This window comes from Lonchura striata, chromosome 1 (assembly GCF_046129695.1).
Source record: "Lonchura striata isolate bLonStr1 chromosome 1, bLonStr1.mat, whole genome shotgun sequence".
NCBI classification, from domain to species: Eukaryota; Metazoa; Chordata; class Aves; order Passeriformes; family Estrildidae; genus Lonchura; species Lonchura striata.
Genome location: NC_134603.1, coordinates 24,343,362 through 24,415,450, shown reverse-complemented (window position 1 = coordinate 24,415,450; position 72,089 = coordinate 24,343,362). Strand labels below are relative to the sequence as shown.

The 72,089-nt window shown below is 41.3% G+C and overlaps 1 protein-coding gene and 1 long non-coding RNA gene across 2 annotated transcripts; one reads left to right on the top strand and one right to left on the bottom strand.

The window, feature by feature from the left end:
• Window positions 1-46,432: 46,432 nt before the first annotated feature.
• CDH17 (cadherin 17) lies at window positions 46,433-71,704 on the bottom strand. Its single transcript, XM_021543210.3, has 18 exons — window positions 71,608-71,704; window positions 68,973-69,042; window positions 66,047-66,145; window positions 65,232-65,369; window positions 63,419-63,557; window positions 62,066-62,224; window positions 61,194-61,393; window positions 58,955-59,086; window positions 58,249-58,399; window positions 56,985-57,200; window positions 55,666-55,742; window positions 54,227-54,418; window positions 52,775-53,019; window positions 50,889-51,019; window positions 49,723-49,959; window positions 47,716-47,832; window positions 47,493-47,609; window positions 46,433-46,625 (listed from the first exon to the last, which is right to left on the bottom strand). Exons 2-18 carry the CDS (start codon window positions 69,015-69,017, stop codon window positions 46,519-46,521), a joined length of 2,502 nt encoding a protein of 833 aa, XP_021398885.2. The 5' UTR covers window positions 69,018-69,042; window positions 71,608-71,704; the 3' UTR covers window positions 46,433-46,518.
• LOC144246220 (uncharacterized) lies at window positions 52,841-58,068 on the top strand. Its single transcript, XR_013339889.1, has 2 exons — window positions 52,841-52,918; window positions 57,889-58,068. It is a non-coding gene; the product is annotated as an uncharacterized LOC144246220 (long non-coding RNA).
• Window positions 71,705-72,089: the final 385 nt, after the last annotated feature.

The following is a 72,089-nucleotide window of genomic DNA, read 5'->3' as shown; positions in this document are numbered from 1 at the left end:
AAATGTTATTCAGGCATGACAATTTTCCATCTAATTGGTAAGAAAGTGAGCAACTGAAGTGAAATGTTTGATGTCTCTCCCTTTACAAGTTCTTACTCGGATGTGACATGGGTGTTTGGACAAAAAAAAATGGAGGACTCTTCCCCTACTGTGAAAGTGCCTGTTAGAAGACTGGCACTTCCTACCTGCAGTTGCTAAAATGGAAGTAGTGAGCCCAAGCTGGCTCTGGTGCTATCTCCATTGCTCCATTGCTGCCCCATGCCAGTCTGCCCAGAGAATTGTCATCAGCCATTGCCCAACATGGTCTACCTGAGTTGCTGAAGTAGTCGCACACGTAATATACACTGATGCTGTGCAGACAAAACAGAGTCTATGTCAGTGTGAGTTGAAACTCTTTAGAAGGGACAGACTGCCTTCACCATGATCTCTGGTACAGTTGTTGACCTGTGCAGTGAGCTGCCAGATTATCTTTTGCTTTAATCCTTATCTGAATCTTTTATTGCCAGCCTAAGGCATTAATGTATGGCTCTTCTTGATCTTCTTTAAGAGAATTTACACTTTTTTCTAATGATGTATCAGAAGATGTTCCAGAGAAAGCACAGTCCTGTGTCCTTCTACCTTGAGATCTTGATCTTTACTGATCAGTGCAAGAGTCTCCAGAATAATTCTTTGCTACCCTGATTGTTGTATCTTTTCCCAATCCATTTACAAACTGGACTATTACCATGGTAAAAGTTAAACTCTTCATTGTAAACTGCTTCACCAGCACATCAGTTTTATTTTTCTCAATTAATCTTATGTGCAGGACTGTCTGGGTGGCTCTTCTTCCTTGGTTGCTGTTGATACACTGTACTGTTTTGCAAACTAACTCCTGTCATTAATACTGCCTGGGTTTTATTTTGGGGTTTTTTTTCCCCAGTATGACTTGCTGGAGTGCAGACAGTGCCAAAGTCTGCAAAAATTTCCATGTGGCTGAGGGATATCTTTAGGGAGGAGGAAGAGACGTGAGAGAAGTCACCTTTCATTAGTGTGAACATCTTGAGTGCAACATACAGAAAAACGTGCAGTAAGTGGCAGCTTCTATAATTTCTGTTTTTTCTGCAAGGATGAGCCCTTTGTCAAGGAGTCAGAGGGAGTTTCCTGCAAATGTACAAAACCGCTTGATTCTTAGAGTGCTAGAAATATTCTGTTAGATGCACTAAACACTTTATCTTCTGAAGCTTTATATTTCAGTAGGGGACCCCCTGTGTTACATACATATATGCCACACACCCAATACATCAGCCCTTATCTCCAGGCCTTTGAAGGGAGCTTGTGATGAGCGCACCTACTCTGTGGTGGAAATTGATAATCTGTGCAGGGTGGATCCTTTAAACTTGTTGTCAACCATATAAATGCCTTAGTGGGATGGGTGGGAGTCCTCCTCTTAATCCCACTGAAGTCAGAGGAAGGGCTCCTGTTAACTCTAACAAGCCTTGGATCAGTGCCTGTGGGAAGCTATTTTATAAAACCCAGTTTGCCTTGAGCAGTCTTCAGTTCTTATAATTTACTAGGATACAAAGTTTTGATACAAAGCCATTCTTCATTTCTTCCAGGATTTCTTGGAGTAATTAAGTCACCCTGTTGAGCTAAAATCTGGGGTCTTGGAGGTGAGGAGAAAAAAGTGGTGGTAGGGCCAGTATTTTCTTTTATGCAGTCCTGTTTATTTGTGAAGAATGCAAATAGCTCTTTTTTTTCCCCCAGAGCACAGCTGGGATCATGAAGGTTACAACTTTCTTGCTTCTAGCACTGAAACCTTCTTCCAAAGTCATCTCTTCATCTTTCAACAAATGCATTCTCATTCCTTTCCACAATGCAGTTATTGTATGACCATGCAGCAGTCTCTTGTGCAGTCTGTTTGCTTCTTTTTCCATTATAAATTAGATCCTCAGTGTTCCTTGTATGAGAGACTATTTCCCTATTTACCCTGTTTGGACCCCTTTTATGCTGGATATTTAAATTTTTATAGATTTCATATTTTACACATTTATATTTACAATGCAAGCTTCTGGGGGTAGTGACCATTTTTTGTTCCATGTTTATACATTACTCTTGGTCCACCTTGAGAATAACAACAATAATAATAAAAATTAAAACATGGTGTTCTCAGTTTCTTGCTACTCTGCCCAGCACTCTCTCCACCCATTGCTACTCTGGTAACCCTGTCCAAGGTAGGTTTCCAGCTGCAAAAGAGCTTACAGGATGGCTGTTTCCAGCCCTATATATCCCAAAGGAGCAGTTAACTGAAAGGTGCTGAAGGGATAAGGAAAGCAGACAACAGAAAGGGAATGACTTAAAATAATGTATCTGGCCATTTCTTTCCCAACTGAAATTCACAAAAGGCTGAATCACCTGATTTAGGTCTGGAGACAGAAATTCAGAATTCCCAAGAGGCCAGAGGAAAAGGCCACAGCCAGCATCTGCAGAGGGTTCCCTGTGAATGTGGGCAGCTTGTTTTCAATAGATGAGCAGTGTCTGAGAAGGATTGAGTTATTAATGTGAATATATGAAAACAAATAGCCTGTCAAGCCTCCTGCTGACAGGATTTCCTATCTTAAGGCTTTGTAAGTGAGGGGCAAAGATTTTCTGGAAACAAATTCTGTTATTTGAAGAATCAGTTGGTATAAAGGAAAGAATTCACTTTGTGTCCATCCAATTTGGACTCATTGCTGTTGCTTATCCTGCTTTAGCATGGGATTGATTTATGAATGTGCAGAGTTTGCAGAGGGGAACGTGAGCTGGAGACAGTAACAGTTTGTCAGAATAGTTTCTCTAAAAGGGAGATTATATACAAGCATTTGTAATGTAGCTTGGGTGCCAACCCCATTCTGGGGGCTGCTGTGTTCATTATAATGACACATTGCATTCCTAGCTGCCGGGAGATCATTTCATCACAGCATTTGAAGTATAAACTGAAGTCAAAGTAAAAACCAGCTTTTTTATTGCTGTTGGGAAGGTCATAATTTACCCTGCTGAAAGAGTGCTGGGGCACAGCAGAGGGCATCCTTCAACAGAGGTACCAGTCCAGCCCTCTGGCACAGCTGTGCAGGCAGCAGCATTTAACTCCAGCTGGGCAATTGCACCAATGCTTTCCATGCAGTCACTGTGCTCCCAGGGCTCCTGCTGCCCTCGTCTCTCCTCAGAGAGGGATTATGTGGCACAGGGCAGTGCCATGCTGAGACACTAGCCCTGAATGAGCTGCCTTGTCTTGTCTACCAGGAGCATTTATATAGTGCTGATGCAACGCTTGACCTTTCTGAGAAACCACATGTAGCTGTTCAAGATGCTCTGTGTTGACATGCCTGTTTTGTTTATACCCTGGCACGACGATGAATATACTCCGCTGAGCCATAGAAACAAATTCATGTACTAGCTTTAGCCAAGCCATCCTCTATGGCTCTGGGTACTGTGAAAGACTGTCAGTATAAAGTCCTGCAGATATAAATGAAAATCATTCATCTTCTGTATTTCAGACACGCTTGGTCTCCTGATACTTTGTCCCATATTCTTCTAACATATTTGAAACTCTGAATGGTGTAGGAAAAGATAAGGTTGTGCTGAAAATACAGGCCACTGGAGAACAGCTGTGTTGTGCCTATCTATCACTAAATAAAGAATAGAGCTCTAAAAGTGTTTACAGACTATAAAACAAAAGCAGATTGAATATGTTTTAAATTCTAGGAACTAACCTAAAATTTGCTATAAAACAAATATATGGCTTACAGCTGGAAACCTCTCAAAACACCCAAATGATTGCTCTACATTGTCTGGAAAGTTTCTGTGCCCAAAGAGTTTAGAACAGCAACAGATGTACTATTGCATAAGAGAGACTCCCTGCTTTGAATTTCAGTTTATAGGACAGAGAGGCATACAAGAGAAGTAAAGTTCTTTTCATTTTACCCAGGTGCCTCTTCTTACTCCTTAACATCTTTCTCCATGCAGTTTTCCTATATTAAAGCGATTAGCAGAGATATAGAGTGATGGGAACATACATCATTTTAAGAAGAGAAAAAGCCATCTGGCTCAGTGTTTGTGGCTGGCTCTTAATTCAACCATGTTGGGTTTTTTTTCCATGCCCCTCAAGCCCCTCCCTTTCCAGAAACAATCTATGTGATCCCACATCTCTTCTTCAGTAACACGTTCCAGATGGTCAGCTTTGTGCAGAACAGATTTGCCTTAGCTTCCCAGGTTTTTCCTAGGGTTTCTTTTTATTTGTTGTTTTTGTTCAGATTGCTTCCCCTTTATTTGAAACTTCTTTACCCAATCATCTAGCTCTCCCTGGATCTTTTCCCCTAATTTTTATAGTGTAATCAAAATATATTTTTCTCACATGGTTATTTTTATCACTCTCATTCTCTGCCACACAACAACATTGAAGCTTTTCTTCTCTTTAAATGAAGGTATGGAAGAGAGGTTGTGGGAAGCTGTGTAAGTAGGCAGTTTTATAGAGGGCATTCAGTTAATCAGTATGAATTAGGCATTTCTATTGAATATTTTATTCAGTGGATTAAATAACATTCCTAATACCAGTCAGCAATATGGCCTTTTGCACTTTAGGATGGCATCTACACTTCAAAGAGCTCAGCTCTGCAGTTCTTATATATCTCCCTGCTTCCTGCTGCCCACATGGCACCAGTTTGCTCCCAGCCCCTCTTCTGGATGAGCTGGTTCCCTGCGAAACACAGTGTGCATGTGGTTCTGGAGGTCTCTCCTCCCTCCTGAGAGCCTCCTAGAGGATGAATCTGACTGCCTCCACTTCCATAGCCTGCTGGCAGTGTCCTGGCAGTGTTCTGGCACTGTCCTGGCAGTGTGCTAGCCCTGTTTTGTCTGTTCACATTGTAGAACTGAGGAGGTTGTACTTACAAGAAATTTTAGAAACTGGAAATAATTATGAAAACATCCTGAGGCCTCATGGGAGTTCAATAATTCTGAAGATGGAAAAAGATGATCTTTTATAACTCGAGTGTTATACCCTCAGTCCTCCCTGAAAGGAAATAGCCAGTTTTCCTGGACAAGAAGTAAGACGAGTCTCATTAGGTTAGGAAGATTTTCCACATTTTCCATCTGTTGGTGCAAATTTTTGAGGCAATGGATGGGTGATATTTCACAAAGTCAAGAGACTCTCTCAATCTATAGCTGGGGGCTATTCCTGCTAAATGAAAGCTCAGCTTTTAATGTACAGATTTCTGGGAGAAAAGTGGTCTGTGGTGCCAGGACAGAACAACTGGAGAAACCCAGGCACAGTCTGTCTCCAGCCTTGCCGTGGCTTGGAGGTCTGCATGGGAAGTCAGCTGGTCACCTACCCAAAGCCCTTCAGCCCAAATTCTTCTCTGAACTGCTGTTTCTCCCTGCCTGCAGCCACAGGAGTGCATTTGTTAATTTTAGAGGCATGGTAAAAAGCAAAATAGAATTCCTTCTATAAATACACGTTAAAACAAAGAGGTTTGTTTTTTTTTTTAACATGGAAAAATATTAACCAAAACAGTGGATATCTCACAGCTCTTATTGTTTAGAAACAGGGTTTTATTTTTCCAGTCTGCTCTTAATTTTTCCATTCTCTCTCAATTTGGAGAGCAATGCAAATACAGCACAGCTACATTTCTGCTTTCTATCCTACACCTTGCAGATCACACTGACAACGATTTAAGCAAAAGGATTGCTCAGATTCACAAGGATCCTTTGATTTACAAAAAACCCTAGACTAGAAACACACCATGCTCTCCTGCAGGAGCCCAAAAAAGAATGCTGTGTGGATTATGTTGCATATTTTTATTAATATCTTTGTTGTCTCTCTGAGTTCATAGCAGTTAAGGAGAAAAACTTTCTGTGTTAAATCTTGCCTATCAAATTTGATACATAAGCTCAGTTCCACATGTTTAAGAGTGATGACAAGAAAATCAGTCAAATCAACCTATTTTTTTCTTATTCTCTGGTGGGAAAGTCTTCTGAAAACTAGTTGTTTTATTTGTGTCCAGTACAGGCATTAATAAGGCTAAAAGAGCTGCCAGTATGAAGACTATTCATAATAATTTCATATTGCAGAGGGGAACTTTATAAAGATAAATGCATTATACACACACACTTCTTGAAGGCTTATCTCTGCTTTTTTTCTATAATAGTAATTGAGCAAGAGAACACTGCAAGTATGTTAATCTGATTTGAAATAGGACTGAACCACATTTGCAATTGTTTAGTTTCATTTACCATAGCTTTTGAGCATCTGAGCTTACCTAAATGTCCAGGAAGTGTTAATGTAGACCTCACTCAATAAAGAAAAAACCCAACCTGTTGTTAAATTAGTTTTTTCACCATAACAATTCTGATGACGTTGTCTCCAGTCTCTAAAAGAGACTCTGCAATTGCACCCTGTGCTTCTCTCTCTCTTTTTTTCTCTCTCCCCTTATCTCTGAGAGTTCAATTGAATTGTGGAAACCCAAAACTCAGGAACACCTGGATTTACACTTAGTGCATTGTTGGATCAGGGCTGCAGTTTTGCATACTGTGTTGTCTAAGCACTGCTGTTGTGGAGCAGTTGCCTTGCAGGAGGCATAGCTGTGCCCTGCTTGTGGTTATATACCCTGATCCACTGTATGATCACCTCCACATTCATATTGTCACAGACTATGCCTTTTGCAAAATTTTGCTGCCTCTGCAAAGAAGCATAGTGGAGTCTGCAGCCTGCAAGATTCCCAGAGTTAAGCTGTGGTCTGTTTAGTTTTTGCTCTGCAATCAGGATCATGCCTTTGCTCTGAGATAAGTTTGTCTTGTGACATAAATAAGTGATTTTACAATAAAAATACAGTGGTTTTAAAGGGTTTTTTTTATATTTGTTCTTTAATCTGGCAGTTACACCAAAGTTCTGGGGCTAACTCTTATCTGTTGGGAGCACACCTTCTCTGTTCAGGAGGACATGAAGATTGTGGCAGGTAGATAGGGCATCTGCTGTGCTCCAGGGAGGCTCTGGGTCTGTACTTGTCTTGTGCCAGCTTAATGGTTTCTAAAGTTCCTTAGAGAAGGTGTTAGAGACTTGCTATGCGTGGGCTGACTCTGAACAGGTCCCTGCAGGAATTAATACAGCCTAGGTCCAAGGTGTGGGGACAATGACAGCAGTGGCAGGTGGTGACAGCATGGTCTCATAATAAACAGGGAAAGTGGCTTTGCAGCAGGTGTGGGGAGCAGCAGAAAGCCAAGGAAAGGTCATCATGCTGCAGCCCCTGTGCGCTCACAACACCGGTCTCTGGTGGGAGCCACCACAGCAGTCTGGTGGAGGCTCCAGGCCAGCAGAGTTACCAGATCCATGTGACATTACATCTTTTGGCAGGGAAAAATCTGTGGAAAAAGCAAAAGTTACACTGGATCTTGTTTTGATTATTTGTTTCTAACCTCACTACAAATGGAAAACATTTCTCTGGTGAGTGTCTGCTTGTTATTTTCCTATTGTTTTATCATCCTCCCTGCTCTCAGTAGGGAGGAATAATCCTCAAATGCTGCTCCAAAGGCTGACACTTAGACCAGATTATAGAGCTGCAGCACTGGGGACAGATCTTTCCTTCTCTTGTATTTATTTTCCTTAACTTTATTCTGCTGCAGATCCACTCTCTATTTCTCCTTTTATTTTTCTGTCTTTCAGAGGAGTAGATACAACCAGCAGAGCCTTCAGCAAACAACCGTCTCTTTTCCTTCCAGTTCTGTTTGAAGGTGAGAGAGAGTTTGGTTGTGATAGACATGAACATTTTCATAATCAGGACAAGTGAGGTGTAAGCACATTGTACACACACAGACAGCCAGTATAAAGTATGTTTCCAAAGAAGGAAAACAAAAAAAATAACAACAAAAAGTAGTTTTAGGATGAGGAATAATTTGTAGTAAATTTGCAGCTCTTGAATCAAACTGAACCAAATCTTATGTTTGAAAAGGCTTTTCTCAAGCATATATGGCCTTTTGAACTTCAGAGACTGAGCAGAAATCTCAGGTAACTATGGGCTCTGCACAAGAAGAAATTTGTTCCCTAAGAACTGAAATACAGATTCATAGAATCATAGAACAGTTTGGATTGGAAAAGACCTTTAAGATCATCTCATTCAAATCCCCCTGCTGTGGGCAGGGACACCTTTCAGAAGAACAGGCTGCTCACAGCTCCATCCAGTCTGGCCCTGAACACCTCCTTCACTGCTTGAAGACCAAAATCTGACATTGGATAAGATCAGTAATGAAGAGATGGAGAGAAAGAGAGCAGGAACAAGTAAGCTTCTCTGCAACATCAGTGACCTTTGTGAAGTTGGATGTCCCATGTCACTGGGCGGGTACATTGAGTTTTCTACTAGAGAGTGAGTGCAGTTTTTTAAAAGATGAAGATGTTAGCTCACACTGAACCACAGAATTAGCTAGGTTGGAAAAGTTTTTGAGATAATCAAGTACAATCAATGGCCTAACACCACCATGTCAACTAGACCGTGGCACTGAGTGCCATATCCAGTCTTTCCTTAAACACCTCCAGGGACAGTGACTCCACCACCTCCCTGGGCAGCTCATTCCAATATCCAATCACTCTTTCTGTGAAGAACTTTTTCCTAATGTAGAATTTTCCACTGGGTAGTAATTAAGACCAGTCAACATGTATATATGTATAAATAACATTTAAGAAATATACTTGAAAGTATCCTGAGAAGTACATTTATTTTTACTTTAAGTAAAAATAATTTTTTTACTTAAAATAGCTTTAAGTTTGTGGGACCTGTGTTCCAGGTAGGTAAGAGATGTATTACAATGCCTAAGTGAAGTAGAGAAAGATTATGCAATACTTAGCTATATCTAGATCTAAACTTAGGCATTTTGTTCCTCACAGTTTAATGCCTTAATTTTTAAAACAAATGTTTGTTATTGTACGTGAAAATATAAAAACATTCACAACAAACATTTGTTCTTTGCTTTTAGGATTAAAGCAAGATTCCTCTTGTTATATAGTTGAAAAATTAAATCATAACACAAACACAAAGAATATCGTAATGCCACTCCTAATTCCAGCTGTATCCATCTGTTCTCTGCCTGAAATACAAAGACCCCAACAATGTAAGGAAATAGCACCTTTGCCTGATCCTTGCTAGATTTCAATGCATCTTACAGCACATGTAACCACTGTTGAGAACAGCAGCACAAGGCCCTGGTATCACAGGTGTCCCAGCTTTCCTGTCTGCTGGACCTCACTCTCAGCTCTGTCTCAAGACACAGATCACTAGGGAAGGTGAAGGTGAAGGTTACTCATGGTGCTTTTCCAGATGCACTACCTTATCCTGCCCCAAAGTCCCAAAGGATGCAGGGTCTCAGCCACTTCCTGGGCCAGCAAAGCTGTTCTGTTTTGGGGCTGTATCTGCTGACTCTGTTAAACAGAAGATCTTGGGGGTGCATGAAAAAATTAACTAGTCAATCATAATCTCTTCAGCCAGATCATAAATTGTTGATTGCCTCTTCTTAAAGCCCAGTGGCAGAGCAAGATCCTTGCATCCCCATCCCATTCTTCTGGGCAGTCTCCCGCCACATCCCATCTTGCATGATGTGGTACCTCTTCCCTTACTGAGCTCCACAGAGCATTTAATGTGATGTTCTGTGATGAAGTCCAGACCACAGAGGAGCTTGGATGGAAAACAGCTGAATTTCTGCTCCTGAAACTAATGGAATACTTAACAATATTTCAAAATAGAAGATATTTATGGTCAAAATGTGTTTTTGTTCCTTGTCCAATGGCATGAACATTTTCCATGGTGGCCACCTATTTCTTTGTGATGAAATTTGTTTACTCAAAATCCTAATATTCTCAGTAATTTTTTGAAAATGACAGACCAATTCCAAAGCATTGTATTTGTTTACTATGGACTGCATTAGTCCTCTTTGTTAAATTTAATAATAAAAATCTTTGAGATAAGGATAAGATATTTGGCCTTCAAATTCTTGAATTTATTTCCCTGCTTGACTGAAGGCTGTTGTATTCCCATCAGGTTTTTCTAGCCACACCCACTCAGCACCAATACTGTGATGGAGTAGACCATGGGCTGCTGCTAAGACAGTCAGCCATGCAAATATCAGCCAGTCAGCCCCTGTGTGCACTCATGGGCCAAATCCGTATTTCCTCACTCTATAAAAGCATTTTAGATTAACAGTTTGAGTCTGGACCCTTCTGTGGTTTCTAAGCATCACATAAAACTGAAGCATGTTTTTGACAAGTGATCTTAACATCACAGAAGAATGTAAATGTCTGAACGATACTCAATAACTTTTCCATTTTTGGAACCCCCTTTCCCATTATGCCTCTGGACCTTTTGTTTTTCTAGTCTGATTGCAGGGACTTTAATAGAATCACAATTTTATTAAGCAATTCCTTTCTTTAAAAAGCAAACATCTCTCTTTTAACATCTGCTGAGCACTAATCTTGGTGAAATCTTGTGCTCATAAAACTAAGCACTGCAATAGGATTTTTTTGCAAGACTGAGTTATTTCTTACGGCTGAACTTTCAAATTGCAAGAAAAATATATTGCCCTTTTCTAAAAATATATTCTCCAGTTAAATTAAAAAATAAATCTGTCAGCAGGTGTCCTGGTAATTGCAGACTTTAGTGTTACTAGTTAATAGAATATTAGTTTGTCTTTCTAAGTCTTACAGTAACTTATAAATGGCCTGTTTATTTCACCTCTGAGGTTCATTGTTCTGTTGTTAGATAAGAAATTATAACTTCCGTTTATTTTCCATTGTAGCATATTGATTTTTAATACCTTACTGCGTCCACCTCACATTCACCTTCAGAAAAATATTTGGTTGAATCAGTACACATTCCTTTCCCTTCCCTTCCCTTCCCTTCCCTTCCCTTCCCTTCCCTTCCCTTCCCTTCCCTTCCCTTCCCTTCCCTTCCCTTCCCTTCCCTTCCCTTCCCTTCCCCACAGGACTGTCAACATTGCCTGGCTTTATTCCACTTGGAAATTGGCAGCAGAGAAATCTGCTGTCCATTTGAAATGATTTGCCTCCTTTTTACAATGACTACTTTACACTTTTTCTTATGAAAACAGGTTAAGAGACACATCCTGTGTGAGGTGGGCACCTCACACAGAGTTGGAGTAGTTGAGTTTAGAGAAGGGAGAGCTTACAGCACCTTCCACCACTTAAAGGGGGCTTATGAAAAGGAGGGAGATGCACTTTTTATATGGACCAATAGTGACAGGATAAGGGGTGATGGTTTTAAACTGAATGAGTGCAGGTTTAGATCAGATGTGAGGAATGAATTCTTAACTCAGGGGGCAGTGACACACTGGAATGAGTTTGCCAGAGCATTTGTGGATGTCCTATTCCTGGAAGTATTCAAGGCCAGACTGGATGGGATTCTGAGCAACGTGGTCTAGTGGAAGGGGTCCCTGTATGCAGCAGGGAGGTTGGAATTGGATAATCTTTAAGGTCCCTTCCAACACAAACCATTCTATAATTCTATGATTCTATGATAAAATATAATTTTCATTTCCATATATCACCTAGAAGGATATTTGCTTCTTTTTAATTTATGTAATGTTAATTAACCCTAACAACTATGAATTTGCTTTACCTAATTTCTCTTGTGACGGTTTTTCCAGAATTCATAAACTGCAATACTTCACAATGGCACAGGAGGCAGCTTGAAAAATTAGCTGGCAGTAAAACTGGGCAAATATAAACACAAAGGGAAAGGATTTTCAGTGGGGACAAAACACCTCCTTAGATCCACTGAAACCCCAAAAATGCGAAGAATCATAAGGCAGCCTCCTGAGATCCAACCCACCCTTATTCCAATTCATTTAGTGATCTTCCTTTTGCCTAGATAGGAAAAGTGATAAATACTCTCAATTACATTTTAAGATCTTTCTTTCAATAATTCATACCTTTGATTAAGAAAACTGAATATGCCTAACTGACAAAGTACCTTTCTGTTTAAATAGCTAAGGTTTTTTTTGTTTGTTTGTTTATGCAATTGTTTTTAGGAGATCTTTTTGGACAAGATTTCATTAAAAGTGATTTTCTTCCGGAGCTTATGGTAGCAAAAATAAATACACTTGTGATGCAGTTGTCGTTTCAATCTGTCAATACGACTCAAAACAATTTCTCATGCAATTAGATATTACAAGGAAGAGTATGAGAAATATCCGTAGAGAAAAAAATTTTGTACAGACCAAATTGAGAGCAGTTCTGGTTTTTGATAGTGAAAACTGCTACTGAAATCCCTATCCTTTCTCAGTTTTTGCTTTATTCTCTTGAAGAACCACTGTCAAGATCAAGATTCATGGTTTCCCCCATGGCTGCAGAGGAAAACATTATGTTTTTCATCATCTGATAAAGCTTATTAAAATGTTTATCTACAGCACTCTTCTTAGGTTATTTGTTCTGAGTGGCATGTTGCACTTTTTAAAATTATTGCCAAGGGGAATAAGGGTCATATTATTCAGCTCTTGCAATTAGTTAGAGACTTTCCAAATGAAGGGAGATATATTAACAACAATGTGAGAGTGTTCTGATTCTCACTAATCTAATGCTCCTTTCCATTGTTCTTTTTTGGGAATAATATTTGATTAAAAACTAAAAGACTTGATCTAATAAACTTCTGTTTAATGAATGTTCTATCAGAAGGTGAAATCTACTCAAATCTCTGTTTCTGACTGTACCAAATCATGGATGAAACCAGTTAATAGGAGGAATAGCCCAGAACTGTGTGGCTGCTCTGAGAGGAATCTACAAATCTCAGATGTGTTTTCCCCAGACAGTCACTAAGTCACGAGGTACAGCAGGAAATGCTGCTGTACCAAGTCATACACAGCCATCAAAGTATTAGTAATGAGGGAAAAATCACAAAAGAATTTTTGAGATATCAGTCACAAAAGCACTTCATAACAGAGCAATAACCAGGTCCCATTAGCTCCTAAACAAGAATATGTGTTTCTGGATGCAAGAGAAAGAACTATGGGAAATAAATGCTCTTTCATCCAGAATAATTTGGGTCTGTGATTGTCTGTATTATTGGTGTTAATTTGTCAGCAAAAGAAACCAAACAAAAGGAAACAAAAAAACGCACCAAAGTAATAAAAAACCCCAACCAACCAACCCCTAAAATCTACAGAAGTATGAGAAATGTTTAATTATTGGTCTTTCAGCCATTTTTACTGCTTGATGCCAAGAGGGTCACTACCTGCAGATTCAAGGGACCTTGACAGCTTGGAGAGAAGAGGACTCCAAATGGGATGGAAGAGAGTGTGGCAGGGAGGGTTACTCATGCAATCGTATTTTTGTAAGTTGGGGTTTTTTTCCCATAGGTAATTAAGTCATAACCTCTTAAAGTGGTGTTTGTCTAAAGTGGTGTCTTCATTAATGTAAGCTCTTGCAGAAATAAATGATCAGCCAGAAGGTTTTCAGATCAGGTGGCTTCTGAAAGAATATGCAAGCTCTATGGGTGACATAAAGGTCACGGCAGCCATGAACTTTAAATCGTAGGGCCTCGTCACTAAAAGGGCTGGAAAATGTAAAGCTGCCCCTGCCAGGATGGGCTGAGCTGACACTCAGCTCCAGCAAGCCAAGGGCACATGAAATTTCACATGTGGGTCTCGTTGCCATGATCCTTGAGAGCCTGAGGAGAAGAAAGGGGCAACTCAACCAGACCTCTGACAGGAGGTTTGTTCATTCCAGTGAGATTTAGTACTGATGTCTACCAATGTTGTGGTTTCCATCTGTAAGTGTGTCCCAACCCTGGAATACGTTTGGTATTGTCAAGTTTTAATGTCAAATTAACTGGCCTGAAGTTGAAGCCAGGCTCTTGTGGTATCTAAGCAACTGTTCCAAAACAGTGGTTAACAGTGCTGGGATGTGCAGGGCTGGAGGCAGGGAGCGCCGGCAGCTGCACATCACAGGCTCTCCCTGCTCAGAGAAGGACGTTTGTACACGTGCACCTGAGGGACTCTGTGACCATCTTTGGGCTGGAGTCTGCATCCTGCTCACTGCAAGGCTTTTTTCTCCCAGCTTCCTGTAAAAGCCTTTTCCTGACAAAGCATATTTGGAAAACGGTACTTTCACATACAACAAGCCACTGAATCCAGGATCAGAAGCAATAAACCAGAGGCAAGTTTTTCTACCCACACACAATTCCTTTGCCCTTTTGCCTGGATCCTTTCCTGATCCTGTTTTCCCTTCAGTTGAACCAGAAGAGCCAGAAAATACCAATGAACTGTCCCTGACCTTGAAAAATCCCCTTTTACCCTGTTGATCTGGCAGCAGGCACAGTTGGATGTTTCTGCTGTTCTGTTGATCCTGCTGTTCTTTTCAGGGGCAATCAAACTGCCTGTGTTTCAGTTTCCAACTAAGTCTCTGAGAGTAGAGGTGTTTTAAAGGGGAATAAAAGCCCTTGATGACCAGTCAAAAGAGAAGGATGAAATTTGCAGGAGGTAATGTTTGATGCCAAGGGCAAGCTCTGGTGCTCAATTCCTTTCCAAAGGTGACCATCTCTATACATATCACCTGTTTGGGAGACCCAGTGTGCAACATCCCTGTCAGTCACTTGGGTTTTCCCAGGTTACAAATCCTCCAACTTTACCTGGCAGGTTCTTGCTCATGAACTTGCCTTGCTGATTCATCTTGAAGGGCTTCTTGATCCCTAAAATGGATGCATGGATGTATTGTTTAATTTAATCTACACTACATTAAATTAGAAATGGGGCTTTGATATGCAGGTAAGGACAGAGGAAGAACCAGCTAGACCTCAGCTTGCAGCTGCAGGGGCTCACATTGATTAGTTCAAGTAGTTTGTCTTCACAAATCATACACAGTTGCAAAATGTCATGATATTGTTGAATGCATACCATGACACCTCATCTGGGTTCATAAGCAATTCAGACCTCACACTAAATGGAGGGAATGGCTTACATCAATAAAGTCATTCAGGATCATTTAGGAAGAGAACAGCACTGAAAGCTGCAGGCTATTTTGCTCTCTGCCTAGCCCACAGTAACTCTCAAATAAGAATATTGAACTGAACTAGATTGACTTGTGTCCTATACTCTGCTCAGTACACTGCTCTCCTGACTGGCATTTAAATGGAAATATCACTATCCTGCAGCGTGGCACAAAGGCTGACCATGTGCCTGCTGACTGCTCAGTTCAGGTGACTCACCTGGATGATGTGTCAGTGAGCACCAAAATGCAGATGCCCCCAACAGTAATTGCCAAAGATGTGGTTCACTCATGATTTTCAAGGCCACAGAAAATGGTCCCTAAGGGATTCATAAGGGCCTCGTGTTCAGGGAGGACAGCGCCTGCAGAACCACATGGCTGCCTCTCCATTGCAGGGTCAATCCTGCAGAACTGCCCTTGAAAAACAAATAATTGAGGATAATGTGTTTCTCTAGTACACGCAGACCCAGCATGGGGCTGATCACAAAGAGAGGAGGTAGTTGAGGCACACTACCACCCCAGTCTGAAGCATTACTGTACTAACTACGTGACTAAGTACCACTTTTTCTTCCAGACACAAGAGATCACATTTGGTTTTGGATCAGATTCATCTAAAATAGCTGACAAGGGCAGTAAATCCTGGATTTGTTTTTTTCTGATTTATTTCCAATGCTGCTGACTAATTCCCTTTTATAGAGCTGTGTTGTTGAGATATATGTCTCACTCTTAATTTCCATTTCCTTTTACTTCTATGTCTAGCAATTTTCTTGTAGGAGATATAAGTAGAGTGGAAAAGTGAAGTAGATGGGGACATGGCACACAGGCAGAGGTTCACTACAAAACCCTCCCCTACTTGTTGTAACTGAAGATACATGAAAGAAAAGACAGATACAAAGCTGGGTTTTACACAGTATTTTCAAACGTTGTTGAACTTCCACTTGTTAGAGTTTTGACTGTGTTCTTTCTCCTGCTCTGAGTTTAAACATTTTTCATTGGGAGTCCTTTACAGTGGATACTTCCGAGCAGTTGGCACTGATTTTGAATCTCTTATATTCCAGTCTCCTATTTATGGGAAACAACATGTCCTCAAAAAAAATGTCTGGGCTGATCTAGAACTCTCTAATTTTAACATAAATTAGGATTATATTTACATATCCTCTTCTGTATTCTTTCCAGGATTTTGTGTCTGAGGTGTGAGTCTTGTCAGCCCCCAACCTATGCAGGCCTGAAGTGAGACATATGGCTAGCTCCAGGGAAATGCTAATGCTTGCAGTCCTCAGCCCTTGCTTTTAAAACTGAAACTTGGATCATCAGCTTTAAGTGATCTTTCTGCATGTCAGTCTTGAAAGACATTTGCTTTGGTGATCTTGGTTATTACTTTCAGGGGTGTAACATTATTGTAACTTGGTTTATCTGTAATTGGCATGACACAAGGCAGCCTGACAGGCTGACATTGCCAGTGGGACAGGGATTGCAGCTCAACCACCAGAAAGCAAAGTTCAGTTGCCTGAGGCTGTCTGTAATATGATAATTGCATTACCACATGTTGGTGACTAAAAACCAATAAGAGAACGATGGAGCAATTCAAACCCCTGCATCTGGGAGGGTGTCTGTGTCCAGCCTCTTCCCAAAACCTCTGTCCACTGGCAATGATTTTCTCCACAGTGTAAATGCCCTGAGGTCATTTTACAAATTATTCTATAGTTCCAAATAGAATAGCAATATTTTGGGAGCTGAACCCCATGAAAACAGCTCAGGAAAGTATCTTTAATCCACTAGTTACTACTTTTTTGTTAGTGCCAGCATTATCCTTAATTATTCTGAACTATTACTTTTGGTGCCTCTTTAGTTTTGCCCTGTGTTTTGAATACCAATAATCAGATATAGATGTTCTATAGCCCTGAGCACTGAAATAATTAATAACTGATAATTTTCATCCTTTTCTTAGAGAAAAAAGTGTTGTGCTAAGCACAATAAATTATACCACTAGCCAAAATTTCATAGAAAATGTGGGACATGAGAGAAAAAAAGCACAAAACCTACCAAACACTGAGACTGAGCCCATGCTTGCTGAGGATGAGTGCCTCCCAGAAATATAAATCCCCATGCCTCCCCACCCAATCTTTTCAGATAATGTTAGAAAAGGTCTAATAAAACATTCCTGTTGCAGTTAATCATTCCTTCAAGCTCTCCCAGCCAAGCTGAGTTGCACTTCATGAGGTCAGCACACTCTTTGTACTCACAGCCAATGTTCCCTTTTTTTATTAGTATATCAACAGCACAGTTTAGTCCAGTAACACAGCAGCGTCAGGGCCTCATTTTCCATGGCATGAAACTGTTCCCACTTCACCTGCTAGCAAACACAGCCCTGGCTTTTTTTGAAGTAGACAGACTGTTCCTATCTTGTATGCCTTGTCTTGAAAGTTTCTCCTGACAATGTACAGGCCAATTGGTGAGTTATTACCCAGTCCCCCAAAGTAGCTTAATGTCTTTCCCACGGTGAAGAAGGCAATTTAGAAAAAATGTTCTCAAAGCCATCTCGGTTGCAACTGAGTTATTATCTACAGTCCTTATTACTGGCCTGTCATATGTGGGCACTGTAAAGCTAACAGCAAATTGGGAGGCATGAGTTTAAAATATGTCAGTATTTTCAGTGTCTAATGAGTTCTAAAATATCAGGATGATTTTGAAGGTTTTGGGACTTTCTCAGGCTGCCAGAAACATGCTAATTAAGAAATCCGAAGGAATTGCAGAATCAGAGAAGCCCCCAAGGTGAGGGGGGCAATTCTCCTCTTCCCAGCTGTCAGTGGTGGGAAGAAACTAAAAGCAAGAAAATATCTGAAGGCTGAAAAAAAGAAATAGGCAGAACAGTTCCACCTTTAACAGGGGAAGACAGGCATAAAATATTCTCTGGGCTCTAAGTGGCCCCGGAAATCTTAGGAGATATGAGAGATTGATCTTGGTCTCTGCAAGGTAAGTAAAGCCCCAGATCAGCTAAGGAGGAGCCCTGCTGATAATGAGGGTCTGTAAATGCATTTCCTTGCTTGATGTTTTTCTTTTGCAACATTGCCTGCAAGTACAATGACTAAAACATTGTTCTTAGCTTGTTGATGTGCAATAAAATGTGCTAATTTCTTCTGATTTTCGTCCATCATTTAAAGCAGTTCCAAAGAAATCTGACACAGTAATATTCCTGGAGATAATGTACCCCAAATGCCATTTTTAGTATTAGTCAGAAAGACAGACACATTTGGGGCTTCCCAGCCTGCATGATGTTCCCCCCCAAAGCTGTGTTTGTAAACTGAATAATCAGATGCTTAGTGAAGGAGGGAAATCTTCCTCCCTGGTCGTCACCATTCCTTCTTCTGCTACTAGGGAAAGGCAGCAGCACAGCAGCCAAAAACTTTGCAAAGATGATAAATGCAATGGCCTATAAAGGTGACCAAATTATTGAAATGAAAAAGTAGGATCTGTGGGGAAATCTAAAATCAAAGAGGTTCCTAATCAGGCAGAAGGCTGTCTGAGAGAGACTCAGAGTTCACTTATCTCCCCCAAAGGACAAAGATTTTCGGTTTCTATAGGGCAAATCAGCATGGATTTAAGAGCATGGAAAATATGCAGGTCCTGCAAAAAGGCAAGGAGAGCTACCTTGGAGCAGCCTTGCTTTCATGTCTTCCTTCAAACTTAGTAATGGAACTCCAGAAGCAAATAAATATTTGAAGGTCAAAGCAAGTACTCTTACATTTCCAGAAAACATAGAATTAACAAGAACATGACAGAAACTTTTCTTCCTAAACTAAGCAAGTAGTGTTGAGTGTTTTTCACGTGTTAGATAATGAATCTTGAAATAAAGGAAAATTCACAGACTACTTTCCTGAGAAACCAGTGGGAGGATGGGTGGTTGTTTATTTTAAAATTCTTTGTATGGGTTACATATATTTCCCTCAGTTTCTGCCTGGAGGGAAGCTGAGAGCAGAATATTCTATTTCAAATTCTTCTGGAACTGTATTTTCAGCATTAGCTTTTTAAGGAAAGAAATTGCAAAAGAAAGACAAAATTTAGCAATATGTTAAATCAGTGGTTACATAATTTTTTAGCTGTCTTTTTATCCCAACATGCATGGCAATATGTCAGGAATTCTTCTAGCTTGAAAGGGCTTAGGCTGAATCTTATAATTTTAGGCTGAGAGAGTCTCACTAATAAACATAGAAGTCCCCTGGGTCTTCCCAAGGTGTGTGAAGTGCAGTTAAATTTACATTTCCCAGGGTGCTTGAAGTGGAGAAAAAAAAAAAAAGAGGTGATCAGTTTTGAGGGGGGAGAGCAGCCAGACACAGGGGTGGCTCTGGGAGGAGCTGCTCCTGTTTGGCATGGCTGATAAGGAGCTGGGGCTGAAGGGCACTGGGAGCTGGGCCCTGCCTTGCTGGCTGGCTGCAGGTATTGAGTGCATCCTCTCCAGGAATATTACTGTGTGGCAGCTTTCTTTGGAACTGCTTCTAATGCTGGATGAAAATCAGAGGAAATTAGCACTTCTTACTGTACATCAACACACTAAGAACAATGTTTCGGTCATTGCAATTGCAAGCACTGTTGCAAAAGAAAAATGCCAAGTAAGAAAATGCAAAGGACACATTTCTCAGACTGCTTTCCTGTCCTCACTCAGAGTGTTTGGCCTCTGTGCTACCAACTCCTTTTCTCCCTAGCATCCAGTTTGCCTGACCCTGGGAGCAGACCCTAACCACACCATCTCCCAGTGTGCCTGGGGTCTCGGGGTGGGGATTCCAAGGGCGCAGGGCCTCCACCCAGCTGGACGACAGTTCAGCACAACCTGGTCCTGTCCAATCTACGTGTCCAGCCAGAGCCCACATCTCTGCCAACAATACATGGAAAATAGCATGAGCTGGACAGAGCGCTGTGCTTGAAAGTGGTGTTAAATAAATGTCCAAAGTAGTGCTTGCATGACTGCCCCCTTCAAGCTCCGTTCAAATTGGTTGTGTGTTGACAGTGGCAGGTCACTAGTTTCCATTGAGATTTCATTGTTGATCAGTGAATTGTACAGACTAGCCACAGGGTAATTTCTTCTCCTTATTTAATCAAATGGAAACTTTCAATCCATTTTTGTGTTCACAGGACAGCCATTGCAGTTTATTTAAGTAGGTTAAATATAAACCAACACCAAAACACATCCCAACAGCATAGCAATGCACTCCCTTTGATTTCTTGATAATTATTTTATATATTTGGTAATAATTTATATTATCTTTATTTTCCTTGGTCTTGTGACTTCTCAGAAGCATTTCCTGTAGTGCCCATTGGCATGTGTTTGCTAGTGAGCAAAGCTCTCTGATTTATAGGCTTTGACTTGGTGCTGGGGCTTCAAGGGCAGCAGCTCAGCAATTGCATCTCCAGCCCAGGAAGAAAAAAGTGTTACTATCCTCTTCATGTTAAAATCAGGAACAAAGCTCTCCATGGATTTAAATGGAGCACAATGTGGACAGTTTTATTTTTTCACTAAATATAGACAGCACATTCTGTCCTCCAGATGTACAGAAATATGAAAGAAAAAGATGTAGATTTTATACAGTGGGATTCACTAGAACATTGTGTGATGGAAGGAGGATGGGGGTGGCTTTTCCAAAGGCACTGGGGAGCTCCCCATGTGGGTCACAGCCATTTGTACATCTCATAGGAGCCAAGGTCAGGGACACTGCAATGGCATAAGGCATTTACAAAAATTGACTGGCTGGTGCTGTGGATGATATCGGGATGCAGGTCCAGCAGGGCTGGGCAGATCTGCGCTAGATATGACTGGGAGGTTGGAAAAATTCCTCTTCACAGAAGTTTGGGTCGGGGATTTTGTATTGTGTTCTCATTTTTACATTCCCTGTAACAGCTATACACATGGAAAATCAAAAGTAGGAAGTGAGGGATCAGGAGGGATGACATTTACTTGAGAGGTCTGGAAAAGATTCCTATCAGCACCTGACATGGCTTGGCTCCTTGAGTTCTGTAAAACAGAAGAGATGGGAGTAAATTCTTCCCAGCTAGTGAACACTGAGCCATTGCAGAATTAAAAGAAAGTCAAACAGCTCTCAGGAAGATGTGATTGTTTGATAAACAAGAATATTTTATGGTAATCTCTGTATTTACAAACACAAGGATGGATCAAATGTCTGCTCTTGGAAACTTTTTTTTCTAACAGAAATTTCCTTTAAAGCCTAGCAGTTAGAAAATGCTTGTGCTAAAAATAACTTGTAAAAGGGCTATATCCATCTATGATCTTTCTCTCACAAAATTTAGTATTTTGCAAATATTGCCAGTTTTTAGATCACTCTATTTTTGCAAGGTAATCTAAACTCCTTTATATCAGATCATAGCACCTGTAAATCTTAAAAAACACTTAACTTCAGGCATATCTGGGAAAGATTTCAAATGTAATGTCTGATGCTGAAAACTCAAAGGTACCAAAACTGAAGATGATGTCAAAGACATCTACTTCAGTAACTTTGGTGACAATATGTCCAAGTCTACATATATAAATGCATATATGTTGACTTTTATGACTTTATCCTTGTACACACCATTTAAACTAGCAAAATGTCACTAACAAATGTAAGAAACATTTACAAAGCCATCACTGAAAAATGTTGACAGAATTCGATGTTACATCTTTAATCTGTGATTATTTTGATATACTTTGCAGATCAAATTATAACTAAGAAGGTAGAATTTGAAAATCTATCTTGATTGCTTGGAAAAAGTATTTCCATTTTAGATGACCTGGCTATGAGAGGTTGCATGCTGCTTAGTGTTTTTCATTATTTAAGAAAAATGCAAATAGATGAAAGGATCAAAATACTAAGAAATATTCCTCTAACTACCATGGTCCACATCCCATAGTTTAATTTTACTGAAAATTCTTATTGTCTTCAGTTCTGCAGTAGAAATTTCATGGAACTAGAGGGAATTCTGCTTATTAGGACTATGTAAAAGCCAAGCCACCTTTGTAGTGTTTGCCTGTTTTGTTTGCATTATGTGTTTTGGAAAGTTGTTGGTATTGATCCAAAAGACCTTTATGAAAGTTGCCTCTGTAATCAGATATTGAGTCCAGCTCTAAATCTGTAGTGCATAACAATGCATAACAATTAAAACTGAATATCCTCAAAGAATTAACATTTTTGTGTAACACATTAGTAAATTCTATTAATACAGAAAAACACTGAACAAGACTATACATAATGATCTGCTCAGATTTGACACAACACTTTTTTTGTTTGTAAAAAAGCTATTTTGGATTACCCTGCCCTTTCACAATATTTTCTTCATCCAGCTGCTAAGGTATTTGTTGTTAGTTCTAATGTTTTGCAATGAGGATTCTGTGTATACTTTTAACAGTTTTGTTGTTAATTTGCTATTTAAACAACAAATTATATCATTAAACAACTACATCACAGCTTATCATATGTTGATTTTAATATCTAATGTATGAACAAGTTTAGGAGTTAAGTCTAAGTCTTGCTAGAGAACTCCAAAATAAGATTAATGGGATGAGTAAGACAAATGCTAATTCCAAAATTGAGAATTGCAAGCTTTGATGCAGCTGATGACTCGAGAACATTACCACTCATTTTAATGTTGCGTGTAGGCAAAAATGATTACTGTTCCAAATATAGAAGCCTCAGAAAAATATCACCCATTTGAAAAGGGAGAAGAAGACGGATAACTATGTTTCCTACCTATGTTTCCATGGTAACATTGCCATTGTCTAGAGACATGAGTATTCCCTTTTTGATTAATGTTGCCTGGTGTTAACAGTGGGCAGGTAATGTGCCATCACATGCTGTGCTCCTCTCCACACCAGCTGTTCAATCACCATTATTAAAATAATATTTTAATTATAAAAATAATAAAAATTATGATCACTAAGCTACTTCTTGTAACTGGTGTGGTGTTGGTGAGATGCTGAGTTTAGGAAGATTGCAAAAATAAGGATGAGGTTGATGGCAGCAAGATCCAGTCATCATTCTTTTTTGTACCATCTGTGTACTGTTGTACCTCCAACTTTGCCTATGCTGTAAATTATTTGAAACAAGGTTAATTTCTAAGCATTAAAGAAAAATTTATTTCCCATCCTTATTTATTCTTTGGTGTCTCTTCCTATGCTAGTTTTGATGAGGGCAGTGATTTTCAGCTGTAGACATTTGTATTGTAAAAATGTAGATTCAAGATGCCACAGCTGAATTCACTAATTCTTCTGCACAGTGATCAGGGGTCAACACCTTCTGTTCAACACCAGCCTCAGCTGTAAGAGAAGCTATGATATGGCAGATGTGCTGTTATTGTCATCAACATTTAGCTAATCAGCACTTTCCAAAAATAATTTGAAACTTGGCCATAAATTGCTTGGATATGTACAACAGAGAAATATAGTGAAGATGATAGAGAAACATATCATTCTTCATCCTAGTCATAATCCTGCACAGCTTTCTCCACTTCCTTGTTACCCTAAATAGTAGGGAGAGCTCAGCATCTCATGACTCCTCCTGCCCCCTCCCTCCCCACAGCCCTCCAAAATCCTTAGCTCTTACAGCTTGAAATCATGATGCTTAAGAAAAAAAGCCCTGCTCCTGCTTGTCATTTCTCTCTAGTGTGGCCAAACTTTTTAAATTAGATTGATAAAGTGAGGCATTATGGATTTATGGTAGACACCACAAAAGCTAGTTAATAACATTCAACCAGTATTCCATTATATATTGGTAAATGTTTCCTTTATGACCAAGACGATCTGAATGACTTGAAGAAAACTTCTTTAAATAAGCCATTGTTTCCTTATTGTCCTTTGTGAAAAGATGAGAAGAACACACTAGTTTGGTTGACAAAAGCACAAAATCAGATAGAATGTACTTACCTGTGCCTGCTTGTTCAGTAAACTTCTGGCTGTTGTTTTTTCCACACATTAGGTAGTATGGAGATGACTTCTCTTCCTGTGAGGTTCTTTCTTCATGGGAGGTAGTGATCTCTTTTGCTGCTGTTTACCAAAGTCACAGGCACAGGTTTTGTAGGTTTTTTTCAATGCCATAGCTCAACATGTGTTTGATGGTCTTTAGTGACTTAAGAGAAGGGTCTCGTCGCTAAACACATGGCCAAATCTGGATGGCTGAGCAATGTCAAAATCCAGAGCTTTGGATTCTGGCTTGGCTTGGCTGTGCAGTGTCATTTACAACAGTGTCCCTGAGCTGTAGGTGAGGAAACACAGAACTGGAGTCTGTAGCTGTGTTTACCTCATCACAAGGAAAAACAAATCAACATTACAAACAGATCCAGAATAAGTACATGTAGCAAAAAACCCCACCAAATCAGAAGAAGGCCTCCTAGCAAAGAGCAATCTTATCTATGAAATGAAGCAATAGTCCCACACGTGGTTGCATGCATCATGACACAGAGTTAACTTGGTGAAGCTCCAAGAGTTTATATACAAACACGTACAGTAATGTATTCCCATAATGTTAACAAGGATTTTGCTTGCACTTTTCACCTCAGCCACTTTTCACCTTGACCACGGCACGTCCCCAGAAGGAAAGGATCATGGCCATGTGCCAGAGGCGCTGGGGAGGCACTGAGAGCAGGCACATGGGAGGGCAGCTGCTCAGAGAAGGATGCTGGCCTGGGATCCCCTACCAGACCTGAGAAAGGAGTTGGTAAATGAAAAGACACTACAGTGGGGAGAAGCAAGCAAAGAATCATTGCAAGAGTGTTTTTGTTACAGGCAGAAGCTTAAGTCCTTTCCACTGGCTCCTCTCCAGGATGGGAGCTCAGCATGACCTGGGCTGGGCAGAGTAGAGGGGAGTGGTGGGAGAAGTCCCAGACACAAGGCACAAGTGAGTTGTGTATGATTTGCAGTGGGATGAGGCATGACTTGTGCCAAGGGGGCCCAGTGACACATGGGAATGGAGCAACCTCAGGAAAGAATCTTACAGCATCAAACTGGCCACAGGGATGAATGCATTTGGAGATTTCTTTCATATAGTTTTGAGTGAAAAAGGTGGTTGTACTCTTTGACTTTTCTTGCTTGCCTTGAGATTGCTCAGGACTTCAACTCAGACAGAATAAAAGGTCTGGTATCTGGATATGAGATTCAGAAGCATACACCACTTCCCAAAATTAGTATCTTCTGCTGTCTGAGATACAGGAAAGGAGAAGCTCTCTGCTTTCTACAGCACTATCATGGTACCAGAGAACCAGAGGAGCAAATTCCCTTGTTCCTATTCCACCACAGTCTGGTGCAGGGATAGGCATGACTTTCACCAATAGTTGATAAAGCAGTGACTGAACCATAAAATTTATCTCAACAACATTGATTGCTCCTTCTGAAATACATGGAATTATCAATCATGTTATGATAAAACACTGAGGTACAGCAGCATCCCCAGGCACATCTCAGGCAGCATTGCAACAGGCTCTGTACAAACATGAACTTAGGCATTGCCTGACACACAAGTTCCTATTTTAAGTAGACCTCAAGAGGTAAAATGACAAACAGAGGGACACAGAGGGATTTATTTTCCCTGGCCTGTAGTGATCTAAGGTTCTGTGCCCTACTAACAGAGTGCCCCCTTTTAAATAATGACTAACATGCAGGAAGATGCTTCTCACATGTTTTTTCAAGCAACAAATCACAACAAATTAAACTTGACACTAGTATGTGCATGTAAAGCCCCAATTCAATTCCAAAGTGCATTTTGTTTAAAAAAGTCTTTACATACCTAATTTTCTTAGGATTTTGGGTTTTTCTGTTAAAAATCAGACACACTCAAAATATTTATTTTCTCTTTAATGGGAAATTGTGAAGTCACAACCCTGAGTGAAGGTCAGCAAGCAAATCTCTCTAAGCTGCCATGCTCTGTGAATAGAGGCCATGATGCTGGCCGGAAGATCATTGCTGGCAGAAGATTTTGCAAAAAGAAAGGTCTCTGCTTCAGTCCCAAGAAGCCCAGAGCTGGCAGATGACATAGGCTGTTGCAGTCAGTGGAGAAGGAATGGGGAAATGCATTTTTTCACATGTATGTCACACTCAGAGAAACCAGTAGTGAGTGTGTATGCTCAATGCTCAATGCCACCCTGATGGCTGGGATAACTTTGGATAGCTGGCACAGCACAGCTCACAATGGGCCTTTCTGCCCTTTAATCCTTCTGAGAGACCCCATGGGCCAGAGAGAGGCACAGATGGGAGGGAGATGTACTGCACCAACACATAAAGTCATCTGTGTTAGTCCCTGGGAGCTCAGAGCATTGACACAAAATACCCTTAGTGCCAATATCAGTGTCTGAATTTGGGTATCAGTGAAGTTTGCTGTCCCACTGGCTATTTTCTATTTAGCTTTATAACATGACAGTTCTGGGCAGGCCATTGTTCCCACTGTTATTTTTCCACCAGCTGCATGTTGAAAATTACTCCTTACTATTACACTGAGCCAAAGAAATTCACAGCTGATACAAGGAAGTTCCATGAATAAAAAAGCAGACCAGAAAGACAGCATGAATTGTAGTGTGGTATTGTAAAAGACTCACACAAGGGAATGAGATTGTTGGGTTAATCCCAGCAGCAATTCCCCTTTGGAGCTCATGTGGAGAGCATTTTCCACTGTACACACTGCATATATAGTGGACAGACACAATTTTGGCTTCATTGCAGCTTCTGGGGAAGGTCCGTGATGATCTTGGTGACCCTCAGGTTCCTTGCTCCTTTTGGGGTTGGTGTGGTTGGACAATACATGTTTACCTGCACATGCTTTTCATTTTAGTGTGTCCCCTGGAGATTTTTGAATGGTGAATGCTTAAAGCACAGCATCACTCAGACACAGCCATCTCCTGATTTGAGGGCAGCTGCTGAGCTGATGCACATTGCAGTGCAGTTTGGGAACAGAGTACCCAGGAGAAAACACCAAAAAACGGCCAGGAATCTTTAAACTTGACATTAGACAAACAGAAATGGGTATAATAAACTTATCAGAGCTATCTCACTTTTTCAGAAGGACAAAACAGCAAGTCAGTGATGACAGGATGTGAACTGGACAACAAAAAGAGGCTGTTTCAGTGGAGCTCATATATGAAATGCTGGCTGGTGTCCAGAAAGTGCTGTGCTGGACACAGCCATGCTGGACACCTGGTGCTGTCCCCAAACACAGATCAGTATTACTGCTTTTCTGTGGGAATCACATTCTAAATATGAAAAGAAACATGAGGACAAGACAAAATACAAATTAATTTACTCCACTCAAGGCCGGATTTTTGTAATGACATGAGCAGGATGTTATAAACCAGAAATGATCTGATGGTGCTCAGCAATGATTCATCTGTTCAGCAGAGATTACAAACAAAAGAGACCTTTGGCTTTGCTGCTGTTGCTGGCCAGTGCTGGAATAAACTGATGAACGTGTCCATTGACACAAAGAAACACATAAAGAGAAGGATTTGCAGAACAGGCTCTCTGCCTTCCTCTACTGAATACTCCTGCCAGCAGCTTTGGGTGCAAAAAGCCCCTACAGGCTTTACCTCTGTGCTGTACTGCTGCTGTGTCATTGCAAGTGATGGCAATACACACACAGTTCAGACTGGAAATCAGGTGCAGATACTAAAGCCTGGTTTTGTCTACTGAGGGCTCCATGTCAGTCTGTAAAACCTCAAGCTCTGCCTCCTCTGCCTCCCTGATGTTGGTGTCGTTCCTTGCATGGGTGATGTTTATGTCCTGTCTGGAGGTAGAGGAATGCCACCTCTGAAACAGCCCCCTTTAAGTCCTAACTTCTCCTCCTTCCCTACTTTGGGGATGGTTAAAGAAAACCACTGACCAGTTTTTCTTGGAGGTGGCCATCAGTTGCAAAAAAAGACATCACTCATTCTAATTGGGTTCTAGCATTGCCAAGGCACAGACCAGGGACACTTCCAGGGCATGTGACTCTGGGAGCTCTGACAAAATCAAAAGCTCTGGTGGGAATGGAATCTCTGGTGCTTGGAGAAGAGACAGCACTGACACAAAGGAGTGCCAGTGGTGTGACACTGATCCTTGAGGTGACATTGCTTATCATGATATGGTGTGTTATGAAGCTTTGCTTTCTTCAGACATGTTTCTTGGGTTTCTCTTCAAAACATGGACTCAAGAACAAATGCTACAATAAACATGCCAATTATAAGGGATAAATATTGAAAAGCTTTAAAGATTTCTTTTGGCAGAGAAAGCACCTGCTAATTTTAAACTATTAGAAGAATAAGAGACCCTTCTGCTCACACTGTTAAACAGAACTACGAGTTGATTACTGAGCAGCTCTTTTGGTTTTAAGCAGCTACAGACCCATAAATATTTCTGCCAAGGCTTATCATCTCCACAGCAGCTCCCACTGTTGTTCAACCATACCAGCAGCAGTTCCACGAATGTTTGGAAGGGCAGTGTTTGTGCTGTCCAGTCAAGCTTGGGCAAGGAGCAACGTGACAGCATTATTCTTTCCACTCAGTGAGATTTGCAGAGGAGCCACTGCAGAGGAGCCCTCTTGTCAGGGCAGTCACCCAGCATCCATCCCATGCTGGAGCTGAGACAGTTCATGGGATGGTTCACTCTGCTGACTATGTCTGAGCTAATGAGACATCCCACCCCAATTCTGACCCCCCTCTTAACGTCATCATAATCTGAAGCCAAATAGTAGCTGAGCTCCAAGTGCTGTTTAGCTGTGTTTAACTTTTCCATAATAGACATGTTAAAACAAGCTCCTGCTTTCAATGCAGAGTTAAAGATCATTCAAGAGTCACACAGGGACACTCAGTGGGCATGGTCCCGCCCCCCCCCACCACAACCTCTCAGCTCCTCGGGTTGAACACAGTTCTGCACTACGGATGATTTTGCCACTGCATTTGCAGGAATGAGCCTGTCCTCCACCCAAGGGCTGTCCAAGTACTCTGTCAATAAATCTTTCTAGGGCCCAGCACCAGTGTTTCCAGAGCTGTGAAGCCAACTGTCTTGGGATGATGTGAAATTAATGATGCACTTAGAGCACTAGAAACTTAGACGTACTATGTGCAACACCTCTTTTCCTGACCTATTGGTGTACACAGCTTACAACTAACCACCTTGGCTGCTCCTCCTCACAAATCCTCCTCAGTGCAGAAGCAATTTCTCAACTCACCTCAGGCCTGCACTGCTAGTGTTGCTTGTACACAGTATTCCATTGTCAGCTGTCAGCACTTATTCAGTATTACTCAAGTCTGAGGCAGCTAAGGGAGGGAACAGGACACTCAACATGAAGCACAACAAAACGTGCTGTATTTATTGAGGACCAGAGCCTGCCTGCTCCAGCTGGGCTACTCCCTTGGCCACAGTGAGGGTGTGAGGATGGGGTCTCTGGTTTGATGCTGCCCCATTGCACCAGTCCTGCACAGAGGGAGGTGGCAGCTGCCCTGAAAACCTGCAGGGTCTCGGTGGAGAAAGGGTTAATGTGAAAAAGAAGAGGGTGCACACAGCAAGGCACAGCAATGCACAGAACAGCAGAAGATGTGCTCTTTCTGCTCCTTTTCCTAGTGGACAGAGTGTTTTTGGCAGGGGGGTAACTGATCAAGACTGGAAAAAGATATGGGGAATAAAGAAAAGCACGTGAATGGCCACATAAGAAGCAGTACATTTTTTGCCAGTGGAAGACTGGTTTTTTTCAGTTAATGTCATTCATGTTAAAACTGAAAGTTTCCATAGAAACATTAATATGTTGGAAGCATTTTATTTTGGAAAAGAAAAAACTCCAGAAGCCTCTCAGGAAGATTAAATATTTCAATAAGTTTTGTTTTTTGGTTTGGGGGTGGTTGTTTTGTTTTGGTTTGGTTTGGTTTGTTTGTTTGTTTGTTTTTGTTTGGTTTGTTTTTCTTTGGTTTGGTTTGGTTTTTTTATTTTTTTTGGTTGTTTGGTTTTTTAAATTTCAACAGTCAATTTTAAAAATGCAGTGTTTTTCTGTTACTTCAGGATAATATTTTTCAAAATACTTGAGGTTTTTCTTAGCAAAACTGAAAAAGACAATGTGAAATATTCTTATGGACAGAAAATGGTGGGTTTTCAGCATTTTAATTTACTTTATGATAATTCCATGGTGTTCTGTTTCAATTAGTAAAGAAATTCCCCAAAACAAATATTCGGAAGATATTCTTAATCTGACTCCTGCTTTGGGATGGGATCACAAACTAAATTTGATTTGTGTTTAATTTTAATCTGTGTTCCAGCACGTGTCCAGGTGTCCAGGAAGGCCAGTGGCACCCTGGCCTGTATCAGCAATGGTGTGGCCAGCAGGAGCAGGCAGGGATTGTCTCTCTGTGCTGGGCACTGCCGGGGCCACGCCTCGGGTGCTGTGTCCAGCTCTGGCTCCCTCAATCCAGGAAGGGAATTGAGGGACTGGAGCATGTCCAGAGAAGGGAAATGGAGCTGGGGAAGGGTCTGGAGCACAAGTCCCGTGAGCAGCAGCTGAGGGAGCTGGAGTGTCCAGCCTGGAGGACAGGAGGCTCTGGGGAGACCCTTATTGCTCTCCACAACAAGGAGAGGAGATTGAAGTCAGGAGGGGTTGGCCTCTTCTCCCAGGTAACAAGTGACAGGACAAGAGGAAATGGCTTCAAGTTGTACCACAAGAGGTTTAGATTGGATATCATGAAACATTTCTCACAGAAAGGGTTATTAAGCATCAGAACAGGCTACCCAGGGAAGTGGTGGGGTCACCATGCCTGGAGGTTATTGAGAGACATGCAGATGTGGCATTTAGAAACATGGTTTAATGGCGGACTTGGCAGTGCAAGATTAATGGTCTTAAAAGATCTTCAGGATCTTTTCCAGCCTATATTATACCATTATTCTATGAATCCATATGAATGCTCATGAATGCATCTAGGTGTGTTTTAAGTTTAGCACCTGCTTTGTATGGTCAGCAAACTGAAATCTTCTGTAATTTTGTGCCTTCTGTTTCTCCTCTAATCCAGCTCCTGGTTGGGTGCTGGCTAGGTGAATACTTCATGTCTTTCTCATTCAGTTTTCTCATTTCTTTTCTCTTCTTTTCTTTTTCCTTTAGTTGCTATCCAAGATTTCTAACAAGGTTTCCCTGCTTCTCCTATGTCCTATATTCTCTGCCACAAGTATTGGTTTCCTTTCTTGTTTTCCTAAATCCTGGTCCCAGTGAATCTCAAGTTACTCACACACTTGCAGTTAATGTGAAACATGAGTATCTGACTTTTGAGGTCCTGTGCTCTGGAGTGGTCATTAGAGCAAACCCAAGGCTCTTGGATGCATCCATTGCTCTGCAAAATGAGGAATACACAACTGCCTGGTTCCCATCAGCCCTGACGTATATTTATTGCTTTAAAAGGCACAAACTCTTAGGGAGTTGAAATGGAAGAACAGCAGTGACATATAAAGAAAGAAAAACATTTGCTTCCTGTGCAGATTAGCTTCATCCAAGCTTAGACTTCAAAAAGACTTTGTAATTTTTAAACAAAGCAATTCTTCTAATCACATGTCTATGATAAAATGATGGTAGCACCTAATCCACTGTAGGCACTAACTTTAGACTGGTTTTGGTATAATTCACTCATTGTACTACTGAAGACATCTACACTTACAAGGAAAATACATTGCAAAATTCTGCACAGCTTATAACTTTATTATATAATGTATGTCCTGGGCAACTATGATTTTCTGTAACTTTTTCTGTAACAGATAACCTGCCACTGCAAGAAGGTTGTACTGTGTAGTCTTTAAGGGAATACATGTTTCTGGCAGTCAAGAGACCTGGCAGACCCAAAAAAGGGAGCACAGTATGTATTCCCCCATTGAGGAATGGTGTCAGTGGTGCATGTCCTGCAGTGATATAATATAATCACACAAAACATATAATAACAAAGCATAAAGCTAACAGCCAGGTTGACATGGACAGCTACTCAGTCAAATGGGATGAATTAATTGTACAGGTAAGGCAGAACAGGAGAGAGGGGCACTGCTGGCTGCAGAAGGGGAACACTTTTGGATTTCTACGAATACAGTATTTAATTCAAGGTCTAGGGAGAGCTGCAGAGCTCTAGTTAAGCCAGGCTAATGGCTCATATGTAGGGATTCCTGTGGTGTTCGTGACACCAGCAACAGGGGCCTGCTTCTTCCTCTGGGAACACATGGACCATGATGCTCAGCATCCCTCAGACAACCCTGTTGGGGACAGTCCTTCTTTGCAGAGATCCTGCTGCATGTGTACCAGGCAAATTTCTTGTTCCAGTGCTACTACTGGGGATGACATGCCAGTCTTCATCTTCTGAGTCATAAAAGCCAAATTCTATTATCTACATTAATGTTGTTTGTGACTAGTTTAGATTTCCATCTTATGCCACTTTCCCTTATATAGATACTTTTTTCCCCTGGTGTTTACTCTTTCTTGACGTATTTTTAGAAACCTTTTGTATTCCTTTTCTCTTCCCTGCTAAGCAGGCGCCAGTCCCTCCTGTAGGATAGTCTCCATTAGTCTGATCATTGTCTCATTTGCTCATGTTTCAATTAATCCTTCTTGACAGGGATGCCCAGGAATGTCCACAGTGTTTCAGATTGGACCTCACAGTGTGAGACATCAATATTCATAATTTGCTGTCTTCACATATTTGCTTTTCTCCTGGCAGCAGTGGTTCACACTCATCTAACATCATACTACTATAGTAGGCTTCCCCTTAAGCCATTTCCTTCTGTTGTTTTAGAATCAGCAAAAACCATTTTTGACCTCCAAGTGACAGTGCCCTTCACAGTACTAATGTTCATCATATTCTTACTACCTATTTCTCAAGGTCACCTTTTAATCCTTAGGGATACTCTAGTTCTGCATTGTGCTGACAATCACAGACTACTTGTGTCTCTGGAAAAGAAAAGGCCATTGGAAAAATACAGTATTTGCTGAAGCCTCAGAGGAAAATATTTAATTACATGAAACCAAGTCTGATTTTTATAAATCCTAACAAGGTACTTCAGCCCAATAATTTATTTTTCAGTATGATCTGCTTTTCCTTCTCACTGTGAAAGCCTGGTATAATTTTTGATCTCATTTCTATCCTCTACCTTCCTGAGTTATATTAAGCATTTCCCATTTGACAGTGTATCAGAATACCAGCTGAAACTCAGTGGAATTAGATCATTTGGGTTCTGGTTTTTTGGCTGGTTTTGGTTGGTGGTGATTTCTTAGTTTTTTGTTTTTTTTTTCCCACAAGGCAAATTCATTCTTCTCTCAGCCTGGGATAATTAAACTTTGCAAATGCATGCACTTTTCTTCCTGTTCAGCAATTATTTTTATGTTTTTAACTATTCTTTCTTATCAGTTGTGCTTGTTCTTTAAACCCATGCCTACACCTGAAGTCAGGAGTATTGGTCCTGCTCCAGCACACTACTTTTTCCTTCCTGAAAAATCATATTTGCTATTCTCTACTCATAATTGCAACAGTTTTAACTTGATACCAAAACTGTGGCTACCAAAACTGTGATTTGCTGTAACTAATTCTTCTAGAATTTAGGAGACAGAAGTCCATTATTAGAGTACCTGAAGTTTTGTTTACACCTCAAATGTTATAATTTTCTTTAGTTTCCTTGCTTGTTTCCATACTTTATTTCATTTTTCTTATTGCAAACTAAGTCAATGTATTAAATTAATTTTTAAGCTGTTTAGTCCTTGTTCTTTCATGGCTCCACTTCATCTTCCTTGTTATTTTTCCCTATTATACTACTGAAAAATGTTTTATTTTTCATTTTCATTGCAACATCTAAAGTTATTCCAGTTTTTGGTTTATCCTTACTTTACATCTCCACATCCTGATGTACAAAGCTTGGTTTTATTTGCTCCGAATAATATGTTTATGGTCTTGAAGGACCACAGCTTTATATGCTCATAAGTATCTGTTTGTATTCTGTAAGGACTGTTCCTAATGTCCTGATGACACTCAGTCAATTAAATCTGGAGTGCTTCTCTGTATGTCTCTAAGTTTGTCCCTCCCTACAAGTAGTTTTTGTATCTTTGACTTAAAGAAGTACCAAGATTAATGCTCATTCAGGTTTCTGAATTTTTCAGTTCAGTCAGCTTCACCATTTTTCTTTTTTTTAACCAAAGCTCATCATTAAGGACTTGTAATTTTTGTGTATTGATCCATATTTGGCAGTGTTTCCAGAAAATATGCTTAATATTATAGCTAAATATTATAACTAATATTTATATATATAATATATATAGCTAATTATATTTTATAGTCAGGCCTTTTATAATTTCCTCCTAGTTACTGAAGTCTAAAATAATGTTGCTTTTAAATATTGCTTTTGTTAGTTGAGAAGCTTTTTGAAAGTATCTCCTGGCTAGTATATCTAGGAGCAGCTAAGATCCAGTTCTTCAAGCTGAACTTGGGCAGTTCATGATTACACCACTTTGAGTCACTACACCCTAAACTCTGGTTAAGTTTGATGACTAAGATAGAAAATGATCGTCTGCTACCTGTTCTCAGCTCAGTTTCCAGAGATCATATCTTGTCTGTCTTACTCTATTTTTGATCAATGTAATTGCTCTTCTGGTTTTCAGTGTAGCCATATCCTCTTCATTGCTTTATTTCTGCTTTGTAGTCCTGTATAATTTTTTTCTTTTACTTTTCTTCCTCACTGTTTGTTTTCATTCTCTTGATACCACACTTCTCCTGCTCCCTTTTTCATGATGATGTGTGTCCTGTCCATATTCAGTGCTGCTACTTGCCAGTGGGTGCTCTGTTCCATCAGCCACATCAGGTGGGCCTTCATGCATAAATAGTAGCTGTCAGGTAACTCTTGCAACTTATGTCATCTTTGTCATCACATCCATTCTTGGCAATATCTCTACTCCAGCCCTAAAAAATTAATTTAAATTGTCACCATTGAATTTCATCATCCCTTACATTTTTTTTCACAGTTGTTGCAGGGAACTCTAAATACCCATTTTATAGCCTTGATTCATTGTTTTCCTTTTATTTGGCCCAGTCTGGCCAGCCAAAGAAAATCCTTTCTACTCTCTGTGTACTGCAGCTAAGTGGCATGATCTTAGAGCTCCTCTAAGTGCCCTCACATATCCCACAGGTAGTGACAGATCCTGACATGTGAGAAGTTTCCTCCTTGCACCTTCTCCTGATTCCGATGCAGCTGTTGTTTTTTTAATGCCATACCCCATTACCACAGCCAAGACACTTGACACCATGCCCAGGTTAGAATGCTCCTGGGTCTGGGTTTAGAAAGCTGGAAATACTAATCTAATCATTGTTTTGAGGGATGGGGAGATGTTGCAGTTATTCTGCCAAATCTTGGAGCAGCTGATGCATTACCATGTGGTTCTATTGAGTTAACAATATTAAAGGCATATTTTTCCTACTCTATGAACAAGAAAATACCATTCCTTGCTGGTGCACCCAGGGATGTTCTGGAGTTTCCTAGTGAAAGGTGAAGTTCATACTAAGGGCAAGTTCATTGATGTAGACAATGAGATTCTGCACTCTTCAGAAATTAAGTATTTCAAAGATAGCAGGAAGTAGTACAATTTAAGTTTGCTTTCAGGGAAATCAGCATTTATCAGAACAATGAATGGAAGACCATACTCTACACCTCATACACAAATTTTGGTATCTTCAAATACCCAAGTGTCTTGGAATGCTTCAGTAATGTTTCAAATACTTTCCATAGTGTTTTAGCATCACAGAATCACAGAATCACAGAATCACAGAATCACAGAATCACAGAATCACAGAACAATGAGGTTGGAAGAGACCTCTAAGATCATCAAGTCCAACCTATGCCCTAACACCTCAGCTGGACTATAGCACCAAGTGCCATGTCCAGTTTTTTTTTAAACACATCCAGAGATGGTGACTCTAACACCTCCCTGGGAAGACAATTCCAGTACTTTATTATTCTTTCGGTGAAATTTTTTTTCCTAATATCCAACCTAAACCTCCCTTGATGTAGCCTGAGACTGTGTCCTCTTGTTCTGTCAGTTGCTGCCTGGTGGAAGAGACCGACCCCTACCCGTCTACAGCCTCCCTTCAGGAAGTTGTAGAGAGCAATAAGGTCACCTCTAAGCTTCCTCTTCTCCAGGCTAAACAACCCCAATTCCTTCCAATGTACCTCACAGGGTTTGTGTTCCAAGCCCCTCACCAGCCTCATTGCCCTTCTCTGGAGGTGCTCAAGCATCTCAACGTCCTTCCCAAACTGAGGGGACCAGAACTGGACACAATATTCAAGATGCAGCCTCAACAGTGCCGAGTACAGGGGAAGAATGACCTCCCTACTCCTGCTGGTCACACAATTCCTAATGCAGGCCAGGATGCCCTTGACCTTCTTGGCCACAAAGGCACATTGCTGGCTGATATTCAACTGGCTGTCGACCAGCACCCCCAGGTCCCTTTCCACCTGAACACTGTCCCCAGCTTGCAATGTTGTAGGGGATTTTTGTGGCCAAAATGTAGAACTCGGCACTTAAACTTATTAAACTTCATGCTGTTGGACTCTGCCCATCCATCCAACCAATCTAAGTCTCTCTGCAGAACTCTCCTCCCTTCCAGTAAATCAACACAAGCTCCCAGCTTAGTGTCGTCTGCCAATTTACTAATGAAGGACTCGATGCCCTCATCAAGATCATCTATAAAAATATTAAATAGAACTGGTCCCAGCACAGACCCCTGAGGGACACCACTGGTGCCTGGCCCCAGCTGGATGCAGCACCGTTCACCAGCATTCTCTGGGCCCGGCCATCCAGCCAGTTCCTAACCCAGCAAAGAGTGCTCCTTTCCAAGCCATGGGCTGCCAGCTTCTCCAGGAGTGTGCTGTGGGAGACAGTGTCAAAGGCCTTGCTGGAGTCCAAATAGACAACACCCACAGCCTTTCCTGCATCCACCAGATGAGTCACCTGGTCACAGAAGGAGACCAGGTTGGTCAGACATGACCTGCCCTTTGTAAACCCATGCTGGCTGGGTCTGATACCCTGGCCATTCTGTAAGAGCTGTGTGATAGCACTCAGTATCTTACCTGGTACTGAGGTCAGGCTAACTGGCCTGTAATTACCAGGATCCTCCTTCCTACCTTTTTTATAAACGGGTGTCACATTGGTCAGTTTCCAATCATCTGGGACCTCACCAGTGAGCCACCACTTGTGATAAATGATGGAGAGAGGCCTCGCAAGCTCATCTGCTAGTGACATTACATTGAAAATGATGTCCCAGGCCAAAGGGAATACAAAGATTATTCTAGTTTTTCAAGAAAACAGGTGATTATTGTATTATGTCACTATACAGCAATCTAGATAACCATACCTGAGGACACCATCCTTGGAAATGGATGGCTGCATGCAGGGACTCCCCACTGCCCTTTAGGGCATCTGGTTCCCTGTAGAGTTTATTAGAATAATTTCAGGCTGATTTATTCTACCTGGTGGTAAATCCTTAGTGTTCTAAATGTCATTTGCAAATTTCTCTACATTGTTCTGTCAGCTAGTCCCCTGTGTTGGAAATCAGTGTTAGATGACACCACTGTCTTCTGAAACTTCATCAGTGTGTTATGCTGTATGCCTAACCCTTGGCCAGGCTTGCTCAGGACAATGCTCCCATCTCTTCATTTTCTAAGGTGCCTCTTTGTCAGCTTGGGATTTTCCATTCTTCCACTCTGAACTTACTGGCTGCATCTGAATCCCCAACAAAGCACAGCTGATCCATCACTGTGCCAAGGAAGTTTGTCAAGAATATTTGCATTGCTTCTCTTTTAAAGCTCTTAATTTTTTAGCTGACATCTGAGTGTTGGAAATCCTCAAAACACAGAACAACTTGTCACTGTTTTCTGAACCTGTTTTCAGCTAAAGCACTGATGCATGCTGTGCTTTCTTGCTTAGCAATACAAGGCTCCAGGAGAGACTGTCCCATTACACTGCTGAACCCTTTTCTGTTTGCTCTCATCTCCTCGTTTTCCTCTCCCATTACTCATGGTCATGACTCTCGTTATATGACACTTCCCATGGTCATGATGGCTTTATAGTTACACACATCTTGAAGCCCAGAGGGTAGTAGCCACCAGCTCGCCCATGCACAGGAAGGGTCTGCCCAGGCTTTGCAGGCATGACCCAGGAGCTCCTGGAGCCCTGCGCTGTCGTGGCCCAGCGCTGCAGGCCAGGCAGGGCACGCGAGTGCTCCTCAGAGCAGGCTCAGCACCAGCCTGCTTACCCTGCTCCAAATGCTCTCTTCCCTACCCTCCTGCTTTTCCTGACATTTTTGTTACTCCAGATTGCACTCCTGCTTTTCCATGCTCAAGGCCCACTGAAGTTTTGAATTAATGACCTGACCCTCAAATGTGGACCAGCTTTGTCCACAGTTCCACCCTGGATTTGGTGCCAGCTTGTTCTGTTGCAAGCCCTGTCTACTTCCAATACTTCTGCTTTCCTCCAGTTTCAACTGGTCCACTATACATTCTTGGTAGCAGATATAAATTGCAACTTGTTTGCCTGTCTTTTCATGCCACCAACCTCAGAAAGCATAGTAGTGCACCCTGAGAAACCGTAATGCCCCTGGCAGGCTGGTTATAGTCATTCTGCTGTAAGCATTATGTGATGACAAAAAATGGTACAAGTAGTGGCATAGGAAACAACATGATGACAGAGAACTGCTTTGTCTCCCTTAAATGTTAGTTTTTACAGGGATGTTTATTGTGGAAGTGTTTTATGGAAACACTTCTTTGTTAAGACTACCCCCCAGCTAACATTTCCACATACAAATCTGAAGATTTTAAGAGCACCTTCAGACTACATTTGAGTTGTACCTCTTTCTATTCCTCCTGTTGTGTGCTTTGGTGGCACCCTCTGACAGCTCTGAAGGAAAGGGAAGACCTGTTTTATACTGCAGTGTTAGAAAATAGGACTTCACAGTGGGTGTTGGCAAGAAGTCAATTTTCAGATGAATATTTTGTGTAGTTGCAGTGATGATGGTGGCTAATTTCTGAAAATAAGCCATAGGTCTTGCTGTGGGAATTTTTAACTCTCTGCACAATGGTAAAACACCAGTATGCAGTGCAGCAGAAAGCTAGCAGTTTTTTAAGGCTCTCATCAATACAAAAACTGGTTTAATACAGTGGTTTAGTAACCACAGGCCTGTTTGAGGGGCTGAGAGATTCCCTAGCAGCAAATGAAACACTGGAAAAGGAAATGAATGTGCTTTGTGTGCATGCAGGAATGCACATCAAAGGCAGACCAAGGCTGGGTGATAGGCCTTTGCATACCAAACAGGCTCTAGAGATTGCTAGTATCAATAATATTTAATGTTCAGGGTATCTTTCACTCCCAGTATTATGGGAAAATGGTTATCATCACAGTTCTGCTATGATAATGCTTCCCTGAGCTTCTGGGAAAACAGCTCTTTCCTCTCCCTGGAATCTGAATATCCTTTACATGGCACCCACTGAGTCACTTGGCATCTCAGTGTCTCAGGCCAAGCTCTGTCTCTCCCTCCCTCCCTCCCTCACATTAATGTTTTCCTGGGCAGCACCCCAGGCAGGGGTGCTCTGCTGGGGCACCTTGGGCCACCACTGCACTGCCATTGTTCTTATTGCTGCTAATGCCAGGGCATCTGCTCAGTCTGCCCAGAGCTGTCTTTGTCATCAGAGCTGGGGGCATCATCCACACAGACAGCCTGGGAGGAGCTGGGTGGTGGGTGAGCTGCTGGCAGGCTCTGCCTGAGCCAGCAGCCCAGTGAGGGCTCTCCAGGGCATGGCCACAGCCCCATGCAGGTGATGGAATTCCATCAGCTGACTTGAAAGGCTTTTCTTATCAGGTTTGGCTTTTGCAGATGAGGTGTGCAGCTGGCAGACAGAGCACCTGCTTCCAACCTCCAGGAACTAGGCCTTAAAAAATGGCACTTGCACATGGGCTAATTACTGCAAAGCAAAGACATTACCAGTACAAGAAGGGGACATAATAGCATGCCCCAGCTTGGGGTATCCACCTGCTGTCCCTGGGGCCATCCTCTCCTGCACCATCACAGAGCTCTGGAAAGGCAACAGACATTAGCAAGTGACAAACCTACAAACCCACAAGTCCAGGCTGTCCTAAAATATATGGTATTTGTGACTAAATTACTTGTTAGTACAAAACAGTTTATTGATGCTCAAACCCACATAGCCAGAAGAATGAGTAAAAACAGTCACTACCTAGGGCTTGACATGTGTCCCCTTCTCTTTTCCTTCTTATTTTAACTAATTAGTTAAAATAATTAATTTAGCTTTCTTTTGGCCTCAGGCCCCTGATGTAAGCACACAGGAATATGCCCTGTTTCTTATACATTCATCCAGTCTGCTAGCCCACAGTGGCAGTCTGACTTACATAGAAATAATAAACCCCTCTTAGCTGTGCCTCACTTAACAGAAGTGCACCGTGCATCACGGAAAAAAAGAGAAAAGGAGCCCAGCAAAACACTTAACAACTGGGATCTAAGACAATAAACGTAAGGCTCTAAAAATTAGACTTGGCAAAAGTCTAATGTAGATAAAATCAATAAGGAAAGGATAAGAATATATTAACACAGAATATTTCCTGGGGAAATGGAAAAAGTTTCATAAGAGTAGATCTTAACATCAACAGAATTATCCAAAAGGCAAGAAAAAAAAAATCTGTAGTCTTTCAGATGTTGGCCAAAAATAAAAGAAAAGCAGGCACCTTCTCAGTCAGGTCTGGCAGCAGCAGCCACCAGAAAAAGGAACTCAAGAGGGGTGGCAGCTGGAAATCATTTGATTTCTGAAGTCCCTGGCACTTTGCTGCCTCTAATCCTTCTGTGGCCACCAGATTCAGAAGGATGTGCCTGCAGCCTGAAGTTCACTCACATCATTCTAGGCAGGTTCTGAGGAGCTGCACAGCCTTCAGGCCTCTCCACTCATTCAGGTCTTCAAATGGGGCTTAATTTCTATGCTTCTGCTCTCATTTTTTTGTGTGTCTTGCTTGGTGCTGCCTTCCTGGTCCTTCCACCTGCTGATGCTCCCACCATTACCTCTACTGTCCAGACTGAATGTGTGAAAGCAGCACAGCAGCAGCTATGCCAGTCCCCACCTGTTGTTAGTCTGCTCAGCTGGGTGGGACAAATTATTTCCAAAGTCTTCTTGAGTTATAACTAAGGTAAATCAAGTCAGTAAATCATTACTGGCATCACTCTGGTACTACTAGTCCTCCACTGCTTTTCCACAATGGCTTTTCTGTGCTGGGTGAGCATAGACATGTCACTTTGCTGGGAAGGGACAAGCAGCACAGTTGAGCTCCACTGCACTGCACAGAAGGATGGGATAAACCCTCTGGGAACCTTGTATGAGGAAATGTCTTGTGGATTCAGCTGTTGCTCCCTTCAACTTTGCCAAACAATGGAAATAATTCAAATGTAGACATGTAGTCCTGCAATGAAGGCCTCAGGGTGTGAAATCTTTAAAGAGGCTGTTTCTGACAGGTGGACAAACAACAGGAGGTGTGTTCCTTTGTTGGCTGCCAGCACTGGACTGCAGCTCTTTCCACTTGGTGATGGGATTCATGCACCAGAGGGATCTCCCCATGTCTCCATATCCCACCTTCTTTCTGCTCACTTCTGAGAGCCAGGAATCATGTGCTAGATCTACACCTCCCTTAGAGGATTTTTACATTAATGTTAGTCCTGAGGAATAGTGAACTGGAAAAGGAGGCTGTAGAAACACATTTCTTGACCATATTCAGCATTATGGAATGATTCAGGAATGGTGCGAGGGTGCTTACTTAACCCCCACTTTTTATACTGATGTCATAACCAGACGTAAGTGGGCAATAAAAGTTGTCATCTTCTTAGCTGCAAACACAAGACACTTCTTCCCCTTGAGCTCATCTGTGGCAGACTATCTTTTTGCAGCTGTACCCATCACCCTTCTCTGGCCCCAAAGCTGTAAACAGAACAGGCTCAAGCAGTTTTTGTCTCCTTGTACTGTACAGTCTTTCACTATCAGTGGAGGAACATGCTGTCCAGCAACGAGTTCAAAGAGCTGCTGCTGGTTTGCCTCTAATCTTCTGTTTTTCTTTTGGAATACGCAATCAAAAAACTGGAAGCATTTTTCCTGGCTTAGGGTCCTTAGCACGATCATACTGCTCATCTTGCTGAATGTTTCTGTGGTATTTTACTGCACTAATGGATGCTCATGTACATCATTGTAACCCTTTGGTCACAGCCTGTGGTGCTTCATTTTTCTGAGCTCTGTCCACAGAGGATCACCGAATCACAGAATATTTTAAGCTGAAAGGATGGTCCCTTGCTGTGGCACAGACTTATAGCTCTGGGACTTTTTCTGGCAATTGAAGCAGCAGATTTCTGAGTCCTCTGTTCAAGACCTAAAGTCAATCAAGGGGGAAGGAGAACTTCTCTAAGAGGGTGGATGTCATTGGAATCCCATTTAAAGACAGTGCAAAATCTCTGGTGTTTAGAAGCAGTGGTGACTCTGTGGATTACATCTGCTCCTTGCCCTAGTTTGTATAAGCAGTTAGCTAATTGCAGCTCCTAGTTCTGGCAAATCTATGGAAAATAACACTGAGAATAAATGTGCTTCTTTATTTTAAAATAAAGTCTTCTCAGACTCCTAGAGAGTTGCATTTAGGATTAGATGCTACACAGAGGGAATGGGAGAGGATTCATGTACTTTCAGCCAAAACTAGATGCTCTTTATCAGCCAGCTTCCTAATCCCACCCCAATTCCCTCTCTGCTCCTCCATATGGTGCTTGCTTACCCCAACAGCACAGCTCACTGCAGAGCCATTTTTTGGGTGAAAACACATCTCTCTGCATTCCCCAGATGCGGGGGGAGTCTGTCCCCCTACACGTGCTGGTGGCTCCAGGCAGCTGCCTGGCACAGCCACCCCAGCTGGCACACAGCCCTGCCCACCCATGCCATGCCACCTTTTTCCCAGAGCTACACGTGGTGTGTACAGCCTCGCACAGTCGATCCTGTGAGCGCTGAGGAGCTCTCCTCCAAAACGTGCATTCAGGACACGTTTACCCCCCCACACCCCCGCAAAGCTGCCGTTCTGTGGCATTTGTTCTATAAACACAGATAAAAATCTTGTTCTTACTTTTCAAGTTTATATTTACAAAGGGTGGAAAAAGAGGCATAATGACAGTTTAATTAATGTATGCCATTAATCCTGGAGATAATCAAAAGCCTGATAAGTCTCTAATCTTGTAAAAAAGAATTAGAAAGCACTGAAACATCTTTTGCGATCTGTAAACCTTTTAATGAGATGCTACATGCTTGGAGGAGGAGCCATGGAAAGGAGCAGTGCCAAGGACATATTCTCAGCAGATTTCATCACTAGACTTCTTGTGTGATATTATTCTTGGCAAAACTGGAGTTCAAAGTCATCAATGTTGTTTTTAAAATTTGTCCTCCAATCAATGTATAAAGCTATTCTAAGAATTTGTGGATATAAATCAGGAGAACTTTTGCATCTCTTCCCTTTTCTTGTAAGTATCATATATTTAAAGCACTGCTTCAGCTTTTACTAATTACTTTCTGGTTAGTCCTGCAGGTGTGATAATCATGCCAGTATACAATATGTATTTTCCAAGGAAAAAAAATTAATAGAAGACAATATTTCCAAGGTGTTTTAAAAGTAATAATGATGTGGCCAGCTTCAGGGAGCTTTTTTTGCTTTGTTTTGGTTTTGAAATTTGTAGAAAATTATTGTTTCAAAGCTGTCTATAGCTTTGCACTTTTATATGTAAAGTGCAGTTTATGTGTTGTCAGTTATTACCAGTAACTGTCAATTAAACAACTTTGGAAGATGCAGTGACTAACAGAAATTGTCCAGATTTTGAGGAGCTGAAAAAGAAGTGCTCATCCTTGAACTCAGAGCAAAAGTGTAGCATACAAGGGCAAAATGTCCTAATATCTGCCACTCTTGCAGGGATCTGGGAACCAGCTGGTGGGAAGCATGATGGAAAGGAATAATAATAAGTATTGCTTCTCTTCCTCTCCAGAGACCCAAAGAAAACTGAATTTGTCCTCTGGAAAGGAGGCCAGGGGTAGCAGTCTGCCACAGGGGGAGAGTTAAGGCTGGGTGAGAACTTTTGTCTGGCTCCCAAAAAGACTGAACCAATGAAGGAGCCAGAGTAGGATAAATAAACCCTGGAGGGTTGGAGGAGAAGTCCTGGCAGGCAGGCAGGAGGAGAGTGAAAAAAAAGAAAATATTTGTGTGAGGGCTAGAAATGATAGGGTTTGTGAGGGTTTTGTTTGTTTGCTTGTTTGTTTGTTTGTTTGTTTGTTAAATTTCATTTAAGTTTGAACGGTACAAGGAGCACTAAGAAGCAGTGGTTGCCCAGGCACAGGTCAGCCAGCAGCTGAACTGCTTGGGTATGCCTCTGCATCCCAAGTCCCCTGAGCACAGGGGGATTTTGGCAAGGGGCTGGGGAAGGGGGCAGAGGTGGGGTGAGGCAGTCAGGGGGCTGCAGGCCCTGCCTGTGCCCCGGTGCAGGCAGAGGCGTGGGCTCTCAAGGGCCCATTGCAGCACAAGTGTGCTCAGCCCAGGATGTCACCCCAGGGCAGATGCCGGAGAGGAGCACCCCAAGGGGATTTCCTGCAGACTCTTCTACCACATGTGAACAACATTTAGTAAATACCTGCAGGAGGGCTGATTCCCAATGCATTGAGACTGAAAGTCTTCAAGACTGAAAATGTCTTTAAAACTCTGAGGAGGGGGAACTTTTTTTGCTGGTTTGAGGAGCTCTGCTTTCCACCAGTCTGTGGGCAGGTGGGAGAGGGTGCAATGAATTACCCCATGAGACACAAGAAACAGAGGAAATGTTAGGTTGGGGACAGGAACAAGGTCCTGCTGTCAAACCAGTCCTGAATGTAGGTAAATGAGGAAAGAAATTTTTTGACCCTTCTCTAGAAAAGGAATTATTCAAAATAGGAGATGCACTTGAGTAAACTTAGCAAACACAAAGAGAGGTCAGGGAGATAGAGCAAAGGGGAACTTGTGCACATTTTCCCCGGCTTCAGATAAAGCTGTGTTGGTATACACAAGTACAACGACTGCTGATCTTTGGCTCCTTTATTTATAAAACAATATACTAATCTTAATCCCTGGACACGCTGACGTAACTGAATGTCATACTTTCCAAATATAATGGATTACATTCCCATCATAAAATAAATACATTCCAGCAGTGAGCCCCCCAGCAAATAACAGAGCTCCAACAGCTGGGGAAGCTGGGGCAAGAAGTCCAACAATTGGGTTGTGTTGCTGAAGCCCAATAGCAAAGTTTTTTCTGGCAGCATTCTAGGAAAAGCTATTATAAATGCAATGCTACCAAAAAAGTGCTCTTTTCTTTCTAGTTCTGTGCTGCATGCAAAAGCCATTAAAAATCCTGGGTAAACAAATATGCTCTTTTCCATATGACCTTTTCTTGAATGTTTTCAAAAGTATATTGTCTTTTCTGTTTAACACAATATTTGTCAGGTTTTATTTATAGCTTAAAAGAAAAGCCTTCCTCTAACTGTCACCAAAAATGCCCTTCTATAGGCATGCTGTCAGGAGAAAGGCTTTTTTCTCTGAGTGTAACCCTGGGTTCAAATACATTTTACTGTAACTATGATAGACATGGCTCCAGCAATCATTGCATGTGGAATCAGCTGGACATACATCACTATGGCCTAAGAGCTATTTTTAATCTGTATTAGGTGAAAGTAAGGGTTAAATACAATAGAGAACCAAGCAGCAATGCTCTCATGCACTCTCTCATTTTTTATTTATTTTATAAAATATGCAGGGGCTAAAATCTTTAACGAACATTTTTATTCTTATGTGTAGGGGGCAAGAGCAATATTTGCAGCAGTATGATAAAGCAGCATATTACCTACATGACTCACATAGTCTTTTTTTAACTTGGAAACTGTAATGAAAGGCCATGGTGCTTCACAAACTGCTTTTACTCTATGGGATATCAAAAAAAGAAAAATTGAAATGTCACATTGATAGTACAAATTCAGTATAATGTAAGCAGGCACGACCCAGGGCAAATTGCAGATTACAATAAATTTCAGATCTCCTTTGTTGAGAGTCAGAGAGATTCCTACAACTTCATGGGGTATCTTCAAATGTAGTACAGGACTATTCCCCAGTCTGCTGTTCAATGACTTACTGAGTTGGAAAGAGACAAATAAGCGCAGGTCGACAAAATGTTGTCCTCTGTAAAGTCCGTATTTACTTCAGCTGTCAGATGAAGGAGACTGGTCCCATGTATAGATCCCTGAAGGGGCTCATTGGTGTTGTCATGAGTTAACACTTTAGTCAAAGATGATAAGCTTATTAATGGCTGCTACTGAAGGTTACAGATGTTTTATGTTTTGTGACTAAATAGTATGATGCACAAAAGTCTACTTTTTTGTGATAGTACATCTGCGGGCTTTGGAAGCTTCCCAGTTCACTCATTCACAGCCCAAAGGGCAGTTTTGTCTCTTGATGAAACAGTCATTAAGCCAGTCTGTTGAGTTCAGCATCATCTTTTGCATCTTTGGGATTACTCTTTTCATTTTTCTCTTTGTATCTCATGTGGCAAAACGCACCCGCTACAATGACACCTGAAAAACAGAGAGTGTTTGTGTGTAAAGGGAAGAGTAAACTTTCTGAAAGGATGTTCCAGCAAGGGCCATGACACTGCCCCATTATCCACAGTGCTTTACCTCTTGAACTGGAGCAGCTTTGAGGAAGGACCACACAGCATGGGACCAAGAGCATGGACCCAAGGCAGTGCTGGGCAGGATCAGATATCTTGCGCCTCAGAGGCCTTTCCTCAAAGGAAAATTTTTCCTCTAGGGTCTGACCAGATGGCAAAGTGTCTAATTTAGCCCCTCCTCCCTTCCTCCCTCTGAGCAGGAATTTGTCATGCTTGTGTTGAGATGCAGTCCCTCATTTATATTATATATATTTATATATAAAATGCATAATTTAATCTTTTAAAATAATGATGAGCTCATTATACGGTATATAAAGTTTCTTTTCTCTTTATCACTGTTAGAATGAATATGAAAGATGCAAACCTGCAAAGCTGAAATAGGTGAATAAAATGGTAACTATAAGCTACAGGTACAGATACCATAAGTAGGAAGCTTCATTATTTTCACTATAATCTGGATGCCTAAGACAAACTCAAGTCCCTTCCCTGACAGGCAAAGGGCAGTAAGTAGCAATGAAATGACAATATGCTACAAGTTCAGGAATTTATTCTGTCCTAGTTGGTTGTTATGCCGTTGGATGTTTTTCTTACAACCAAAAACTTAGACATTTACAGCCATCATCACACATAATCATGGGATCTCTCCTCTTTCACTCATTCTGCAACATGCTTGATAAATATTCACCCAACAAGTGAATTCATGTCAAAAATGCAGCAGCACCATCATAGCTCAGAGATCTGGCTTCAAATCAAGCAGGAAGAAGTGACTTACCAATGATGATCAGGACCCCAAGTAGAATCCCAATTGCCTGCCCAACAGTTGGCCAGGAGTGCTCACGGTCTATGTCGATAAAACATGAATTTTCACTGGAACATTTGCAGATGCTTACTGCAAAAGGAAATGTCATGAGGTTAATGAGAAGTTTAGTAGTCACATTTGGTTATTTATAAATGTAACTGCTGTCTTTAAGCTAATAGTTCTGTGCACAGAATACCTTTAAGATTCACTTTGTTTTCCAAAGGCGGTTTTCCATTGTCATTAAGTATTATTGGAACATCATACACCTTCTCTTCAAAGTTAGCATGTTTCAGGGACAGGTAAGCATGAGTAGCTGTAAGTAGGAAATGGGACATTCATGTCAGCACAAGAAAGAAAGTTAGTTCAACATTCATACCAGCTGCAAGAGTTCTTTTTTTTTTTTAAGGCTGCTTTGCACATGATAGTAATTCCTGTTTTCCTCAATGTTGTCCAGGATCTCATTGGTTTGCAGACATTAAGTAAAAAGGGAATATCTTCAGCATAATATGACTATAAAATTTCCTTCCTAATTTCTACACCAGGCTGAATCTGATCGGGTAGTGCTACACTGATAGCATCCCATCTAGACCAAGAATAGTCTCCTATACTCACAGAGACTATAATCAGCTTAAATTGTTCCTAAGGAAATGCAGGACAGACCATCCTTCTAGTGAACTTACCCTATCACATCTAAGACTCTTTAAGAACTGCAAAAGGTACTAATAGCCATTGGGATCAGATCAAAGGTCTGTTGATATAAGTATCTTGTCTCCAGAATAAAAGGAGATTATGATGAAAAAGCAAGCACGTATTTTATTTCCTCCTCCCTCTCACCCTGTAAACATTTTCAGCTCAGGGACTTCTTGAGCAAGATGTAATTTCTTGCTTTGTACTTGTAGAAAATTTCTGCATAGACAACACCCTGAGACATCAAGTTCCCAAGTCAGATACCTCCTCATTCTATCTGCACTGTAAATAACTCCATAAGCTTCACTTGAGGGTCCCAGATTTGTGCACTGGATGAGAGAGCAAAGGATGAACCTTTGGCAACTCTGACCATAGCATTCATAATTTTATATCTCTCTATTGCATTTTTACCCTACTGGCTTCCAGGAATAGAAGTAGTAGCTTACTTTGCTGCTTCTATACACTTCCTTATATCAGGCCATTCTATAACTCTGATTATCTTTGTCACCCTATCTAAACCTGTTTCCAGTTACACTGCATTTTTATGACAGAGATAGCGAGACTGGAGTTCAAAGCTTGAAGAAATGATATATACAGAGTCATAACGATGTCCTCGGGTTTCTTGTCTGGTTGTTTCCTGATAATCCTCAATATTTGACCTGGTTTTCTGAATACTGCTGATCTCACATTTCCATGGAATTGCTTACAGTTCTCCTTCCTGATTCATAATGGCCAGCTCAGCACCCATGATTTCAAAAGTGAATTTAGGAGTCCAGGGTTCACTAGCACCTGTGAATTTTATTGTTCAACCAGATCAGTCTTGGAAGAATGTTCTGAAGTTCTTCACACTTGGTTCCTACTCAAATAACTTTGTATAATGAGTAAACTTTGCCTCCTCATTGCACATCCATATATATTGAGTTATGCAGATCCCAGCAAAAAACCTTTGGAAAACCGCACTTGAACTCCCTTTACTGCAAGAGCTGACTGTTTACTCCAAGTCCTGAATTTTAAATTATTATTTATTCTTTCATAACTTTAAATTTATGGCAACCTAGCTTTCTCTAGTGGGACAATTCACCAAACATGTTTTATTAATTCAGACAGGCTCTATCAGCCAAGCACTTATTCATGTGCTTACTGTCCCCTTCAAAAAGCTCCATTCTCTTTGTGAGGCAAGACTTCCTTTTGCACATGAAATGTCAGAAATGTACAGTTTGCAAACTGCTCTATTTCTTTTCCGGCAGTGATTTGTATTCATTAAACACATATATATTTCATACTTACATGCTTTTTCTCTCAAAAATATTCATGAAATTATAGCTTGCAACATACTAGGTTTTACCTCTTGCAAAAAATCCTTAATGACTTTGGCATTCTCAACAACCCATTTTTTTTTCTACATGGAACACTGGTTATGCAATAATAATACTGAAAAGGAATTCTGTAATTCTTCATATTCACCAGAGTATCAAGTGAGTCCCATACCATTGTAAGAACGGCTGAATTAGCTTACCATTGAATTTTGAGATTTCCCAATTATTTCTTGCATTCATCTCATCCGCAAGGGAAAATGTAAATTTTGAATAAAAAAACTGTTCATCAGCATCAGTAGCTTGAATGAGAGTTCTCTCTCCTCCACTGACTGGGTAGCAGAAGAAAGTAGGATAATCCGTAGCTATTTGTGGATAGTTGTCGTTCACATCACGTAAGTGTAGAATCAAGAACACTTTGGATTTCTGAGCTGCATTATCTGTTGATTTGAAGAGAATGCAAAGTTACATGCACCTCTTGGATTTGCGCTCTGGGCTGTTTCATTTGCAGCTATCACAGAGGTACACAATCAGATAGGCAGTAAAGGTGGTGTTCTGTCTAAAGATGGCAGAAATAAGGTCTCAGGACGTCCTGAGGGATTTCTGGTAGCTGCCACTTCTTTTTAACAAGCACTGTTTATCTACCACCAGCTCTTGCTAGCTACAGAGCACTAGCAAGGGAAAGGAGGCAGATCATATCTAGTAGTCTGTCATTTCCATCATGTCTGGAAAGCAGTCACATCCACAGTGACCAGTGCTCTTTGGAACACTCTTAAGCATGAAATGCCTTGAATTTCCCATCCCTCTTCTATATGCAGGAAATGCAAGCCAAAATTGCAGGATTTTAATGGCTAGAACTAGAAGTCCTAATATATTTCAGACCTCACAGAGTATTAGTTTTAATTACAAAATAAAATGAAATTCTGTAGAAGGTTGCAAACTACTCTCTGGGTATGTTTTCAGGAAGCCTAACCATACCTAGGAGGAAGACTACAATCTTCATAGCTATAGAGAAAAAAGTGGCAGAAAATATTAATACTGAAAACAGTGAAAAATATTGAATCTTCTCTATATGTCATGTGATTCAAGCAAATATAAGACCATACCCAACTTCATGAAAGCTATCTTAATCCTTTTTATCAACAGCATCAAGATTTCTGCAAGAAATTTAAATTCTTAAGAAATATATACTTCTAAGGATACACCACAGGTTGTATATCTGAGATTACATGTTCCAGTAATTTTCATGGGTTTAGTAGGTATTAAACAGTAAGTTTAGTAGGTATCATTAGTAGGTATGATAATTCCTCATAAAAGAGTAAGGACAGGGGATTCCTCTGTGTGTATATTTAGTTGTTTCATCACTTACTTAGCTCTGATACAACGACCTCTACTGAGTATATTTCTTCAGTTTCTCGATCCAGAGGGGAAGCAGTGTATACCTGCCCAGTGACTGAATCAATTCTCAGCCATTTTCTCACATCACCTTCCAAGGAGTATCTTTGGAAAGAAATAGGGGGGGAGAAAAAACCATATATACTGTTCCAAATTGGGAAAAAATTCTGACAAAGCAAATATTTCTTTGTTGACTTTATGTAAAAGCTTGATTACAATTGTACTCAATGAAAGGGCTCTTGGAAGAGTCACAGTACCATAATACTACAACCAGGAGACACAGACAGAGGAAGACCAAAGTCATCCCGAATAAGAGTGAGAGCAAAACTACAGAAATGCCATCTCTACTGCAGCCTGTGTGCTTGCAATTCCACTTCTAAATGGGGAGCCTGGGATGGCACTGAGCTTTTAGTCCAGAAGTGTGATTTGTCCAAACCCCATGTCTGTCTCACCCCATTACATCTCCCACATCTTGGTTTTGATGGGAGCACAAGCCAAGGGCTGGGGGGCACAGGTACCCTATTGTGGATCAAGAGGGGACCAGGATCCCAAGGTGAACTACGGTGATTATCTTTTGCCAGTCTGGAGCAGCCTGTAACTACCAATGGGCAGCCTTGGAACAGGGAATGCTTTAAGCATCACCACATAATTGCATTTATATAATTGTTTAAAAAATCCAGTTTAAACCCAGGTCCCTGGGTATTTACTTATACAAATTTAATCATGAATATATGACCCAGTTAAAGCACTTGCTTGAGTGGAAGTGACCAAATCTTCTCATTCCATGTTTTTGTTCTTTCAGTGCCCTTTACACTAGAAACAGTATGCTTGTACATCTTCTACTTTTTATACTTTTTGTTTTATGCCTTTTAACCTATTTTTAGCAGAAATGAGGTTTATGTATATCTAAATTCCTGTCATGTGACTCTGTCATCATCCCCCAGAGCTTCTGGACTATGTGGATCACTTTCAAACTAGTTTGACAGAAGGCCAAACATGATAAGTTCCCAAAAGTTAGGGACAAGTAGAAAGCCAGATGAGAAATCTCTGGGAATAAGAACCCACAGGAGGCCTAAGAGTCACATTGTGCAACTCCATTAACCACTTTTTTTTTTTTTTTTTTTTTTTTTTTGTTTTGTTTTGTTTTGCTGAATTTTAGTTAAATTTCAAGAACTGTTTATTTTCAGTTGATCTGTTCAGCACACCAGCTGGGAATTATACAGCAAAAGTCACAAATAACTCTATCTGACTCTACTGTGTAAGTTACATTTATACCATGCAACACAGCACAGGAGTTGTCTTGCACAGAGCTTTGCATCCACAATAGAAAGAGATGTGTCATCTCTGACAGCTAGGAAAGAAAATGTGTTATCTTTAAATTGTAGACTTGAGGCTGTGTATTTTGGTGGAGAAAAAGTTGAGGTTGTGATTAGGTGGTGGTTTCCTGTGTGACATGAAAAGCAGCTACTCTCCTACCAGTTCAGGGGTACACAGTATATGCTTCATTCTTTTGATAAAGGCATTATGGACATGGAACCTTGTTATTCTTAGTCCAGCTCCACCTTTTTCCTAGAGATATAAATTAGCCTGTTTCCCTTGTGGTTTCCTCTTTCAAGGCTGATGTTTAATGTTCACAGCACAGACAGAAATCTGGTCAGAAAAGTATTACCCAGCAGTCTGCTACAGGTGGGTCACTGGCCCCCACCCCACCACAGGTCCACCTTCTACTAGGAGGTAAGACTTCTGTAAAAACAGTATTTTTCCACATGCCAAGTATTGGGCATATTTTCCTTGCACTTCCCTTAAAAAAACTTTTGAAAGCCTAAATTCAATTAACTAATCACAGTCACTCTTTTTTACCGTACAGAATCCCCTTCAGGATCATAGGCCTCCACCATCATGACCAAGGTATTGACAGGAATGTCTTCAGACACCTCTGTTCTGTAAACTGGCTTCCGGAAAGCAGGTGGCTCATCCACATTTGTCACAAAAACTCTTAACACGGTAAGAGAGCTTGAGTTGTACTGAACGCCTTCCACCAGCGGTTCAGGATTTGTGGCATTGATTACCAGGTTGTACACAGGCATTGTTTCAAAATCAAGAGCCTGGATGAATTAGAAAAAAAAAGGTTATTGAATCAATGGCCCTGCTGCTGTGGGGAGCTCCAATGAGAAACTAAAAAATCCCCTTCTTCTCAAGGAGGAGATTGCATCCCCAACACAGGCAAAATAAAAGAGATCTGTCAGGAAAAAATTACACTGGGAATATTCCATTTAAATGAAACCATATGCCTGTTTAGAGGCCTCCTCAGCAACTGCATTTTCTAATAATGTTGCCACCTGCCCAACTAAGTTTAATAACAATATCCTGTTTACAGAAATAGTATTTATAGCTCTGTATGAGAAGGCCTCAAATGACCTCCGGGTGCCAAAAGTCATGCGAGGGTTGTTACACCACAGAGTTTCTCACAAGTGCCTCCTTGGGAAAAAATGAGGCTGAGGCTGATGCTGAGGACAGTTCACCAAACGCTGCCTCTGCCTGCACTTGGCCTGGTGGCAGCACACAAGCTGGAGACACACACTGTGGCACCCCTTGGAAAATGAGTGATAGTTTCCTGGACCCATAGTCCAAGGCTCATTTCAAAGGGAGAGCAATTTTGCTATTGAAATTCATGGACGCAGCAAATAGTGTTCCTTATATTCCTGTCTCCAGCATTCAGCATATGGGCTGTATCACCTACTGCAGCACATGCTGTCCTTGGCTTGGTCACAGTTAGTGCTCCCCTCATCAGAAACAAACTGCATCTCCATGCTGATATTGAGACATGCTGGCTACATTTGCACCTTGCTTTGCAAAGGCCATTAATGGCCAGAGCAGCTGCAGGGAGGAGAATCTGCCGTGTCATAGCCCATCACTACCACCACACCCCATGGAAGCATTAGGTGGCTTTCTCTTGCCCAGAAATGCTGCTGCAAAATCACGCAAATAGTGTCATTTTTTTGTCATAATGGTGCATAAAGACCTACTTCATTGGCCAGAGCCTGCTCTTCTGGAGAAGCAGCCAGACGCAGAGCCAATGGAGGGAGCTGCTGCTGGTGGTGAGAGCACAGCAAAGGCAGGAGGATAGGTGTGTGTGAGCACTGCACAGGCACAGAGTCTGAGTCCAGAAGTGGAGCCTCCCGCAGTCTGCACCATGCTTAGGGCATCCCCACCCCCCCACCAGTCAACAACTTCCCCGCAAATCATTACCAGGGCAGTAACTGTGTATGACAAATAAGTAACACTAAAGGAGAATAAAATCTATCTATTCACCTTGTTTATCCTGATGAACCCTCGATTTGTTTCAGAGTCTGTCTCTATGATGAACGTGTTGTTTGGATCACCTTCCTTCACTTGGTAAATGATGAGGGAGCTCCCTGTGGCAGGCTCATCTCCATCAGTTGCTTCAATTTCTAATATCACACTTCCTATTGAGATATCTTCTGCCACAGCCACACTGCCATACTGGAGAGAGAGACATGTCATTGAAACATGACATACCATTTGTGGATAAGAATTTCAGCACACCCACAAACTTGTGACCCACATGCGTGGATATATTTCAAGCCACAGCAGCCACACAAAAGAGGGAAGCTTTTAAGCTTTTTAGACACATATTTCTCGTAGGTGATGGGATCTATGTCAGTGCCACTGGTGCAGCACCAGCCCCAAATCTTTAGCTCCTCTGCGAAAACCAGCCCATGAGCATGCAGAAGGGATAATACAGCTTCTCTGTATCCTGTGAGTGCCCTGGCCACTCATTGTTAAATATTTAATTGCTTCATGCACCATAGGTTGTTGCTACATTGGCATCTGACTCTTTAATGTGTGGCCTTGCCCAGAAGCCTCACCTTGAGACCAGGTCCTGGGCCAAGACCTTGAGGAGAGACAGTGTAAAACCTGCTCTGCAGGCACCTTTTCTGCATGATACTGCACTGCAATTGCCATCAACAGAGAGCTGGGCAATGCAGTCTACAAGGCCCAAAAACCAGCACAGCTTCCCTGAAAGGACAACTGTGCCCAACAGGCCAGACAGCTCTCCTGAGCTCACCACCTACATGGCATGCAGGAGTGCTAGGAGCTGGGACACCTCTGTGTACGTACTTCAGCCACTCCAGCGTGTGCCAGGAGGCTTGGGCCATCAGGCAGAAGTCATGAAATGTCTGCAGGTCTCTGTCAGATGCCAGCATCTCCAGAGAAAAGGCAAGAGCCTGACACCCATCCTGGAATCAGGTTTGGGCAGGGATCACTGGACCACTGTTTCTGGCCACATAGGGCTTTTGATTCCCATTCACCTTCTGGCTGTTTTGGGTACACTAGTGCTGTGTTTGGAAAGGAACATGGGAGGTGCCAGCTTTTTTCAATTTAGCTGTTTGATTAATTTTAAAGCCTTTTCTTCCCCCTTTCCCTTCAGAACTCACATTTCTGGAATAAACTGCTTTAATAGAAAAATGTATTTCTGTATAGAGTTTTCCACTGAGCAAATCACCTTAATTTCATAATTAGCTGTTAGTCTGTCCCATTGCTTACTGTCTAGATAGAGTTTATATGCAGACTTGCAACAATATTTTACTTTATTTTTACTAATAGTTACTCTGTTACTTGTTCTGTAAATGGCTAGTTTCTTGCTGACATCCAATAGACATTGAAGGTATGCTCAAACACTTGTCAAAAGTTATTGGAACATCCAAAATGGTGTTAAAAATACTCACATCTGAATTTTTAAAGATGGGAATTTGATCATTGATGTCAATGACATGTACTTCCACATCACAGATTGTTTTGAATTCTGCATGGAAAGAGACAAACAACGTCACACCAGCCTTTCTGCCAAAAAAAACCTCTCCTCCAGAAGGGTTCACTGTGAGCAAAAGTGAGCATTGCCAAATTGCCCAATCTAAGCAGTAAGTTGAGAGAAGCACTTATCTCAGATATCTCTTAGTCAATGACAACCTCACTCTCTATTTTACCATTGCTCTTCCCAATTTCTCCAGTACTGTCCCATCCTCTTTAATTTTCCTCACTTTTAAAAACATATCTATTTACCAGGATGATGATAGCTATGAATTGTGTTAGCCATCTCAGTATCACTTTTCCATGTCAAATAGCAAGCCCTGGTTTAAAAATGCTCTCTTGTCCTCTTGGTCATCAGGCAGGCCTCCCAGTTTTGCTACAAGCCAACTTCAGATTAATGTAAATTTAATCACTACCTGAGCAGGGGCACCCAAAGCAATGGCATGTTGTGATTTAAAAGCATAATATATCCATATATAGATGGATTTTAGTGTTTTACAAACATGCCTCGTGAGCTGAAAGCTAAGGAAAATTCTAAACAACATTGTTTGGATGGAATTCAAATAAGTATCCAAGACAAATCACCAGCTTCCTCTCTCTGGAAGGTTTTCCATCATCTGCCAAAATGATGCTATTTCATTTATAGACATCTTTACATGCTAGTTCCTTCATGCACATGTTTTGCCTGACTCTAGGGATTCAAGCACAAAGCTTTAAGCTTTGGTATGAAGTTTGATTTCCTTTCCATTCAGTAAATCACAAAGGACTCATGACAATTTACATAAGGAACAAAATAATTTTTGAAGTTTAATTCCAGCTTAATATTCTCTTAATGTTTTAAAATATTATCTGTTCTGTCTGAGCAGCTGTGTTTAATTTCTTGATATTTTTTTCAGTTAAGTGCCTTTGAAAGACCTGGGGGAAAACCGCAATCATGATCTCTTCATTTTTTCCCCCTGTGGAAGGAAATCTCTTTTTGAAGTACTTGTTAACAAGCTTCCCAATTTAGCCACACTCTGTCCTAGAGCTGGTTCCCTTCCATGCTTGCATTATGAATCATGATTAATCTCCCTGCATGTCAAGAACAGTGCAAGTACCATGCCAGAGCAAGACAGCTCTCAGTGCTACTGCCTATTCAGCGAATCCTCCTTGTCTCCCCACATCCCTTAGACACTGAACACAAGTCATGCCAGTGTGGACAGAGTTATTCCAGCGTATAACAGCAGGCATTTCTTACTTGAATCTGTCACCAGGACCTTCAAGAAATACTTGGCTGACACGCGTTTGTTTAAGGAATGGCCAGTTAATTGCAAAGTCCCAGTGTCTTGCTGAATATAGAAAAGATTCTTTAAGGGAAATTCAGGTTCCTGACTTTGGATCTGGAAATGCAGACGAGAATTAAGGGTATCCTTCTTATCCATGTCCGTAGCAATCACGGTGCCAATATTACTTCCTGTAGCAGAGCAGAGATGGGAGTCAGACAGAATGCAGTAGTCCCATTTCTCCACAGAAATACACAGTGACAACAGTGATACCAGTGCAAAGAGTAGAGGGTCAATAAACATAAAGCTGTATGGAAAACACTTCAATGGACATACAATCTTTTCACTTCAGGGAGTTTTTGCTTTAGCATTTCAACATACTGGTTTGGGGTCAGGGCAGTCCAAAAGACTGTAACAGCAGACTCTTCAGTCCTGAAACCAAATAACTGATGTCAAAACTTTGGACAGATTTTGGTAATGGTCCATTGAAGTCAAAAGCATTATGCTGAAGTTGCAGCTGGATGAGGGAAAATGGGCTTATACCACTTTAAGAACAGAATTTCTTGTATTGATAATAAAGAGGTGTTTTTCTTTACATAGTCTAAGCAGTTATCCAAATCTGTGGTTGTGGGAAAACGCAGTTTTATGTTTTAAATAAAACAGCACTTTTAAAGTAGATGTTTTGAGTCTGTCTTTCCCAGGTTCTTGAAATCCTTTCCACAAGAATTATTGAAGGGAAAACAGGAGGGCTCTTTGCATAGGAAAATATTTCCCTGAGACAGCCACGTTTTAATCTTTTGGGATCAGAATTTCTAGTTTCATTCACATATAGCTGGATGTTACAGTGAGCTCATGGGCACTCTATTTCTCCTTCCCCAGGACCCTGTGACTCTGATCAAGATATCCCCAGACCCTTCCTTCCTGCCCCAAGGGGGTTGGCGGAGAGCCAGGGAAGCCCACCCTGTCCAAAGTCTATATAGACCCCTGACATTTCCTGTTTGTTCTCTTTTGCCCCGCTCTCCACATGGACATCACAGAATAAAGAGAGATGAAACAACATACATTGGGGTAAGAGCCTCTTTTGGAAATCTTTGCCATCTCCTGATATTCCTCCCCCCACAGCCTGCTTACCTCTGAGCTAGCCTAGGATATTTTGAGGGGCTGTGCAGGGTGGGGGGAACATCAGCTGGAAACAACAGGACTACAATGAGGTGTATAAATTAACAGTTCTTTTCTTACCTCCTATTTCATTTTCTTGAACTTCAATTATGGTGAGGTCCTGCTGACAGACAGGGGGATTGTCATTGATGTCTTCCACAATAACGTGAATTTGCAAAGGCTTGTCCACTAGTTCTCCCGTGTTATCTTTTGACACCACAAAGAATGTATACTGCAACAAGGATATAACAATTAGATGGTTTGAATGTCCACTGTGACAATATTTTGCATTTTAGTATGTAACTACGGGAATATGAAATATCCTCTCATGAGTTTGCTCAGTATTTTCTCTCTGTTTAAACCAGAACTCTTCCATCACCCCTTAGCTTCTGAGGCCTGAGTTCTCAAAGGATTTTAAAATCTGTGGTCCCCAAGGTCTGAAGTAGTTCTGAAACCTCCAGATCTCCTTTACTCTCCTTTATCTCTTACTTGTGCACCTGCAGCCCTGCCATAGCTGGTCCATGCTGTACATGGTACATATGCTGTGGGCTACTGCCAGACCCACTCTAGGGTAAGAACCTGAAGCCTGTTTACAGTATAATAGGTGGATGAACTTTCACATATATCACATCATTTCCAAACAGAAGTGACAAGAAACAAAACTTTTATCTATTCTCCCCTTCCCATCCCCTTTCCTTTATGTTGAGTTTTCTCATATTTACTCCCACACCAATAATCAGCTTCTTGCTGTGCTCTCTGCCATCAGTGAAGTTTTGTGTTTACTTACAGTATCCCTTTCTTCCCTGTCCAATGGTTGGGTCACATAAATATCACCATCCTCACTGATGGAAAATGGGAGCCTTGGCAGCTTTTCTTTTTCAAAAATGCCATAAATTACACCTGGTTCGTTTGACTGCACCTAAAAAAAAAAAAAAAAAAAAAAAAAAAACAACTAAAACAAAACAAACAAAAAAAACTAGTTAGGATAGGAAGTCAGAAGTGTAGAGTGAGATTGAATAGGGATTATTTCTGGACCACAAACAGAAACAATTGCATTCCTATTAGCTTTATAAACCAGCCATTCCTATTAGCTTCATAAACCAGAATATTAACAGTTTGGTGGGCTCTTAGGATGAACTGCAGAAAATCAGACTGATAATCCACCTCTGCCCTCTGAATTGTGTGGTGAAGCCACTTTACCACTTTTTTCCATCTGTTCAGTTAGGATAAAACACATACCTTTTAATAAAAGGATTTATGATATGGAGATAAATAGTGATTATGGAAAAAAAAAAGCATTATTTGCATTTAATATGTTGATACTAATTATTTCCTCTCCTAACACTCTCTATTCCTGCCAGCAGTGTCCTGGCAGCCAGGAGGGCCAACCCTTTCCTGGGGGGAACAACATCACCAGCCAGGCAAGGGAGGGATTGTCCTGCTCTGCTCTGCACTGGGGGAGGCCTCACCTCGAGTGCTGTGTGCAGTTTTGGGCACAACAATATAAAAAAGACATTAAACTATTAGAGAGTGTCCAAAGGAGGGCCACGAGGATGGTGAAGGGTTTGGAGGGGAAGCCTTAGTAGGAACAGTTAAGGACACTTGATTTGTTCAGCCTGGAGGAGACTGAGGGGACACGTTGACATTCTCGTGAGGGGAGGCAGAGGGGTGGAACTGATCTCTTCACTTTCTTGACCAGGGGCAGGACTTCAGGAAGCTCAGTTGGGGGAGGTCTGTGTTAGATATCAAGAAAAGGTTTCTCATCCAGAGGGTTGCTGGGCACTGGAACAGGATCCCCAGGGAAGTGGTCACAGTACCAAGCCTTCATTAGTTCATGAAGAATTTGGACAATGCTCTCAGGCACATGGTGTGATTCTTGGGGTGTCCTGCACAGGGACAATGATCCTGATGGCTCTCTTCCAATACAGTGTATTCTATGATTCTGTGATTCTGTGAAAACAAATACCTGGTACCTATCTGTAAATAGGTGCATGCACACTCTTTACATTCATCAAAGCTTATGAGGAAGGCTCTTTTCTGGGGTGCCACACATTTACAATGGAATGAAATGCACAGACTGCTATGTTAATGGATATTAAATTAATATTTATGTTCTATATAGCAGAAACTGCATTTCATTTTCCCCTAGGCAGAATCAACATGCCATTGGCTACCACATGAAATTTATATACAAGAGACCCCAGAATGGGTGCATCCTTTCAGGTTAGTCTTCCTTCCAACTGTTTTCATTCTGGATTTCCTTGGGCTGTCACTGAGGCTAGTGAGAATATCACCAAGCCAATTACTCTTGTGAACAGGATCCATGGAAACCTGCCATGTTCAAGGGATGACAGCATTGGGGATGTCATTGCGAAGGCATTTTTCAAAGTCAAATATTTCTGAAAGGCTGTTGGCCTGTTAGTTAATATGTACTGATGTATACACTGCTATTGGCCTGTAGTTATCAGCAAAATATTTTGTGCTTGAACTGTGAAAAGAGGAATATTGGGAATGCAGGACATGAAGGAGGATATTTCAGACCTTTCAAAGTACTTTTGATGTAGCAGTTGTGCTGCATGATACAAAACTGATCACAGCAGGCATCCCTGAGTGTGAGGGACTGCTCACAGCAGGGCTGTTGGGGAGCTGGTCCCCTGCCCTGCTCTTTTGCAGGTGGAAGAAGCTAACCCCAAAATAAGCTCCAAAAAACTCTTGATTTGCTCAAAGCCTGGAGGACCCATGACTGGATTTTGGTCCCAAACTGAAAGGCAAAGTTCAAACACTCAAGTGTTTGTATTGACTGTATGTCAGTCACATTCACACTATTAACTTTTGTGCTAGCAAAAAATCAATGAGACATCCACTAACAATCATTTCCAAAGGATGCCATATGAAAAAAATAGATGGAAGGTGTCAAAGTCCTTCTGAAGAACTTTGGATGCAGTGGGGACACTTTCACAGTTAGTTGTGAGGAAACAATTGTGTGATACAAGGAGAAGTTCAAGGAGTGTGGTCAAAGACCCTACCTTGCTGATGTTGACAGGATGGACCTGGGTTGAGTTTTCTTTGATGTGAATGGTGGGGGGAGCTTTCCACAGGCTCTCCTTCACAGTGATGATCACATCGACACTGCTGGTGAAAGCATTTGTTGTCGTCCCTGCCATATCCTTCACGGAGACAACAAGTATGAAGGTGTCCTGCTTTTGAGGATCCAAGTAATAAGAGCCTAGAGACAGAGCAAAGAGTCAGGAGAAATGACACAGAGGCTGTGGGGGCTGTTAATCTGCCTGTTGTCTACTACATACACTATGATTCTTTAACTGCTTCAGACTTACTCCTTAGATAATCCTTTGGGACAAACCTCAGCAAGCCACTTCCTCTGGGTTCTCTGAACAATGCAGTATAGCATCATGTGGATGGAATAATATGAGGCCTCTGTGCTGTGGTCTCATTTTGTGCAGAGGCATCACTGAATAGCCCTCGCCCCAGTTAGGCACTTTTCAGCCCAGAAGAATAGATGGGTGTTTCTAAATCATTGCAATTTAGTTAGGATCACATGTCCAGCTGAGTTTTCTCTGCCTTTTTCATGTTATTGTTTTTGGGTTTCTAGATTTCATGGCAGAGAATTAATTCCAAGATATGACACACTGTAGTCCTGAAGGCCAGAGGATCTATCTCTCTTCTCAGTGTACTTTTAGATCTCAATCTCTATTTCTGATCGCTTGTCTTGAATTTGATGGGATGAAAAACAAGTTCCCCAAAACAAGGACTTTAGTGGAGTGTGTCCCATTGACTATATTTATTTAGAATTTAGCATCAGACTCTTGTTGTTGTTTTGTTCCTATACATATCCCCAAACTCATACTTGCTCTTTGCAAACAAGAATCTTTTTACGTACCCTTCCTGCTTGGTGAGATTGCTCCAGTTGCATTATCAATCTGGAAAAGCATTTCTTCATAAGGGTTGGGAAAATGATGGAGAATGCTGTAAGACAGTTGTGCATGGAGAGTTGTAGGATCATCACGGTCAGTGGCATGGACATACATGAACGGCTTGCCTGTTTGGATTGGAGAAGAAACAGTGGTAAGAGAAGAGACTGAACCTTAATACAAAATCCATTCGAGCAGAGCTCTCAAACCAGGAAAGCAACTTACGGGGAGCTACCATTGTTCCATAATGCATCTCTCATGGGAAGTCATGTGCAGAGGTTACACTGCTGTATGCCATCCCACAGGTCAACCCTCCACCAGCTCTGCTTAGTAAGATCACAATAGGTGTGGTGACCAGTTGATGAAGAAGGTGACAGTTAGATCAGCAGAGAGCTATCTATCACACGTGAGTGCCTGAACCCAGAATTCACCTCACTGGGATCTCTCCTTAAGGCCACTTTGCTGCTCTTACACAAATCAGTTGAACCCAAAGCACCTTGATAAAAGTGGTGCATGACTTGCAACATGGATACAATAAAAGAACAATCATACAGTGAAAAAAATATGAAAATACTCAGTAATGTAAGTCAACTTTTACCTTTTGTGCACCAGTGCAGCATTCAAAATCTTTTTGATTTGGATGCACTGAAGAATAGAGTAATATGGTTCAGAATAATTTTCTGACCCCATGGAGGTTTATATGCATACTGTTTAGCAAAAGTTTCTTCTTGAGTCCATAGCCACAGCAATAACACTGTATGAGTCCTTTGGTTTATTTCCAAGATGTAAGTCTCAACCTACTTGCACGACTTTTGGACTGGATCACTGCAATTCATACTCTAAGACTCTCTTCTAAATGTTAAGGTTTAGCCCGTGTTCTGAGTAGCATTATTCATGGCAAACACATACCCCATATCTACCCTGGCACTTTCTTTCACTGATACGTAAAGACTCAGCTTTAGCATTCTCTTTCTGTATAGTCTTTGGTAGCCTTTACGTTTTAAACCTCTTCTAGAATAAGTTTTTTTGTTGCTGTTTTTTGGGTTTTTTTCCCAGAGCAATGGAGAGAGCAGCAATCTGTTAAGTGATACTTGCAAAGAATAAGTAATAAAAATATTTTTGATGGCACTCATCACTTCACACCACATAGTGGTCACCTCTTTGCCATTTCATTATATTATAGAGGCTTTCATCTTTATTTTGTACAGGCCTGTGGGAAGAAAATTGGATCTTTTTCCAGCTTGTATAGCAACCACTTTACCTTCCTGCTTAATTTATCTACCTTCCTATTAATGATAATATTTAATTACAGTGGCAGTTACCTGGACGAGAGTTCTGCCTCACTACTCCATAGTACTTTGTCTGGTTAAATTCTGGTGGGTTGTCATTGATATCCTCCACATATATTGTAACAGCATATGGACCTTTAACTCTCTTTCCACTCTCATCCAGACTTTCCACCTGATTTGAAAAAAGGAGCAGCAAGTAAATATTTTCATGCAGATAAGTTAGAGGCATAAATTACTATCAGTATGTCAGATGCCAGGTCACTCTTACTGTCAGGCAAATCTGGTGAGAGCCACCACTGGGTAACTACACATACAAGGACAAATTTGCCACTGTAGCTCCCTGACAAAAATTTGTCACAGTATATAATGCCAACAAAACAACCCATTTCTGCTTCTGATGACACCTTTCAGAGGACAATTTCCCACTTCCAGGCTCAGCAGACTACTTGTATTTTTGCACAGCTTAGAATGCATTGGTGTTTTTCTTTAAACACCAATAAATACTTTCTAGCAAACAAGGGGAAAATCCAACATGATATAGCATTTATAACTAATTGCTATTATAAATATAAATCAGAAAAATAGTCTGATAGAAGGGTTAGTAAAGGAAAAAATTAATTCTTAATTCTAATGACCTTTTTTCACACAATTTGACTTATTTTCCAGCCTTCTTTAACTTTAAATCACCAAGTATATATCTGTCACACTTAATTTTGTTTGCACATAACAGATAAAATAATGATTATTTATGCCTAACCAAGAATAACTTTTTCATTCTGTCATCACTTCTTGTCTATAAATGATTCACATGCTTAGGGTTATTAACTTCTGGGGCTAGGAAATTGTCCTCTCTAATTCCAATCTCAGCTTTAGAGCTGAATGTGAAACCATGAAACCTGAAGTGCTAGGCTTTAGAAAGACTGCTAAGGCTGGCTAAAAAAATCATCATATACTTTGTCTGTTCAGATACTGATCCTCTCATGATCATATCCTCAGCTGCTAGTGCCTCAAAAAAAGACAACACCGTTTTTGACGTGGGTTAAGAGGACAAGGCTATACTGACACCCATAGACTGCCCATCCACTGCTCCATTCTCAATAGTGTTTACACTAGTGAGATCCTCCTGAAAAGGGTATAATAGCAGCACAAAAGCATAAAAAGTATAAAGCACAAAAAGCTTTTTCCTCTCTTAGAGTCCAACATCTTCCAAACAGCTTTCTGCTGTTATCTGACAGAGGTTAGACCTGTGCCTCTCTGCCTAAATGTCTTTCACTCACACTGTTTCACAGAGTCACAGACTATTCTCAGTTGGAGGTGACCCACAAGCATCATCAAGTCCAACCCTGAAGTGAATGGCCCACACACGTATCAAACCTTGGCATTATTAGTGCCATGCTTTAACCAACTGAGCTAATCTCAGTTTGTCACCATGTATATTATAAGATTTCTAAATTATTACAATAGTTCATTTTTCCATGCCAGACATGGAATTCACCCTATCAGCCTTCAGGGATAAAAAGAGGAGCTCATTCATGAGGCTGGATTTTATTTCCAGTCAAGTATTTCCCCTCACATTAGGAGAGTTAAAGGGTTGGTGTTGGCATCACAATTTTTTTTTTCCTGAATATAGCCTTCCTCTGCTAAGGAGAATTCTCCTGTTCAATCTTTGAGAGCTACAAAACCGTATGTCTTCCAGCAAATCTTGATATTAAAAATGAAAAGCCGGCCTGTAAACATAGGCAAAATAAAGGATTCAAAATTTCAATAGATTTCTCTTACTATCAGGTATACCCAAAAAGGATAAATGTACATACTTCTCCCTTCCTATTTTTCATTGAGCTTTTACCTGCAGCTTGTGCACTTTTTTGGTCTCCCAGTCCAGAGACCCATTGATATACAGGATGCCTGTCCTCGGCTCAATGTCAATAATTCCAGCTTTTTCACCAGACGTTCTAAAACTCACAGCAGGTGACTCAAGTTTGAACTACAATGGAAAAAAAAAACAAACCAAAGCATAACAAAACCAGAGGGAAAAATCATCATTTTTTCAGCATTTTCACCATAATAAAAATAATTTCATACTTTCATGACTTTTAAAATCTATTGCAAACAGTGTGTTCGGCTGGGAGAATGATATTCCAAGAGTCTGCTCAAACAAGTCTGTTTTTTTGTGATCCTCAGCAGAGGATTTTTCACATAATTTCCTGAATGCTGCAAGAAAGCCCATCTGCAGTTTGTTTCCAAAGCAAATGTCTGCTTAGGACAGGCTTTGTCTGAGCATGGGAATGGAAAAAAATGACACACATCCTCCATTTGCCTGGGAGCTGGATCTGTCCTTCTGTGGTTATGGCTTTGGGAGGAAAACCTCAGAGTCAAAGGAAAATGATGACACAAGTTACATGGAAAGAAATTCTCCAGGAATGTTGATTTTATTAATCCCTGTCTTAGGATATCCTCTTAAAAATGTGTTTGAGAGGGGGTTGTCTCCTGCTCTTTGCATGTAGACTCTTGAACTCCCAGAGAAAGGAATTAAAAAATAAATTTGGATCCTCTTGGGGGACTGTTCGTCCCACCAGCACAGAAACAACACTTCATATGTGGTCTCTGTGTGCAAGCTATGGGGTTCTTGACCAGAGTGGATAACACGAGACACTTGATTACCTGGTGAAGGATGCGTGGACCCCCTCCTTCTTGAACAGAGAAATCCATGTCCTTCAGAGGTCCAGTTACACTCAGGCCCTCCAGATTAAGCCATATAGCCTGGGAGAGAGAGAGGGAGAGAGAGGGATGGAGGAAAGCAGCTGAGGGATGTCTGCTGCCACCACACACAAACAGCAGCTCCCCACCCCTGAGCCTCCTGTGAGCTCTTTTGCTATAGTATAATGTCAGAGACTCTTCCAGGTTTGCACTGAACATCTCCAGGGTCTTCAGTGTACGTAATTTTTAAAAGCAGTGTGATTTATTAATTAATTAGAGAACAAAGGCTTGTGCCCTGCCCTTTTCTGACCACTACATAATTAAATGAGATTGGATCTACCTTAAAGAGAAAACAGAAGAAGAAAATAGATGAATGTAGACTAAAGGCAAAAGGGAATTCATAAAATTATTGCTGGATCTCCTCTGTGTCCCCAGCAGGACCATCCATGACCCATCCAAGAGGCACAAAGTGTTGTGAAAACAAGCATGTCTGGAAACTGAACATCACACCTGGGGATCAGGAGGAGCTGTGGATGCACCCCAGTAATTTCCCCAGTAAATCAAATCTCTTTCTTATGGGAATGAGGTGGCCCTCCCTGGGTCCCTACAGCACACACCCCTGTCAGTGCCACAGCCATCTGGGCAAGCCACTTGAGCCCTGTGCCTTCACATCAATTGCTTGTGAATGCAAACCACAGAGAGAACAAACGTGTCTTTCAGATATTTGCCTTTTACCTGGTGGCAAAAATGTCATACAAATCTGTCTCAGCCTCTGTTTTCTTCCTAATGGCTAACAGTGTCTTAACATCATGTTTTTTCCTGCCAAATTTTTTATGAATTTTATAATCACACACTCCTCAGTGCCCAAACACCTCCACATTCCTACATTCCTGCCCTAACATTTCAGGACTGTTCTTGCTTACAAACAAATGAACAAACCAAAAAAACAAAAACAAAAACAAAAAAAAAAACACACCAAAAAACCAAAAAACCAACCAAAAAAAAAAAAACACCAAAGCAAAAATGAGCCTCTCAGGGCAGGCCTTGCACACAATGGTTCACACTGTGGTTCAGATAATCAACCTGCTTCTTCAAAGGCAAGACCAAGATTCCCCAAATTCCCTGTCTTCACCACCCACCTTGACAACACTGAGGATCTGCCTGTCAGAATAAAGCTTCCACTACTTGGCTGCACAGGTAAAGTTTATTTTCTTCAATAGTAAAAATTAATTTATTTTGCTTTACAGATTTAGAGTGCCATTGCCACCCTGTCCATGACACCACAGAGTTGAGTGTGTGTTCTCTCTCTGCTGCATGACTTTTCCTCTGGATGTGATCCTATTCCTGCTGGGACAGCTATTCAATTTCTCACAGAAAAGCACAGTCTGCATATTACCAAGGGAAAGCTTAATTCAGCCTATGACAAAAACATAGCTAAGTTCAGCACAATTCACCCTAAAGCACTGCTCTGTGTGTGTGTCTGTGTGTGTGTGTCTGTCACAAGGAGTGTTTCAATAATTCTATATTGCTCTTAATAATAGCCAGAGATACTCTCCCGCTCACCTACAAGGCTTTGTGACTCCTTTTGAATAAAGAAAAAGCAGAGAGCTGGAGAAGGAAAGGGAGGGATGCTAGAGAACACTAGTGTCAGCAGAACTGCAACAAATGCAATCTGATAGTTATGCATCCAGGAAAATGCGCTTTGCAGCTACCTTTTAATATTTTTTGCAAAATGCTGACTGCTGGCCTCACCAGGGACCAGATATCAGGACCCTGAATCTGACCTGCTTCATCTATTCATATGTGACACAGGTTGGAACAGCCTGGCTCCTGGAGGCTTTTCCTGAGGCCATTTTATGGATAGATTTTGCTTTATCATGTTTCCTGCCATGGAGGAACAAAGGCTGATGCTATAAAAACCAACAGGGTTTTATAGCATCAAGTTCAAAGTGCAGACTGTGAAACAAGTAAGCGATATCACGTCTATCATTTAAAATTACTTTATGTGGACCATAAATATTTCTAAACATATTTCTACCGCATGAATCACTATTCAGAAGCTTGAAGGGCAAAGAGGCTTTACCTCTTGGTCCATATCCATTGGTATATCTTCTAAAGATGGCTATAATGCTTGTAGAGTGGCTTCATGGGGTGGCAGCACTGCCACAAGCAGCTGCTTGTGAAATAGGAAAAGAAAAGGAGGAGCTCACTGTGGCACCAGCCAAGGTCTCCATATTCTGAGGCATTTTTTACTGAACTTGAATTTGACACATTTTTCCAATCTTTTCTGTTAATTTCAATTGTGAAGTAGAAGTCATCACTGCCGTAGCCTTTACAAACATCAGTAAATCTATTGCATTTAATACATAAGGTTCATAAAGACCATAATCAATACATTTCAGTTCCAGAAAATCCCTTGAAAAGGGAGTCACAGGAATCAAATAATGAGGATACATAAGTAATATGCACAGTTTAAACTATGAGCCATTATGTGTCTTAGAATACATTTAATATGACAGCACATGTATGGATTATAATGCAGAACTCATGATACTGATGTTTTCACTCTTTGGTGATTTGTTGCAGTATCTTAAATCTTTTCTAGTACAAAATTCACATACTGGAAACTGATATCTAAAGAGGAAGTAGAGGAGGGAAACCAAGTAAATTGGTGCCTTCTAGGCTTTTTGAAGTTTTTTTTCCCTAATGACTGAGACGTCTTAACTTGCAGAGGGGTCACACGCATGTGCTGGGACGCACCCAGAGTTTCAGCCACTCTGCTGGCACCAGGGCCTGCCTGGCTGTGGGCTGGCACACCCCATGGATTAGAGCTCAGAGGCTTGTAGGCAACTTTTGCTCACAGATAAACAAAGGAAAACCTATAACTCACCAAATGAATGAGAAGCAGAAATTGAAGTCCACACAGCTTAAGCATACTGGAATATGCTTTGCTTCAGCTCCTGCAAAGAGATGACAGTCACTTTAGCCCCATAGAGCCGGCCCAGTCTATCTGCACACCAAGGCAACAGCTGAGTTTTCCTAAAGCTGCAGGGAGAGAGCTGAGGAGTCAGTCCTGAAGGAGCAGCTGCAACCCCTGGAAGCCTTCCCAAGGAAGGCTGTGCCCATCAGGTTGTGCCTGATGCAAGAGATGCAACATGTGAGATCGCCAAAGAGCTCTCAAAGATTGAACCTGGCATAAAAAAGTTGTGCAACCACATTGTTACAATGACCCTGTACCACAAACCCATTTTCATTTCTGCTTTACTGAAAGCAATGAGATGTTCACAGGAAATGCTATTAATTACAGGACAAAAGTCTTGCAGAGACCATCCTGAGATGTCTGTCTTCTGATTTCAAAAATCCGACTGTTTCCTGCAGATTGCAGAGGCAAAGGAAGCCTAAGGCATCTGCACCCCCTAAAACAATGTGGCTACTGGAAACAAAAGGTTTCCAAGTCCAAGGAGCTCTCTTTGCCTCAAACTTCAAAGAAATGCTGAGCACACACTTCCAGAGTTTATATTACATCCTCCTGAAAAATAGATGTCTTTCTCAAAATGTTATCCTGCTTCCTCACTGCCTCTGGATTTTAACAGTGAGGACCAGGCCAGTTCTGGAAGGAGATGAAGCTGGTGTATTGTGCTGCCATCTCAGTGGTGCTTCATGTTATATGGCTCACACCTACGGGAATCTGTCCACAGATCTGTCCCAAGGAGGCTTCCAATAGGGAGAAAACAGTGAGGAGGCACAGCTCCCTCCAGATGGCTTCCTGCTTGTGCTTCCCATCACACCATTGCCCCCATTCTTTTCTTTCCTCAATGACTGAACAAAAAGGGGATCTGTAAGTACAGAAACTGCTACCCACACTACTGTTCTCTTGAGCACTCATTCTAGGACATGCCGCAGGAGTTTATCTTCCAAATCCCAATCTGTTACACTGTGTGTGCAATTACACCCTTTGAAATACTGGGCTCTCCTTGGGCTGGAGATAACTTTATGGGTACTGGAAGAAAATAATATGACACACTTTTGAAACCAGAAGTGATCAGGAAAATCATTAAATTTGTCAGGAGACAATGGCTGAAATTGAACTCCCTATCGATGCTTGGCTGGGATGCTGCCTTAGTGGGTCCTTCACAGATCTCTTGAGCCAGAGGAGATGGCACAGGCAGGGAGAGAGAAGGACAAGACACTTTGAACCTCCTGGAAGGACACTTCAAACCAAAACTGTTGCTGATATTCCAGTTATATAGTCAATGAAAATTCTTTCAGTTCCTCTGTCTATACAGCCTCTCCCCTCCCCTTCCTGGCACTCTCTTCTGAATACATAGACCTGTTCCTGCTGCACTTAGTAGCCATATGGGAACTTCAAAAAAACTAATTCCTTATTAATTTGTGGCAGAAGGTACAAAGTGCCCAAGGTTTTCCCTCTCCATCCTGTAAGGCTGCAGTTTGTGCCCAAGGGTTCCCTGCAGGGTTTTGTCTGCCCCTCTGGAGGAGGCATGGCTGGAGGTGCCCCTTTGCCCAGCAGTGGTGGAGGAACACCAGGGAGCTAAAAGTCCTGGGAGAGGCCATCAAAAGGGAGGAAAAACCATATGGGGTGGTCTGGGGTACCATGGTCTGGATTCAGGGAAAAAGAAGGAGCAAGACCTACTGGGAGAGGAAAAGTTTCAGGGGAAATATCCCACCTTATTTTTGGGGACAGAAAATGCTGGAAAATTAATTGCTAAATGTGGCTGTGTCATGGCCAGGTTCTCCTGTCCAGATCCAACCACCAAATGCAGCAGTGGAAATTCAGCCATTTCACAGTTTGCATGTTTTGCAATTTGATGTTCCCTTCTCATAGAACATAAACATAATTTCCTTATGTCATTTATGGTGCCTATTGCACCAGTCCTTGAACATTTATTTTTGGGTGGAAACTATTACCAAGTCTCATGATCTATCTCACAGCCAAGGACCAAAACCCCAAAATCCATATTCCTCTGTCACTCAGAATAGAGTTCCGTATAAAAGTTTTCAGTAACAGGCAGTTTCAGGATTAGAATAGCATCAGCTTAAATAAAAGCAGCTTGAGATCTGGGTTGAGGATCAGAGCCATATTTTCTCCTTCATTTCTTAGCTTCATCTCAGTGCTATATCCCTAATAATCCCTCATGTTTCCCATGACTGAAGAGAAATCTCTAGGATAACCGTCATACAAATATTCCAGTGACTTTCAATAATAAACACTCAGAGAACAAAGAATATTCCCAGAGATTAAAGATCAGTAACAATCACAAGTATTTGGTTCCATGGAAAAAAATATTATTTTCTTTAGTTGATTGATTTCAGATGTTCAAATTCAGCACAGAGAAAACAGAGGAAATTGATCCAAATCAAATATAAACCAGACTAAGCCTTAGCACAGCAGTCATCCATTTTACAGGGACAGCTGAGTTCCCAACACTGCCTGAAAATCCTTTAGCAAAACCCCTGCTTCAGCTTTTAAAATCTTTCTGTGAAATGTCAGCTGGATCATCCCTTACCTGTAACATGAAAAGCTTTTTTTGCTCTAAAAATGCTTCTTTCTTTCAGCTGTGGGAATCACCTTTGCACAGGTTGGTGGTGATGTCTGTCTGTGCTAATCCAGTTTATAGTTCCTCAGAATTGCCCTCGGAGATTCAGCAGCTCAAACATTAACTGCAGGACAATTATTGATTCTAATGACTAGGTGTGGTATGAAACAGCAGCCATGTAAGGAAGCAAGGTAGCTCCAAGGTACTTCACAGCCTTCAATATTTTTACATCCTTTGTGATTTTCTTTCTGACTTAATTTTTTCCAGTCAGGTTGTGAGAAAAGAACATGCAGGGCATGGGTTGGAGCCACAGGGGAAAGACAGCCTTTCTGTAGGAGAGCAGGTGGAGAGGAGAGGGCATCGGCCTTGGGTGGAGAGCATGTTTGCTACTTGCCTAGTCACAGGAATAATTCACATTCAGAAGACAAGAATTTGGGCATAAAGGTGGCTTG

Excerpts from the sequence above, each read along its gene's own strand:
- CDH17 (XM_021543210.3), bottom strand. The coding sequence starts at position 69,017 with ATGCTTAAGCTGTGTGGACTTCAATTTCTGCTTCTCATTCATTTG. Across the intron at positions 62,225-63,418 it reads GAGGCAGAACTCTCGTCCAG|GCAAGCCGTTCATGTATGTC; the intron begins GTAACTGCCACT and ends CAATCCAAACAG. Across the intron at positions 47,610-47,715 it reads AAACAAAGTGAATCTTAAAG|TAAGCATCTGCAAATGTTCC; the intron begins GTATTCTGTGCA and ends TTCCTTTTGCAG.